A 72,089-nucleotide genomic window follows, 5' to 3' on the forward strand; every position below is an offset into this window, starting at 1 on the left:
ATGAAATTCTGGTCACACACACACACACACACACACACACACACACACACACACACACACACACACACACACACACACACATTTTCTAGGACTGCTGTAACAAATCATAAGTATGGTGGCTCAAAATAATAGAAATGCACTCTCTCACAGTTGTTGGCAGGTTCACCCCCCCCCCCCCCCCCAGTTCTAGGTGAGAATATCCTTTCTCTCTTTTAGTGCTTGGTCTATGACCGCTTTAACTTCTGCCTCTGTCTTCACATAGCTTTCTACCTGAATGTGCCTCTGCTAGTTGTTTTTTCCTGTCTCTTATTGGGTCCAGGGACACTGTCATTGAATTTAGGACTCATCTGAACCAAAAAAACAATGATGAGAGTCTTCATTGTCACCTTAAGTACATCTGTGAATATCTTATTTCCAAGCAAGGTAACACTTTGAGGTTCAGAAGTACTTTTTTTCTTTTTCTTTTTTTTTTTTTTTGAGGGGGGGCATGGGAAGGAAGGCACAAGTCATTTCAATACAGGTGGGAATAGTGGTTATTGGTATTGAGGCTTAGGGAATGCCTGCAAAGGAATATATTCTTTACCTATGCCTGTGGGATATGAGACTACAGATGTCTGTCCTAGAAAACTTGCACAAGGGTAGGTCTACCACCCTGCTTAGGCCTCCTTGTGATCATTGCTTGCAGTGCTAGTGTTCTTGGTGGGTAGCAGGCACTAAATAAATGGATAGTCTCCTCTCTTTTTCCAATATATTATAAGTGACATTCTTTTAACTAGAACAATTGTATACCTTGCATTGGTTAATGGCTTTCTGGGTATTATTTATTGTACGTGGCATGAGTGAAGATCTCATTTTTTTCCCATTAGTGTGACAGACATCTTGTCCCCTCCATTACTTCTAGGCAGTCCAACTCAGTTGGACTACAGATCCAGCTCCCTTCTGAGATCTGGTCCGTGCCTACAAGGGCATGCTGGCATTTCCACTTGGATACTCTGCCATCTCATCAAATTCATCATCTGCTTAATACCAAATTGAATTTAATACTATCTCCCCAGAGCAACTAATTTCCCTTTCTTTTTCTCTGTGTCAGTTTCCTCATTCTTCCATCCATTCTAAAGGAACTGTTAGGATTATCTTTGATGTCTCCTTCTCCATCAAACCTATTATATTAGACTCGAATGTCACTGATTTTTCTCTCCCAAATGCTTTTTTGTTCCAGTCATTTCCTTTCTCTCTCACTCATCATTTACTCATCATATGTATTGTAGGGCCCCTGATGTGTATACTGTTGCAAAAAATCTAACAAGTTCATCTCACTTCCTCTTATACTCTTGTTAACAATCTTTGATTTTATAGAAGAATTTGAACTCTGGCATCGGTTAGGTGAATTCAAATCCTGACTACAAATTTCTATCTGTAAAACTGAGAATTATTTAGCCTCTCTTAACCATAGATTTTTTATCTACAAGGGAGATATTCTGACAGTACTTACCCAGAAGGGATGTTAGGAGTAGTTAATGTGGATGAAATGCTTAGAGAAATGTCTGGCATGTGATACCTAGGACAGATGACAGATGTTAACTGGAGTCTCACCCTTTTGTAGTTCATTCAGTGCTTGATTTTTCAAATGTTTCTTTTTTTTTTTTCTTACAAACTTTTTATCAAAGCAGCTTCCAGTCTAGTGAGTGCTCATTTCTTACAGAGTAAGATCTTTTTCTTTGTCTGACTTCCAAGAGTCTATGTTTCCCTGGGCCCAGCCTTAGCTACTGCTATTTGGAAACTTGCTCTTCCCTTTATGAACTTGGGCTCACAGCAAGAGCATCACCTATGTTTTCAGGGTCCTTTCCAGTGTGAATGCATTCCTCACATATCAGGGTAGGGGGTAGCATTTTAAAATATTTATTCATTTATTTGTTTTGTTGCCTTTATTGTTGTTGTAGTTATTATTGTTATTAGTGATGATGCTCCAGGAGGTGGCACAATCGATAGAGCACTGAACTTTCAAGCATGAGGTCCTGAGTTCAACTCCTGGCAGCACATGTACCACTGTGATGTCTGGTTCTCTCTCTCCTATCATTCTCATTAATTAGTGATGTTGTCATTGTTGGATAGGACAGAGAGAAATGGAGAGAACAGGGGAAGAGAGAGAGAGAGAAAGATAGACACCTGCAGACCTTTTTCACCGCCTGTGAAGTGACTCCCTTGTAGGTGGGGAGCCGAGGGCTCGGAACTGGCATCCTCATGCCAGGTCCTTGCACTTTGAGCATGTATACTTAACCTGTAGCACTACCGCCCGACTCCCAGGGGATAGCATTTTTATCACTAACCTTATTCTAAATTCAGCTATACCAAAATTTCCTGTTTTTAGTTCCACATTTTCTAGATTCTTTTCAGACCACTCTGGCTCTCACTGCCATTTTACATTCTTTATTAATTTTTTAATTACTTTTATGTTAATGAGACAGAGACACAGAGAGAAACACCAGAGCACTGCTCAGCTCTGGTTTATGGTGGTGCTGGGGATTGAACCTGGGACCTCAGAACCTCAGGCATAAATGGCTTTTGCAGAAGCATGATGCTGTCTCCCAGCCCTCTCTATCCTTTAATTTTATTTTCTCTAGAACTTAATTAAAAAAAAAACATTATTGGGGGATTAGTTTATAGTTGACAGTAAAATACAATAGTTTTTATAAGCACAACATTTCCCAGTTTTCCACATAACAATTCAATCTCACTAGGTCCTCTCCTGCCATCATGATCCAGGACCTGAACTCTCCCTCCCACTCCAGAGTCTTTTACTTTGGTGCAATACACTAACTTTAGTCCACATTCTGCTTAATGTTTTCCCTTCTGATCTTGTTTTTCAACTTCTATCTATAAGTGAGATCACTCCATATTCATTCTGTTTCTAACTTATTTCACTTAACATGTTTTTTTCAAGCTCCATCCAAGATGACCTAAAAATGGTGATATCACCATTTTTAATAGCTGAGTAGTATTCCATTGTGTATATATAATCATGACTTTCTCAGCCGCTCATCTATTGTTAGACACCTGGGTTGCTTCTAGGTTTTGGCTGTTACAAATTGTGCTGCTATGAACCTAGCTATACACAGATCTTTTTGGATGGGTGTGTAGGGTTCCTTAGGATATATCCCCAGGAAAGGAATTGCAGGGTCATAGGGTAGGTCCATTTCTAGCCTTCTGAGAGTTCTCCAGACTGTTCTCCACAGGAACCCAGATTTTTTTTTTTTTTTTTTATAGGTAATACTGCTAGAAGAAGAACTACTAAGTGATCTCCTTGGTCCAATTTTTACTCTATTTTTTTAGAGTGAGAGAGGGAGAGAGAAGGGAATATGTGAGAAAGGAAAGAGAGAAAGAGAAAGAGGAGAGGTGAGACACCAAAACACCTCTCCATTGTCCATGATGCTATTCATAGTGGTCCTCTCTAGTGAAGGGGATCTAGCCATCACCTCACATACTGTAAAGTATGTGCTCTACCTACTGATCTAATCTTCTAAGCCCCTGCTTCATTTTATACCTATTTATTTTTTGGACAGAGACAGACAGAAATTGATAGGGAAGGGGGAAAGAGAGAGAAAGAGAGAGAGAGAGAAAGAAGAAAGACATCCACAACACTGCTACATAATTCATGAAGCTTCCCTCTGAAGGAATCAGGCACTTGAACCCAGACCCTTGCACATTATAAATTGTTTGGTGTACAAGGTGCTCCACTGCCCTGCTCCCAAGCTCCACGCTGAGATTCTTAGAAGCATTTATTTACTTCTGTTGACTACTCCATTCTGTCACTGCAATATAAACGTAGCTATAGAGAATATGGACACATATAAGGAAGAGTGGCTGTCTTCCTGTGATGTGAAGCAAGCTGGATTTGGCTTTGGGCTATTGCTGCCAGTCTCTGCCTTAGGGTCCTATCTGTTCTTGTGCTGAGGTATTAAACAAATGGCTATTGAAGGAGTGATTTCAATACTGAGATGATTTAAGTTGTATCTTAGTGGGTCTGTAACTATCTCCCACTACTATAGATATATACTAGTTCCTCTTGAAGCACCACAAAATGCATGCTACATAACCATCCTGATCTTTGCAAAAATCCTATCAAAGCTCCCTATATGGAGGAAAATGAGAGGTGGGGGAAGGGGTAGTTGCCAGGAAGAAAGTCTCATCACCATGGAAACAGTTTTCGCATTCCTGCATTGGTCTGTGAACACCAGGTGGTTCACACACAGCCAAGAAGCATCTGAACTTGCATTGTGGAGAGAACTGCTTTTGAAGATACTCAGATAAACGCATTTGCCTTGGTCACTGGCCCATAGGTACCTGAATGATTTTTCAAAGTACCTGAACAGCTTTATATATATATATATTTTTTTTTAAACATTAGGCACAGGAAACAAGAGTGATTGAAGTTTGGGATATCGTTTCTCTCCTTTCAGATTGTAGGTTAATGCCAGACAAGTGTGGCTAATCAGGATTTACCATTTTTCTTCAACAAAAGGGACAGGAAAACCTTCCTAATATTAACAACTCCCCAAGATTTCCATAAAACTATTTAAAAGATTTAGAAGTCCTTTTTCCCCCCGCATAATTTTAAAGAATAACCTTTTCAACCGTGATCTTCCAACAAAGGAAAATAAATGTTCTTAACATCCATCTCCTCACCTTTTGCTAATCACATGCAGATTTATGCTTTTGAGTTATGGTATGTAAAAATTGTTTTCCATAATTCATTTATGTCTTAAATCTTATGTACATTGTTTCTCTGTGAAGAGATAAAGATATCTGAGGCCTAGAGAAATTAGTGACTAATGCCAGGTACAGGGACACAATGCCCTGATTAACCATAGTCCAGTCAGAGTGCACAAAAGGTCAATTTTAGCTAGAGGTAATGAAATCAAATCCCAATTTATAACAGTGATGTTTATAAGGTTGTATATTCAGAAGGATGCTGCCAAATATGTGTAGCTGAGCTTTGGGTAATTTTTAATTTTTTTCCCCAAAACATCAATATTTTTCCTAGTTTCTTGATGAACTGACTACAACATGTTCAGCTGTGTGTTGCTATGTTTAGAGTCACAGAGGGATCTTATCCCATATTGGTACACCACTCATTTCCTGTTCTTATTAAGGAAAAGGGGACCCTCTCTGGGAGAGGCACATCTTGTGCAGCTTATTTTCTGTAGGTATAAATTCTCATTCATATGATAGTTTGGAGGAGTTGAACATCTTTGACAAATCACTGGTTTGCTAATTAGCTTCTGCTTTATTACCTGGATTAGAAATCCCAGTCAGAGATTTACTTAGATACCACCCACGTGTCCTGGATTTTCTGTCTGCTTGCTATCTGCCTTTCTACCCTCAGAATAAGACTCACTCCCTGTTTTTTTTTTTAATATTTATTTATTCCCTTTTTGTTGCCCCTGTTTTATTGTAGTTATTGTTGTCTGTCTTCGTTGTTGCATAGGACAGAGAGAAATGGAGAGAGGAGGAGAAGACAGAGGGAGGGGGGAGAGAAAGATAGACACCAGCAGACCTGCTTCACCGCTTGTGAAGCGACTCCCCTGCAGATGGGGAGCCAGGGGCTCAAACCGGAATCCTTACACCAGTTCTGCGCTTTGCGCCAAGTGCGCTTAACCTGCTGCGCTACCGCCCAACTCCTATTCTATTACCCCAAGATGCTTCTAGTCCAGTTGTGCCTTCCCACTGAGGGTATTAACTCTAAATCTAGAGATAAGGCTTAAAGGAGGTTCATAAAATAGCATCTAGGGGATCAGACCTATCTTTGGATCCATTTTTTTTTCTTTTTTCCTCCAGGCTTATTGCTGGGGCTTGGTGCCTACACTACGAATCCACTGCTAATGGAGGCTATTTTTTCCCTTTAGTTGCTCTTGTTGTTTATCCTTGTTGTTATTATTGTTGTTGTTATTGCTGTCTTTGTTGTTGGACAGGGCAGAGAGAAATCGAGAGAGCAGGGGAAGACAGAGAAGGGGAAGAAAGATAGACACTTGCAGACCTACTTCACCGCTTGTGAAGCGACCACCCTACAAGTGGGGAGCCTGGGGCTTGAACTGAGATCTTTTCGCCAGTCCTTGCGCTTTGGATCCATTTTTTCCCTCTTATCTAGCTAGGAAAATCCCTGTGACTCTTTCTCTGTTGGAAAACTCTGGATTGAAGTAAACAATTTTAATTTTAAAAACTTGCAAAGCTATCAATTATTAGGTTCTGTGTCATTTTATCTTGCAGGCCACAGGCAGAAAGAACTGTCAACAGTAAAATCACATTTCTGATTCTCCCTCTATAAACCTGTTTGCTGTTTTTGTTCTGAATTTACAAATTAAACTTTTTTATTTTTTATCCTTCCTCATTTGTTTCTTTTGTTTCACTGCTCTGGGTTGACTAATTCATATAGACAGAAACAGAGATAGATAGAAATAGAAATAGATACAGAGATATAGTTATAGATCTAGATATATAGTTATATAGATATATAGTTATAGATATAGTTATATAGATATAGAAATAGATAGAAAGATATAGATATAGTTCATATAGACAGAAACAGAGATAGAGAGATAGAAATAGAGAAGTAGAGAGCAAGATACCATAGCACTGAAGCTTCCTTCATTGCAGTTGTGTCAGGCTCAAACCTGGGTTGTGTACATGACAAAGCAGGCATGCTATCTAACTGACAACCTTGACAACATATTACAGCATATTTCAAAATCTTCGAGACATCTAAGCAGTGTCAGTGACCATTTACAAAATGTGAAAAAAAAATTCAAGTGTCATTTATGGATAATATAAATCCTCACAATTCTCAAATGAGGTATAATCTTAATATGAATGCACTGAAGATCACGATAAGGACAATATTTATTGTTACTAGGATTTCTAAGGGCAGGCCCATGCTATGTGCTTCTACACAATTTTATTCAATTTAATGTTTTGTTTTTCGTGTACCTATATTACAGATGAGGAGAGTGAAACCTAAAAGTTTGTAGGGCTTGCCTAAAATTAACCAGGTAGAATGAATAGGAGATAAAGAATGATTCCATTTCCCCTTCAAGATTACAAATTATAAGGGTTGCACCAAAGTTGAATTTTTGGCTTTACAATAGGCTCAGATTTGTAAATCAAGGTTGCTTTGTCCGTTACTTTTGCAAAGAAATTACTAGATGCTTCCTTTGGTGTCATTGTAAAATCTTTATAAACCCCAAATTTTGGTCACTGAACCAGCACTCCAGGTTCTGTAGTATCTTTTTAATATCTAGTAGTCTTATGTAGTCGTTATTACACAATTTCAAATAAAAATACTAGCAACAGTAGTGTGAATAGGTTTGTTACTTGAATTTATTATTCATGTATGATTATTAAGATTTAAAGACAGTAAGGGTTCTAGATGTAATTAAAAACAAGAATTTGAGCGTGTGCTCTGATCACATCTGGAAACGGTAGGATTTTCTGCCTTTAGCAGGCCAGTCAATAATTATAGTCACCAAAGAGGTGACTATAATTTAATTTGGGTTAAGAATTAGAGTAAAGGTGGCACGGACTAGCGGGCGGGCTGCTCCAGACTTCCCAGGCGGCGGCAGGCAAGGCGGGTGCGCCGGGCATTGTCCTCCGCCTGGGAAGGCGGCTCCTCCGCCGGTTGCAGAGCGCTGCTGGGCGGCTGGCAGAGGACCCGGAGGGAGCACTATATCTTGGGGGCTTCCTCTTGGGAGTCTCCAGGGACCACCACGACCCTGAGGGAGGATCCAAAGACTTCTTAAGTATAGCTCTCATTGGATCAAAGGACTTGGAGCTAGTTTCCATTTTCGAGAAATCCTTTAAAAAAGTCTGGAGGGGGGGGTTTCCCGGAAGATGGCGGACTGAGAAGCTGCTAGCCGCTGAGCTCCGAACACATCCCCTGGAAACAATAGGATTTTCTGCCTTTAGCAGGCCAGCCAATAAGGGGTCATAGCAGTAACAAGGAGATGACTATAACTTAATTTGGGTTAAGAATTAGAGTAGGGGAAAAAATTCTTTTTACTTCCTTTTAATTTTCAAGCATACCTCCTCCCCTCCCCCCCTGCCATAAGCAGTCCCTGGGGACCAGCTCATAGCAGGATACCCCACACCACCAAACAGGGTGCTTTTTTTGAATTCACTGATACACATTTGGGAAGTTCTTTGCACTGCTCTTTAATTACAGCTCTTTTTCTTATCTTCTCCCTTTTCTCTCTCTTGTCTCTCTCTCTCTCTCTCTTTTTTTTTTAATCTTGTCATACACTTCTTCCTTCTTCTCTGCCTTTCTGAATTTGTGAATTATTTTGGGGAAGAAATCTGACTCAGAGCGGACTCTCTATGTGTGTATCTCTGCTCTAGTTCCCTTTCCCCTCTTGTTGCCCCTAGAATATATAGTGGATAGTAGATTTGCATAACTGTCTATTCTTGCTATCCTCTCTTTCTTTTCTCTTTCTTCACTGGGATTTGGTTACTATTTTTTCACGGACTGGAGAAATTGTTTGGCTAACTGGTAACGATTAAACTACTTCAATACTTACTTCAGTTGCTACTGTAATTCCGGAGGTTGGTGAGTGCAACTGTATTTAGTACAGTGTTACTTGTACTCAAGACACAACAACTGAGGAACAACAGAGCATAAAAAAAAAGAAGAAAGAAACACATAAATAAAAAAATGGGTAGATCAAAAACAAATAAAACTGCTACTCCAATGAATGAAGACAAGAGCCCAGAAGAAACTACAAATCAGCCAGAAGTAACCATAGATAAGAAAAGTATGCAAGCAATAATAAACTTTTTAATCACAGAAATGAAAACAACATTGGAGGAAAGGAATGGCAGTATTAGGGAAACAACAGTTGAGACCCCCAAGGGAAATACTGATTATCTTGAGGCAATTAGAGAACTGAAAGCTGAAATAGCTGTAATGAAGAAAGAAGCTGAGGCAAGGGAAAGCAGACTAACAGAAGCAGAAAACAGAATTAGTCAGACAGAGGATGAGTTAGAGAAAACAAAGAAAGAGGTGAAAGAGCTTAAAAAGAGATTGAGAGACACTGAAAACAATGACAGAGACATATGGGATGGTCTCAAAAGAAGTAACATTCGTATAATTGGCCTGCCAGAGGAAGAAAGAGAGGAAGGGGAAGCAAACATTCTAGAGGAAATAATACAAGAAAACTTCCCAGACCTGAATAACAGAAAGGATATCAAGGTTCAAGAGGCCCAGAGAGTACCAAACAGAATCAACCCAGACCTGAAGACACCAAGACACATCATAGTCACAATGAGAAGAAGTAAGGATAAAGAAAGAATCCTAAAGGCTGCAAGAGAGAAACAAAAAGTCACATACAAGGGAAATCCCATAAGACTATCTGCAGACTTCTCCACTCAAACTCTAAAAGCCAGAAGGGAGTGGCAAGATATCTATCGAGCCCTGAATGAAAAGGGTTTCAACCAAGGATAATATATCCTGCTGGACTTTCATTCAAACTAGATGGAGGGATCAAAACCTTCTTAGATAAACAACAGTTAAAGGAGGCAACCATCAACAAGCCGTCCCTGAAAGAGGTACTAAAAGACCTCTTATAAACAAGAACATCACTATAATACTTGCAATATATCCGAGCAAAAAAATTTTTTTAGAACAATGGCACTACAATACATTAAATCCATAATATCAATAAATGTCAATGGCTTAAACTCACCCATGAAAAGGCACAGGGTTGGGGGATGGATCAGAAAACATAACCCAACCATATGCTGCTGGCAAGAATCCCATCTGTCACAACAAGATAAACACAGACTTAAAGTGAAAGGACGGAAAACTATCATACAGGCTAACGGACCACAAAAAAGGGCAGGAACAGCCATTCTCATCTCAGATACGATAGATTTTAAATTAAATAAAGTAATAAAAGATAGGCAAGGACATTGCATAATGGTTAGAGGATCAATCAGCCAAGAAGACTTAACAATTATTAACATCTATGCACCCAACGAGGGACCATCTAAATACATTAAGCACCTACTGAAAGAATTTCAAAAATACATCAATAGTTATACAATAATAGTGGGAGACTTCAATACCCCACTCTCACACTTAGACAGATCTACAAAGCAGAGAACCAATAAAGATACAAGAGAACTGAATGAAGAGATCGACAAACTAGACCTCTTGGACATTTTCAGACTCCTCCACCCCAAAAAACTGGAATACACCTTCTTTTCAAATCCACATAACATATACTCAAGGATAGACCACATGTTAGGCCACAAAGACAGCATCAATAAATTCAAGAGCATTGAAATCATCCCAAGTATCTTCTCAGACCACAGTGGAGAAAAACTAACATTTAACAACAAACGGAAAATTATTAAAAGACACAGAATTTGGAAACTAAACAACATGCTCCTTAAGAAACACTGGGTCAGACACTCACTCAAACAGGAAATTCAAATGTTCCTGGAAACTAATGAAAATGAAGACACAACCTATCAAAATATTTGGGACACAGCTAAAGCAGTACTGAGAGGGAAACTTATAGCCATACAATCACATATTAAACACCAAGAAGAAGCTCAAATGAACGACCTTACTGCACACCTCAAGGACTTAGAGGAAGAGGAACAAAGGAACCCTAAAGCAACCAGAAGGACAGAAATCACTAAAGTTAGAGCAGAAATAAACAACATCGAAAATAAAAGAACCATACAAAAGATCAATGAAGCCAAATGTTGGTTCTTTGAAAGATTAAACAAAATTGACAAACCCCTAGCCAGACTCACCAAACAAAAAAGAGAGAAGACTCAAATTAATAGAATTGTAAACGATGCAGGAGATATCACAACTGACACCACAGAAATCCAGAGAATCCTGCGAAACTTCTATAAAGAACTATATGCCACCAAGCTAGAGAATCTGGAAGAAATGGAACAATTCCTAGAAACCTATGTACTTCCAAAACTGAACCAAGAAGAACTACAAAATCTAAATGCACCAATCACAGACAAAGAAATTGAAACCGTTATTAAGAATCTCCCCAACAACAAAAGTCCTGGACCAGATGGCTTCACAAACGAATTCTACAAAACTTTCAGGAAACAGTTAATACCCACACTTCTTAAGCTATTCCATAAGATTGAAGAAACAGGAATACTCCCTTCCACCTTTTATGAAGCCAACATCACTCTGATACCAAAAGCTGATAGGGACAGAACAAAAAAGGAAAACTACAGACCAATATCTCTGATGAACATAGATGCCAAAATATTAAACAAAATCTTGGCCAACCGGATATAGCAACACATCAAAAAGATTGTTCATCATGACCAAGTGGGATTCTTCCCAGGAATGCAAGGCTGGTTCAACATCTGTAAGTCAATCAATGTCATTCATCACATCAATAAAAGCAAAGCCAAAAACCACATGATTATCTCAATTGATGCAGAGAAAGCCTTTGACAAAATCCAACACCCATTCATGCTCAAAACTCTACAAAAAATGGGAATAGATGGGAAATTCCTCAAGATAGTGGAGTCTATATATAGCAAACCTACAGCCAACATCATACTCAATGGACAGAAGCTGAAAGCATTCCCCCTCAGATCAGGGACTAAACAGGGCTGTCCACTGTCACCGTTACTCTTCAACATAGTATTGGAAGTTCTTGCCATAGCAATCAGGCAAGAGAAAGAAATCAAAGGGATACAGATTGGAAGGGAAGAAGTCAAGCTCTCACTATTTGCAGATGATATGATAGTATACATAGAAAGACCTAAAGAATCCAGTAGAAAATTACTGGAAGTTATTAGGCAATATAGTAAGGTATCAGGCTACAAAATCAATGTACAAAAATCAGTGGCATTTCTTTATGCAAACACTAAATCTGAAGAAGACATCCAGAAATCCCTCCCATTTACTGTTTCAGCAAAATCAATCAAATACCTAGGAATAAAGTTGACCAAAGAAGTGAAAGACTTGTATGCTGAAAACTATGAGTCGCTACTCAAGGAAATAGAAACTGATACCAAGAAATGGAAAGATATCCCATGCTCATGGATTGTAAGAATAAATATCATCAAAGTGAATATTCTCCCCAGCCCCAAATACAAATTTAATGCAATACCCATCAAAGTTCCACCAAGCTTCTTTAAGAGAATAGAACAAACACTACAATCATTTATCTGGAACCTGAAAACCATCTTAAGGAAAAGAAACAGAAATGGAGGAATCACACTCCCAGACCTTAAACTATATTATAAAGCCTTCATCATCAAAACAGCATGGTACTGGAACAAAAATAGGCACACAGACCAGTGGAACAGAATTGAAAGCCCAGAAGTAAATCCCAACACCTATGGACATCTAATCTTTGATAAGGGGGCCCAAAGGATTAAATGGAAAAAGGAGGCTCTCTTCAATAAATGGTGCTGGGAAAACTGGGTTGAAACGTGCAGAAGAATGAAACTGAACCACTTTATCTCACCAGAAACAAAAATCAACTCCAAATGGATCAAAGACCTAGATGTCAGACCAGAAACAATCAAATACTTAGAGGAAAACATTGGTAAAACACTTTCCCACCTACACCTCAAGGACATCTTTGATGAATCAAACCCAATTGCAAGGAAGACCAAAGCAGAAACAAACCAATGGGACTACATCAAATTGAAAAGCTTCTGCACATCCAAAGAAACTATTAAACAAACAGAGAGACCCCTCACAGAATGGGAGAAGATCTTCACATGCCAGACATCAGACAAGAAACTAATCACCAAAATATATAAAGAGTTCAGCAAACTTAGCACCAAAAAAGCAAATGACCCCATCCAAAAATGGGCAGAGGATATGAACAAAACATTCACCTCAGAGGAGATCCAAAAGGCTAACAAACATATGAAAAACTGCTCTAGGTTACTTATTGTCAGAGAAATGCAAATTAAGACAACTCTAAGATACCACCTCACTCCTGTAAGAATGGCATACATCAAAAAGGACAGCAGCAACAAATGCTGGAGAGGTTGTGGGGACAGAGGAACACTTTTACATTGCTGGTGGGAATGTAAATTGGTCCAGCCTCTGTGGAGAGCAGTCTGGAGAACTCTCAGAAGGCTAGACATGGACCTTCCATATGATCCAGTAATTCCTCTCCTGGGGTTATACCCCAAGGACTCCATAACACCCCACCAAAAAGAGGTGTGTACTCCTATGTTCATAGCAGTACAATTCATAATAGCTAAAACCCGGAAGCAACCCAGGTGCCCAACAACAGATGAGTGGCTGAGAAAGCTGTGGTATATATACACAATGGAATACTATGCAGCTATCAAGAACAATGAACCCACCTTCTCTGACCCATCTTGGACAGAGCTAGAAGGAATTATGTTAAGTGAGCTAAGTCATAAAGATAAAGATGAGTATGGGATGATCCCACTCATCAACAGAAGTTGACTAAGAAGATCTGAAAGGGAAACTAAAAGCAGGACCTGACCAAATTGTAAGTAGGGCACCAAAGTAAAAACCCTGTGGTGAGGTGTAGACATGCAGCTTCCTGGGCCAGTGGGGGGTGGGAGTGGGTGGGAGGGATGGGTCACAGTCTTTTGGTGGTGTGAATGGTGTTTATGTATACTCCTAGTAAAATGTAGACATATAAATCACTAGTTAATTAATATGAGAGGGGGAAAATCAATTGTATGTCTCAAAGTTTTTCAAAACACAAACTGAATCTTTTTAATATATAGGCTGCATATTTGATATGCGGACTCTCTCAAAAGCCTAGACCAAGTAGATCAGAAGCACCCAATAGCACATCTATATACAAGATACTGGGTACTGTACAGCAAACCCTAACAAAAGGACTTTTCAAAGTTAACCCAATTACCAAATAATGTGATGATAACATTAACTATCGATTGTCTTTTTGAACCCTAAGACAGCAGGAACCTCACATCTCCACTATAGATCCCCTACTTCCCCCAGTCCTGGAACTCTTGGATAGGGCCCACTTTCCTGTATGCCTCTCCCAATCCATATCAAATAATATTGCATCTGCCGATCACAACCTAACCAACGCAACGATTTCCACCTCAACATGCTTCAGCTCAGACTGTGTCCAGAGACTTCACGTGTGGAATGACAACCCTTCAACTTCATTACTCTCATGAGACCTTTCCTTTCATAGTATACTCTAATTTCATCTCAGGTGGTTCACTTTCTAACAAAGTCTCAAAACCTAGATATACACCAGTTTTTGTGTGAGAGAGAGAGCATATCTTCACACGTATCTATAAACTACTGCAAAATATATACCTGAAAGCAGAAGTACACTAGAGCTTGCAGTGAGTACCTCCCTAACATTTCCTCTCCATTCTTCCAAGCTTTGGGCCCATGATTGCTCAACAATTTGTTTGGCTTCATATGTTAACTCTCTTTTCAGTCACCAGTTTCCAGATGCCATCAGGATGCTGGCCAGGCTTCCCTGGATTGAAGACCCCACCAATGTGTCCTGGAGCTCAGCTTCCCCAGAGACACACCCTACTAGGGAAAGAGAGAGGCAGACTGGGAGTATGGACCGACCAGTCAACGCCCATGTTCAGCGGGGAAGCAATTACAGAAGCCAGACCTTCTACCTTCTGCAACCCACAATGATCCTGGGTCCATGCTCCCAGAGGGATGGAGAATGGGAAAGCTATGAGGGGAGGGGGTGGGAAATGGAGATTGGGTGGTGGGAATTGTGTGGAGTTGTACCCCTCCTACCCTATAGTTTTGTTAATTAATCCTTTCTTAAATTAAAAAAAATAAAAAAAGAAAAAAAGAAAAAAAAAGAAAAATAAATTAAACATCAACATTGTCATTAACATTTTCACATATAGAAACAAAAGTCCAAAATCATGTATCCAACACCTATGGTAAATCATTTAAGGTCTAGAATCAAGAGTCAAGTGCATGTGAAGAAAAGAAGAAACTAGTAGGGGAAGAATGAGGCATCTCAAACATAATATTCTCGTTAATCAAAACTTAAGCAATAGACTTTATTACAAAAAACACTCTTAGAAGATAGTTTTTACTCTAACAATAATTTTCATTCTGCAGGGGCTGGAAATTCCAAACAAAAGTTTGGTCAATTTATCTTTAGATTGTCAACCATGTTTAGCCTTGGAAGATTTATTCTATGAAGTCTCTCAAATTTATGAATCCAAAGGTTTACTCACAAAAACATGTTCTGAAATTAATTTTCCTGGCTTATATTCTGTTGTACATAAATGTTAAGAATACAATTAGGCCAGTTGAAAAGAACAATTTAAAACTGTGCTGCAATTGTGTCGCACAGATGGCTGAGAAATGGCAATATTGTGAAATGCCTTTCTCCCCTTTTAAATTAGACTACTGAAAAAAATTTATAACACTATTGAAAATCTGGGGCTAAAATTACATATTTACATTTACACTTCAGAAGTTCTTTCTTTGGGAACTATATTCAGCTTTGATCTTTACTTTCAGTTAAATACTATTGTTAGTATGTAATAATTAGCATTCATTCACAGTGTGTATTGTGAACTCTTCTAACATAAAACATTTCTTGTCTGCCCAGAAAAGTAGGCAAGCATTCCTTAAAACTTATCAATAAAGTGCTTCTCAGGCAACAAATGAATCTAGCCAACGCCAATAGGTATCTCTTCCCATTCCTCACCAACATTTATTTTTATTTTTAAGGGTCTATAGAGCCACTAGTAATTTGTGCATCTTCCCTAAATCCAGTATGTTCCCTATTAATTTGATGAGCACTGAGAATAATTGGCGGTTTTCTAAAACATACTAAATTCAAGTGCATTACAGGGGGAACAGGACCACAGGACCACACTACTGAATATGACCACTTGGTGGCACCAAAAAGTAAGAGCCAGCATTGCACAATTCAGGAGATAGCCAGTAAAGAGAAAAGCAAAAGATTGTCATCTCCGGAGAAAAATGACTTTCGAATCAATCTACTCTTTTTCTTTTCTTTTCTTTCTTTCTTTCTTTCTTTCTTTCTTTCTTTCTTTCTTTCTTTCTTTCTTTCTTTCTTTCTTTCTTTCTTTCTTTCTTTCCTTCCTTCCTCCTTCCTTCCTTCCTTCCTTCCTTCCTTCCTTCCTTCCTTCCTTCCTTCCTTCCTTCCTTCCTTTTTAGAACTAGGAAAACCAATGGTGGAGGAAGCAGTTATAGGACTGGAGACAAAAATCTCTTTAAATTTGACATTTTATGGTCTTCAGTACCTCAAGTTTTTAGTATGTCATTTGTAAATTAGACTGAAAATGATTCTTATGGCCAGCATTTATTGTGTGTTTGTTTATGTGCCAGGGCACACTGAACTGTATGCATTATATGTATCTATTAATGAGTTTACTTTATTCTTTATTTTACATGAGAATTTTTTACTAACTTTCTCTCTACTATAGATAAGATAGTTATAATTATTTTTTTGTCATTGTCAGAACCTCGGCACTGTAGTGCCCGATTTTTTCAGATAGAAAGAGAGAGAGAGAGAGAGGGAGAGAGGATAAGACAACACAGCACTGAGACTTCCCCCAGTCTGGGTTAGGGGAGAGAGTTGGCTTGAACCTCAATGGTCCTCATGGCAAAGAAGGCATCCATTCAAGTAAATTGTTTTGCATCCTTTTCTCTCATTTTTGTAAACTTTGATTTCTTTGTTTTACTAGATGAATGTTCTCCCACTCCTTCCCTGTGTTTCTGGTTAAATCATCCCTATGGCTTGTCTAAAGGCTTGTTAGCTTGACTCTTGTGAGTGGCTGAAGCCTCTGATATTTTGTAATAACATAGGACCAAGTGGGGAGAGCTAACAGAGGCCTCAAGTGGTTAGAGATGCTCAGATGTTTGTTTGTTTGGCCCACTCCATTTTAGTAATCATGCTCACATTGTGTGGTCTAGGGGTGGTATTGTCTTCATGTTTCCAGTATAAGCTTGAAGTGGGTGTTTTGGAGTCATGTGTGTGTCTCTGTTAATTCATTAGCATTTCAATATTGAATTACAAAATATGAGATAACAGGGTATAATTCCACACCATTTTTACCACCAGAGTTCAGTATCCTCATTTCCCCCACTGGAAACTGCAGTAGTTCTAAAGTCACAGATATGGGTTGACTATTTATTCTATGACTATAACTATAAATCCATTTAGTCTATGGTCCTGCCTTCTCTTCCTTTCTAAGTAACACCTCCAGCTTTTTCTACTTCTGAATGTTCTTTCTATTTTTCTCTTCTCTCTCTGGGTCTTGAAGGAACTGTTGTTTAGAGCCCTCTGATAATATTTCCCTAACATTTCTCCCCCTTTGGGAGTATGGACCAAAATTATTTTTGGGGTGCAGAAGGTGGGAATTCTGGCTTCTGTAACTGTTTCTTTGCTGGACATGGGCATGGGCAGGTCTATATCCCTGCCCCCTATCCTGTTTCTACCTTTCCCTAGTAGGGTATGGCTCTGGAGATGTGAGGTTCTATAACAATTGGTGAAGTCATCTGTCCAGGGAGTTGAGGATGGAATCATAGTAGCATCTGCAACTTGGTGGCTAAAAGGTGATCAGATATAAAGCAGACCAAAATAAGAAATCAAAATGCAGCAATAGAACAGATGAGATTAGGGAATTTAAGGTGGAAAGAAGTTAAGAAGTCTATTTTAGGGCCCATGACTTCAGTAAATTTTGCTTGAAAAAATTGCTTGAGTTATAGCTAGAATGCAGGTGGGCTAAAAATATAGTCTAGGAAGATGGTGTCAGAGTTGAGAATAGAAACATAAAGCTGAATTAGGGAAGATAGTAGCTCCCAAACTTGAAGTATATAAATACAACTAATCATTTACTACATCAATCTGACCCAGGGCCCATATATATTTGCATTTAGTACAAGAGCCTGTGTAACCTCCAAGTCCCTGTCAGTCTGAGCTCACAGCTAGGAACATTCTTAGGCTGCACTCATCTGAAGACCAGTCTTACTTGAGTGGCAGAGTAGGACAACCCAGCCCCCCTTTGGAGAGTGAGGCAGTCTCTACCATTGCTGCTTTATAGTGAGGGCAAGGTCTTGGAGAGGCCCACAAGAGGGCTTATGATTATGTTCCTGATGAAGTGACCAGTGATGGTGGATAGAGCGATTTATCAGAGGTCTAGAATCATCATATCTATGTAGGAATTTAAGGATTACCTGACTAAGGCATGATAGGGTGGCCTGGTATTGAAAAAAAAAACACAACATTATTAAGTAAGTCAGTCTTTTGCCTTTATCCAGCTTTTGTAGTCCTCTATTTATCTGACAAGCTCAGACTTTCTCCCAGTTTTTAAATCATTGAGTCACTTATTTGTTGTATCCAAATAAGTATTTGTTTTATAAGGTCTGGCTTCAAGTTAGGGAGGAAATATACATAGGATTTTAGTGGGGGCTAAGTTATCCTTAAATATTACTGCATTTACTTGTTTAATGATTCTAATAAAGGTTGTTATAGGGATAATAATAGTCTTTTAGTTGATATATATATAAATAAACTTTTACCAATTTATCGCTTGGCCAATTGTATATAGTATTTCTTCCAATAACAACAATGCCGATGCTGCCTTAAGAGATTAGGAGATGTATCTTACTTATTGGTAGTTAGTTGAGTAGATGGAGTGACTGAGGGAAGTGAAGTAGGGGGTATCTAAGCCTAAATACTAAATATTTGATTAGACAATTTGTGGTGCTTTCATTAAGCCTTTCTACTTGCTTGCTGAGCTGATTAGGTCTAATCACAGAAGACTATCGATCACTTTTACTTTGAGATATATAGTTGCCCTAACTTATGGATACATGTGTATATATATCCAGTCCCTTAGGCCATAGCACATATCTAGGGTCTGTAACTTTGTTGGAAAGTGTGTCATTTGAAATGGAACTAATTGGTCCTGTGTGTTAGGAAAGGTCTCAACAGATTATTGGGGTTGAAAGGTTGACACCTCCACCTTGGTGTCAATCAAAAATGAAATTCAAATCCAAAGTAGATACAATCCAAAGTGAAAAGGCAGTGGTAGCATAAGGTGGCATAAGGTAGCATGGTAGAACTGGTTACTCTGGTTTAATTGAGATCATGAGAGGCACTATAATGGATCAAGAGAAGAGATATCAAGAAATACAAGCAAAGTCCCAGAGGCTCCAAGACTGGGGGAAATATGGATTTCAAAGAGAGTGGGAAAGGTTCATTACTGTTTTAGAGTTTAAGAAGTCAATAGATAGTTATTATTATAACCAAGTTACTTGGGAGCTTGATTTACTTTCAAAATCCCATGGTTAAAGATCTACTGTGCCTACAGATGGCTGATCTGGTATAGTGGCTCTGCCCAGAAGCCCTGGTGCCTGAGACAGCGCAGCTTCAAGTTCAAACCCCACACTCATTTGCTGTCTCTCACCCACCAGAAAAAAAAGGGTTTATTGTACCATACAAGCCCTCACTATGATTTATGTCATTTAATGTTATATACTAATAACTATATCTTAGATACTGACATGACCAGATGATTCTGATCTGTCTGGTCTAAGGTTTAGGTAGCTTAGTATTTTTTTTTAAAGTTAGTTTTAGAAATGCTTCAACAATTTAAGAATGGTCAGAATTCAATCAGTTTACAAATTTGAAACATTAAATGCTTAAACTAAAGGAATATATACTCAGAACTGAAATTGAACTCTAGATATTAATCTACTCTTCCCCTGAATTATTGAATAAATATTGATAAAAATTATGTTAATATAAGTATAGTTTAACATCTTTCCTACCACCTAAGTTCTGTGTCAAATTCTGTGTCAGTCCAAATTCTGCTTTGTCTGTCATCCCATATTCATCCTTCTCTTTCTGGCTTATCTCACTTAACATGATTCCTTTAAGATCCATCTAAGATGAAATGAAGAAGGTGAATTCATTATTCTTAATAGTTGAGTAGTATACCATTGTGTATATAGACCACAGCTTGCTCAGCCACTCATCTGTTGTTGGACACCTTTGCTGCTTCTAGGTTTTGACTATTACAAATCGTGCTGCTATGAACATAAACATAGGTATACACAGGTTTTTTTTTTTGGATGGGTGTATTTGACTCCTTAGGATATATCCCCAGGAGAGGAATTATTGGATCATAGGGTAGGTCTATTTTTAGCCTTCTGAGAATTCTCTAGACTGCTCTCCATAGAGGTTGGACCAATTTACATTCATTCCCACCAGAAGTGCAAGAGGGTTCCTTGGCCCCCACAATCTTTCCAGTATTTGTTGTTGCTATCCTTTCTGATGTATGACATTTTCACAGGGGTTGAATCGTATTTCATTGTTGTCTTTATTTTCCAGACACCTACACTAGTGTCAACTGATGGGGCTCTTCATAAAGTTGCAGTTCAGCCATGTGTGCTCACTCCACTGCAATCTCCTGTAAAGTCCAACCTGTGGTCTGGTTTTGAAAATTGTCATTGTCTGGTCTTTTAGATTTTCTGTATCTTATAGCATGGCCTAAGAACATTTAGTCTTGGAGTTGTCAGGCAGGTTTCCTTGGGATATTTTCTTCAGTACAGAGAGTTTCTGTGATGAGGGCACTTTGCTTCCAAAGACCATTGTTGTGACCCTACCAGGAGTTTGTGACTCACAACGACTGCCACCTCTCCAGATTCAAAGGAGGTCTCGAAACTTTACATCAGGCTCAACCTGACGCTGCTGACTGGCTACGGAAGACGGGCAAATGCTAGAAGAAGAAGAAGCATATGAATGACATCAGCCTGAGGCAGGGTCACAGAAGGGAATATATATATAAGCAGGGACTTGGGGCAGCCCAGCTCTCTTTGGCTGCTGCTTCTTCTCAGCGGAGGTGCTCCAGGTATCTGCCATGGCTACTTCTCCTGGGAACTGAACAAGTGTGACTCAGCTAGCTGGTAAACTTTCAAGACCCCCCTTACACCCATTAGTAACATATACCTCAGCTTGTAATTGTTTACCTTATGGGAATAAACTTTTGATAACTATACTCAAACTTTATGGACCTAGCATACTCTTAACCCCTGATGATAATTGCTTATTTTGCCTTTTATCCATTTCACCCTAATAAAACCTCTATTGTTTAAACCTGTTCTCAGCTCCCCCCTATGAATCCTTTCACACGCTGAAGCCCTAAAGCTAAGTCCCTTTCTAGTTAAAGTTACAAAAGACCACCAATGCCGAAGTGATTCAAAAGGAGCATAAAATGTAAGCACCAATGCCGAAGTGATTCAAAAGGAGCATAAAATGTAAGCAAGGAAACAAAAGAGACTTAAGCCTAGGTTTCAGGGAAATTTAAACACCAGACTAATCTTATTTTTGCTCATTCAACTCATAGTTATTGAAAAATAATGTCTATTATTTATTGAGATTAAACATTGATATATGCAATCTATAGACTGTATGGACCAGCAAAGATAGTTTAAATATTGTCATGTCAAAAAGGAAGATGAAATTAGAAGTGCAGGTTTAAGATGAAATTTGAAGGTAAAGGCTCTGGCACTTAACTGGGCCTTTTTTCATTAGTGTTATGCCAAAGCATTTTGTTACAAAATTTATAATACTATTTCCATAATTTTAGCATCACAGTTTTTTTAAAATCATTTATTTATTATTGGATAGAGACAGAAAATTGAGAAGGGGAGGTAGGGAGAGAGACAAAGAGACACCTGTAGCTCTACTTCACCACTTGTGAAACTTTCCCCCTTAACATGGGAACTAGGGGCTTGAACCCAGATCCTTGCATACTGTAATGTGTGCACTTAACCAACTGCCTGGCCCCTAGTATTGCAATTTTCAAGCAATGATATGATGTGATTTTCCTTTTTTAAATATATTGGATAGAACAGAGTGAAATTGAGGGGGACCAAATGGTGGCGCACCTGGTATAGCATACATGTTACAGTGCGCCAGGACCTGGGTTTGAGCCCCTGGTCCCCACCTGCTGGGGGAAATATTTGTGAATGGTGAAGCAGGGCTATAGATATCTCTGTCTCTCTCCCTATCACCCCCTTCCTTCTTGACTTCTGGCTGTCTCTATCCAGTAAATAAAGATAAAATTATTAAGAAAAAGGAGAGAAATTGAGAGGGGAAGGGAAGATAGACATAGACACCTGCAGACCTGCTTCACTGCTTGCTAGGCAAACCCCCAGGTGAACCCCCCCTCCCCACCTCCTGTCCTCTCCTCCCCTCCCTGTGGGTAGAGAGCCCGGGGCTCTAACAGGGAGCTTTTTTTTTTTAATTTATTTTTTATTTAAGAAAGGATAAATTAACAAAACCATAGGGTAGGAAGGGTACAACTCCACACAATTCCCACCACCCAATCTCCATATCTCATCCCCTCCCCTGATAGCTTTCCCATTCTCTATCCCTCTGGGAGCATGGACCCAGGATCATTGTGGGTTGCAGAGGGTGGAAGGTCTGGCTTCTGTAATTGCTTCCCCCCTGAACATGGGCATTGACAGGTTGATCCATACTCCCAGTCTGCCTCTCTCTTTCCCTAGTAGGGTGGGTCTCTGGGGAAGCTGAGCTCCAGGACACATTGGTGGGGTCTTCAGTCCAGGGAAGCCTGGCCGGCATCCTGATGACATCTGGAAGCTGATGACTGAAAAGAGAGTTAACATACAAAGCCAAACAAATTGTTGAGCAATCATAGACCCAAAGCTTGGAAGAGTGGAGAGGAAGTGTTAGGGGGGTACTCACTGCAAACTCTAGTGTACTTTTGCTTTCAGGTATATATTTTCCACTAGTTTATGGATATGTGTGAACATATGCTCTCTCTCACAGAACCTGGTCTATATCTATGTTTTGGGACTTTGTTAGAAAGTGAACCACCTGAGATGGAATTAGAGAATACTATGAAAGGAAAGGTCTCACCCGAGTAATGAAGCTGAAAGGTTGTCATTCCACACGTGAAGTCTCTGGACACAGTCTGAGCTGAAGCATGTTGAGGTGGCAATCGTTGCATTGATTAGGTTGCGATACAGGGATCTTTGTTGGAGTCCTTGTGCTTCTGGAGACTAGTACTGTGGGAGGATTGTACAAGCTCCATGTTAGAGATGACTGGTGACACTATTTTGAATAATTCTCTGGGTGGCCAAGCCAAACATTTGGAACAATAACTTTAGGGAGAATAAAGCAGAACACATTGTCAGTGGTAATTGTCCACCAGAGACAACAACAAAAGAAAATAGAAACTAGCCACAGCATACATTCTTAAAGAAATGGCCTGTTCCAGCTGTTCAAAGTACAGATGGCTCATTTATTTCTTTAAAATGTTGTTTGCTGGCTAGATTAGGCCTATTTGGGTGAATCATTAGAGGTCATCTTGGAGGTTATCAAGCTCAAGTGGGTTCTTACCTTCATAGGTCAATTTAATAAGTCTGCAGTGGTTAACCAATTTATGCTATTACCAATGAAGCACACCAGGGAAAAATCTGTGAAAGGACTTCAGTCAGCTCATGATGAGGATCCTACAGTTGTTGCCTAAGGGCCAAAGACAATGTTCCATTTTTTAGAGAACATTTTTTTTCTTCCAGACACAAAAATTAAAGCATTCACCTAATAAGTGTTGCTAATTTAGAAATAAAGAGCTGAAATGGAAGGCAATCAAGTGTTTAATTGGGATTAAATAATTGCAATTTGGGATGCAACATTTTCAGTAGAAACTTAAAATGTACCTTGAGAAAGGGGTAAAAGTAGCTTTATTTTATGGGAAGATGTGGAAAGTAATTAGGAAAGAGTTAACTAGTGTTAATAATCTTAAACTACTCCTCACTATATGTAATTGCTTATAGATTGTATCCTTTGGCAAAATATCCACAGTCATCAGTCTTTATGGTCATGATGTCTGCTCTTCTCTCCTGCTGGGTTCTTAAACAACATTTTGTGAAACAGTTATGATTCTGACCCTAATCCAAAGGTCTCTGACCCAGTACAGACAAAGAATACCTTTTCTGCTATGTCATCTCATAGCCTAATTTCAAATGGCTCCACTTCTATCATTGTTTTCCAGTGCTTCTGCTGCAGAATTGGTGTGGCTGTGGGATGACTGACAGGAGAAAATAGGAGGGTAGTAGGCTCTTTGGAAGAGTAAAAAATAAGGACATTGAAATGATGCAGTTCTACAAGTTGGCTTTTACTAGGCTGCTCTGTTTCTCTGTTTAAAGGATTCAAGGTAATGAGATAATAACTACTGATTAAAATTGGGTTTGCCTTTGCTTGTGGATTTTTTTTTTAATCTGCTTAACTCCTTATCCTCCATTAGCAATTTGGCTACAGAATCAGAAGATGTAGATATCACAATACTTAATTGTAATCAGTGCCTAGGCTTATAGAGTAGGGCCTTTAGATAGAAAGAAATACATTCTTCTGGGTCTTCTCCATTAACTGCAGTGTCTTCCTTGTTAGAATAGATCAATGATCAGGAAGAGAGAGAGAGAGAACAGGTCAACATGAGGAATCCTTAATTCTGAGAAAGGACTTTTGGTCTGGATCTAGTTGTGGAATGAATTGTAAAAAGGGTGGGGGTGAGAGTCAGGGTGTGGCTACAATTCTGGCTTCAGATTAACTCTATTATGAAAGATAGATTGGTAGTCACAAATGCTTCCTCCAGTAGTCCTGTATGGAGGGAAAATATTTTTTCTTTTATCCTTCTAATGATTCCTGTTAAAAAGACAGACTAAGAAACAGGAGAAAAGCTGAGTTTCATTTAATTTTATATGTACAGGAGTCTTAAGATATGAGAATCTTACATTGTGATCACAGCAGGGAGTTTAAAGTTATTTTGATAAGGAAACGATAAATTTGTGAAGAATTGACAAGTCTAAGAAATTTGGACTTAAAGGTATTAAATTCATGGGGAAGTACAAATCTTGTGTAGAGGTGCTTCTTGCTTTAAGATTCCCTGTCTTTGGTGATAATGATGTCTCTACCAGTACAAGGAGGGCTCCTTACACATGGAAGAATTAGTTTCTGCTTTCAATGGGATGATATATTGTCAGGTTGTATACCAGCTGCTGTTTGATAAATACTTTTAATTAGAAATAACCGATATGTCAATTAGGCATATTTTGGAATGAAAAATTCTGCTTTCCTTTAGTCCAAACAACTATTGAACACAGGTAATTGTTCCATTGAATTAGCAAGAAAATAATTAATCGTCACTCGCTAATGCTTATGATTTGCTCCTTGTTTTGTTTGCATAAGAAGTGGAGCAAAGGATCTTAATTCTCATGGCATCTCTTTCAGATAACCATTACCCCAGGAGTACCAAAATGAAGGTTCAATTCAGTGGAAATTAATCAAATACTCTAGTTAGTGTCATTAATTATATAATTCAACAAATATCTATATATCTATGTAGTCCTACTATGTTTGGGGCTTGCTGTTAAGAAGGGCCTGGCAAATAAACAAAACTTCACTTCAAAAATCTTTCTGAGGAGATTACTTATATATGGGTATATAGAACATAACAAGTCATAGAATTGTTCTATTGTTTCACTATTTCACTAGATTTTTTTATTTTTTAAACTTATCTTTTTAATTTTTTAAAATATATTTATTTATTGGCTAAAAACAGCCAGAAATAGAGAAGGAAGGGAAATGTAGAGAGGGAGAGAGAGACACCTTCCTCATTGCTTCACCACTCATAAAGCTTTTCCTCTGCAGGTGGGAGCTGAGTGCCTGAACTTGGATCCTTGCACAATATAGTATGTGCACCCAACCAGGTGCACCACCAATTAGCATTTTTAAAGGGCCTTCATCTTTATGCTTCTTATTCTGCCACTCCTGCTCATTTTCTTCATCCTTCTCCTTGGATGAATTTACTTTCTTTTTTCATGACTTGAGTTGTAATTGAGTGATTTTTTTTTTTTTTTTTTTACTCTGGAGCATTCCGTCATAGTAATGGGACATACACTGTGTAGTGATTCTCAGCTTCTAGTACTGAAATGCTATAGGTTAAATTGTTCTAAATTGAAATACTTTAAATTTAATAGAGGAGCTCTCTTACTAAAGCACTCTTCTTACTCTGATAATGAGAAGGACCCTTTTGTAATGTAAATAGCAAATCTTTATTTTTGCCTTCTGATAAGACCAAAATTTAAAGCGGAATGAATCTGCGTTATAACATCAGAATGAGATTGAAAAAAAAAAAACCTTTGAAAATGACTTGGCTGTAATAAAACCATGTGTATAAGACAATTGCTATTTGATTTTAAGGTAAATGCTATGTGTGGAAAATAGGTGTTAAATATAGGAGTTATGTGCTACTTTAGAGGACTTAAAAGAGTAATTGCTTCTGTGTTTTTTTTTTTCTTTTTTGTTTGTTTTGTTTTTGACAAATGGTTCCACAGGAACAGTGCTGAATATAAATGTTACACTTGAAAGTGAAAATGAACCATGATTTCGCTTCTTATTTCTAGGGGATCAATACCTGTCTTTCTAACACGGCTGTTACAGTCTTTAGTTTTGCTAGTTGTGAACGTAATTATTGACACTCAGTAATGAACTGCTAAATCAGAATATGGGGAAGTGTTAGTGAGATAGCCTGTATAGGGACTTTAAGCAGTTTTGAAGCTGACAACTATAGCTACATATGACACTTGTGAAATATTTATTTAATTATACCAATATCTTGGGTGAAAGAAATCACAGCACTGCTCTGTTCCAGTGATGTGTGGCTCCAGAGATTAAATCTGGGCTCTCATGCATGTGAATCCTGAATTTTATATGCCTACTGCTACATATCCAATTTTAATGTGTAGCAGTCTTAATTTTTATGTAGTTAAAGCTAAACACAAATGGTGTTTTTATTCCATCAGAGATACTACATAGAAGTATCTAATAATGTTTTTCCTGTATTTTTCTAGTTCTAACTTTTTTTTTTTGTCCTTTAACACTTTGATTTATCTTTTCCTCAATGTATCTTCAATAACACTGGCTCAGCAGACTAATAGTAGGTGAGAGATAAGACCAGTTTTCTATAGGTTAATAGTTTGGAAACACAAGGTTACATCTTAAACTGATAGAAATTCTCAGAGAATTTAACACTTTCCAGTGTGCATTACCAGAGAAAGGCTATAACTAGACTTTTTTTTTTGCCTCCAGGGTTATTGCTGGGGCTACAAATCCACTGCTCCTGGAGGCTGTTCCCCCCCCACCTTTTGTTACCCTTGTTGTTTTATCATTGTTGTGGTTATTATTGTTTTTGTTGTTATTGATGATGTCATTGCTGTTGCATAGGACAGAGAGAAATGGAGAGAGGACCTGCTTCACCTTTTGTGAAGTGATCCCCCTGTAGTTGGGGAGCCAGGGGCTTGAACCGAGATCCTTACTCAGGTCTTTGCGCTTCATGCCATGTGCGCTTTACCCACTGCGCTACCACCCAACGCACTCCCCCCACCCCAGATTTGTTTAATCAACAGTTAGTATTTTTGAGCATTTTATTAAGAAAGTGTTCCTCAGAACATGGTTCTGATCTATTTGAATGTCATTAACCTTGTAGGACCAGATGAGTTTTGTACAAACTCAATCAGTTATTTGAGTATCTCATCATTTACTCAGTAATCCTTGGCTTTCTTATCAGTTTGTGTATTTGAACTTCCCCTTTTAATTTAAATTGAGACTGATTGGAAAAGGCTACAAAGAAGACAATGTAGAGAAGCAGCAGACATGCAGCCCAGCAAACAAAACCTGAAAGCAATACGATTTCTAAGTATTATGTTAATAACACAAACTGTGTTTAATAGTCAGAAACAGTAAAACAGCAGATGGGCTTTAATTAAAGCTTCACATCACTCTTCTAAATAGCCTTCTTGTCACATGAACAGCTGTTTCATGGCACCCTTAGAAGAAAAATGTTTCCATTTGAAAACTTTTTTGCATAAAATGTAGAATTTCATCCAATAACATTTCTAAAATTTGAGCATTCCTGAATGATTTATAACTCCTGAGTAGTTTATTACATTTCATTTATTTTGGAAGTTCTTGAGTATTTATTTCATTGGTGTCTGTTTCTGATTGAGTGCCTCATATCTCTCCAATGAAAAATCACTGCTCCCTGAAAAATGCCTAGATCAGGAGAAAATTTTGATTATTTGTTTAAATAAAAAGATGATCAGTTTAGAGTGAATGACCCTTAAAAAAAAAGAAGTAATTAAATGACAAAGACAAAGACTGGGGTTATGATAACTTACTATCCATAGTTCACATCTGTCTAAAGAAGTAAACTGCCTAAGCAGCCTGGTATAAAGTATATTTAGTTGAAGCTGTCAAACATTTAAGGAGACATGTCATTGAGTAAGGAATGCTTTCACAGCAATTATTTATATATATTTTGAATATAAATTTTTAGAAGTATTTTTTTACTTTTTCATTATATTTTATTTATTGGATAGAGACGACCAGAAATTGAGAGAGGAGGGCTAGAGAGAGAGGGAGAGAGAAAGAGAGATACTTGTAGCCCTGCTTCACCACCTGTGAAGCTTTTCCTCTGCTGGTGGGGACCAGGGGCTTGAACCTAGGTCCTTGAATACTGTAATGTATGCACTTAACCAGGTGTGCCACCACCCACCCCTAAATATCAATTAAAAAAAAATAATAATTGAAGTATTAGTCTGGGAGGTGGCACAGTGGAAGAATACAGAACTTGAAAGTAAGAAATCAACAGCTCCTGACATTGTATATGCTAATATACAATACGGCTTTTCTCTCTCTTCCTCCCACTAATGAATAAATTAATCTTTAAATATAATTTAAGAGCCATTGCACAGTATATGATATAGGAGTCAGGTGTACATCATTGAAAATCACCCTATGAGCATCCTTTGTCATGTAGGAAGAATTTAAGGCATTTTAATTGACGAATATAGAAATTCAGAGGTAATGGATTCAGTGACTCACTGTTGTTCCCTAGGAAATAAAATCGTTCTTTAGCCACCAGGCAATACTCTGTTGGCTGCAGAACCTGCTTTGTTAGATGTGTTACAGCAATTCACAAATATTGTTTTTCCTCTGCAGTTATATTTGAAGATTAAAAATAAAAAACACCATACAGTTATTTAAGCGCAAGAGCCTTTTAAAAAAAATTCAATTAGAATTTTAGAAATGGTTTATCCACATGAGATTGCTTCATTCTGCTACTGTGGTGATGACTTATTTCACTTGGCTATGATAATATATTCCAGAATTTCTTTGTCTTCAAGAATTTCTTTGTTCTTTCATAGAAGAACTTGAAAGGATTAGATAAAAGGTCATCTTTGGATGCTTGGTAGAAACTACTAGTTAAAAGCTTTCTGATCCTGGGAGATTTTTGATTACTATTTTGATTTCCTAGTTTGTAATATGTTCAGATTTTCTATTTTAGACCAGAGTTAACTTACTGCAGGTAAAAAATTTTTTTTAATTTGGACTTTTAATCCTTAGGAGAGTGTTTATTTTTCATTGCTGGTCAGGAGTAGCACAATGTTAGCCACTAAACCAATTGAAGTATAGATCCTTCTTTATTGCTATTCCAGTGAGCAGAGCCTTGAGATTTTCTCGGCTCTGAGAGAGTCTGGATGCTTATGAGCAGGTGCACTGCTCATAGTATGGCTCTTAAAAAAGGAACTGGAGGTAGGAGAGTCTGAATTTGCTCCAGGCCTAAAATATGAACACAGATGTGGAAGAGAATTTTGAGGCTTTACTTGTACCCCTTCCATGCCATTCAATATGTTTAGATTCTAGGCTCTGTCCATGAATAGAATGGAGTCATCATTCTTACTGACTTCAGTCAATATTACAGGGCTAAAATAGTATGGTCTGAGGGGGGAAAAAAAAAAGCAAGCTAATAAGTCAATAGAATAGAATTGAGGATCCAGGAAGAAATGCTTACACATATAGATAGATAGTTCATAATAATGGAACCAAAACCATAACACAGTGGGTTTTTTTAGTAAATGCACTTTCCCCAGCACCATTTATTGAAAATACACAGGAAAAAACATATGTAGAAAATATATGTATGATATCAGTTTTAGTGACATCTTTTGGGGACGCAAGTTGAATAGCAAAGAGAATGAAATCAATGAATGCAGCTACATGAAATGGAATAGTTTCTGCCTTTGGAAAAAAAAATCATTAAAATAAAAAGATAGCAGGCCAGGCTAGCAAGGCAACTCGCTTAAGAGTATGTCTTCTTATCTCTGTCTATTTCTAGCTGAAAAAGCCATCCCAGAATGGTGAAGCTTTGTCAATGACAACAACAAATATATATATTCTACTGCACAGGAAAAATATTTGTACATCATACACCAGAAAAGTGAGCTAGGGCCTGAGGGCAGGTAGTTGCACACCTGGTTGAATATACATATTACCATGAGCAAGAACCTAGGTCGAAATCCTTACTTGCAGAGGGGAAACTTCACAAGCAGGCAAGTGGTGCTGCAAGTACCTATCTCTCTCTATATCTCCTCTCCTCTCAATTTCTCTCTGTCTCTTCCCAAAATATGTAGATAAATAAAAAATTTAATTGGTGTATTGCACCAAAGTGAAAGACTCTGGGGTGGTGGCGAGGAAGGGTTCAGGTCCTGGAACACGGTGGCAGAGGAGGACCTAGTGGGGGTTGTATTGTTATATGGAAATGTTATGCATGTACCAACGATTGCATTTTCTGTCAACTATAAACCATAAATCCCCCAATAAAGAAACTGAAAATAAATTAGAAAGGGCTGACTCATGAATAGATTACTATTTAGTGTGTGTGTGTTTTAATATATAGTCTTTCCAATATACTCATGTGTAGATGTAGTATTTTAGGGGCTATAATTAGAATCTTTTCTACTTCTAAAATACATTTAAAATTGTCCCAATACAGAATAGAACACAGTATATAGTGGTCTGATCATTCTATACTACATATATATATATATATATATATATATATATATATATATATGTATTTGGAATTTGGTAATTCAAGTATCAAACACTTATTCAACATCTACAGTATTTGGGGTCCTTTGTTATATGTTAGGAATGTGGCTATGTGTTGGGTAATATTTTTTCATTAAAAGAGAACCAAATGAATGTCAGTATCAAATGGGAAGGATGATCTTATCATAAGAGAAGTCAGTGGCACAAGATAAAGACTGTCCCATAGGAAGGGCTGGGTTGTAGGGGCTAATGTTGGTGCTCAGATGCCCATGTGTCTGGCAAATTTGTGAGATATTTCTCAGAGAAGGGAACTTTTGAAATAGTTTCTGAAAGATGAGTAGGAATGGACTAGGGTGAATTGGGGAATATATTTATCCTAGAGGAGCAGTAAATATGAACATGAATAGACAGTGTAGGAAAATTTAACTTGGCAAGGCCAGATATAATCAGTGAAGATTAAGAGGGCTTCTGATTTTACCTGGTTTTAGCCCCTGGATCCCCACCTGCAGGGAGTCACTTCACAAGCAGTGAAGCAGGTCTGCAGGTGTTTATCTTTCTCTCCCCCTCTCTGTCTTCCCCTCTTCTCTACATTTCTCTCTGTCCTATCCACCAACAATGACATCAATAACCACAACAATAATTAGTAAGGATTAAGAGGTCCAGGTAAAATCATGAGGATTAAGAGGGCCTCTAAATCAGTGTAAGGTCTTTTCTTGTGCATCAAGAGGTGGAATATTGGAGGCTTATACATAAATGAACAAGATCATGGGCTAAAAATCAATTCTGCAGCTCACCAACTGTGTGTACTTGGACAGAGTTACCTCTCTGTGTCTCTTTAAAGTTCAGATAACAATAGAGTTTAGAATACATCATGTATATTGAGGCATATGTTTGTGTGCCCACACATATGCTGTGAGTAAAATAGATAAAATGGGGAGTCGGGTGGTAGTGCAGTGGGTTAAACGCAAGGACAGGCTTAAGGATCCTGGTTCGAGCACCCAGCTCCCCACCTGCAGGGGGACCACTTCACAGGAAGTGAAGCAGGTCTGCAAGTGTCTATCTTTCTCTCACTGTCTCTGTCTTCTCCTCCTCTCTCCATTTCTCTCTGTCCTATCCAACAACAACGACATCAATAACAACAACTAAAACAACAGTAAAAAGACAACAAGGGCAACAAAAGGGAAAATAAATAAATAAAATTTAAAAATAGATAAAATGATCTGAATAGAGCAAATTATTATAACGTCCTGTCTCTGGCACATTAGGAAGCACTCTGTAAGTGTTCATTACTCTTATTATGGGAGATAAAAGCCTTCCATATGGTACTCAGGTGCTTACTTCTTATTCATCACATTTGCATACAATTAACAAAAGTATACCATCTAATGTAGTCAGCTTCCACCAATGCTTTTTTAAATTAATTTTTAAAAAATATTTATTTTTCCCCTTTTGTTGCCCTTTTGTTTTACTGTTATAGTTATTATTATTGTGGTTATTGATGTCATTGTTGGTGTATAGGACAGAGAGAAATGGAGAGAAGAGGGGAAGACAGAGGGGGAGAGAAAGATAGACACCTGCAGACCTGCTTCACCACTTGTGAAGCAACTCCCCTGCAGGTGGGGAGCCTGGGGCTCCAATCAGGTTCCTTGCTCCCACCCTAGCGCTTCCCGCCATGTGCGCTTAACCCTCTGCTAACGAAGGACTCCCCCACCAATGCTTCTTCATCTCCTTCACTCCAAGAAAAATTCCCAGTATATCCAAATATAATAGGGCATATATATATCCCCTCCAGGGTTATCATTGGGACTCAGTGCATGCACCATGAATTCACTGCTCCTATGGCTATTTTTCCACATTGTTGCTATTGTTATTGTTGCTGTTATTGGTCCTGCTGGAAAAGACAGAAATTGAATGGGGTGGGAGACAGAGAGAGGGAGAGAAAGATATACACCTGCAGATCTGCTTCACAACTTGTGAAGCGACCCCCCTTCAGGTGGTGAGTTAGGGGCTCGAACCTAGATCCTTGCTCTAGTCCCTGTGCTTCGCACACATAGTTTCTCACTATGTGTGCCTAACCCAGTGTGTTACCACCTGGCCCTCATAATAGGGCATTTTTTATGCTTCTCCTCACCTCTATGTTTCCCACTTCATTTTTCAAAGTAGCATTGAAATTCTTGATTAGTTTGTGTAAACAATTTCTGGTTCTATAAACAAAAATAACATGCACAGATTGAGGGCACAATCTAGTGCTTAATTTCCTTGAAAATTCACAGTGTTTAAATTCTTCACAAGACATTTAAGTGTCTTTTATGATGGATGCAGATAGAATACAAACCATTTGTATTCTATCTTTATCCACCAGTCTTTGATCTTGTCTGCTAATAAAATAAGATTAACATTTCCTCAAGGGCTGTTTGTTGAAAGCCATTTTTCATAGCAGATGACGAAACTACTATTAGAAGTTCTTGGGAAAGCAGTAGACCTGACCAATAGGTCTGTAGAGTAAGTGTTGGAAAAAGGCCTATTCTGGAAGTCCAGGGGTGCAGAGAATTAACTTAGTGGGCTAGGAGAAGAGGTTCCAGTTCTTGATTTTAACTTGATGCTCACTCTGAAAATATTTTCTAGTTTGTAAACTCCATAGTTCTGTATTGATTTTTCAAGTTGGCATCTTATAAGGATAACTATTACTTTTCTCACTTTTAAAATTTTTTTATTAGCAGTATGTTACAGGATTATAGGCTTACAGTATATACTTCTACACCACACCTATCACCAATGTTCTGTATCCCCACCCTCCTATCTCCCCCAGACAACCACCATTGTTCTCACAGTCTTAGAAACAGATTGCTTGCTTGTGTTTTTTTTTCTTTTTGAACAAGTTCATGTGTATCTGGTCTCTAGATTGCACCATTGAGTGAATCCCATCCAATAGTTCTTTTTCATTTCTTTACTTATTTTGCTAAGCTTAGTCACCTTCAGTTCCATTCCTTTTATCCTAAAAGACACACCTTTTTTTTTTAATTACAGATTAGTATTCCATAGAATGTATCTCCCATAATTTTTTTTCATCTGTTGATGGGCATTTAGGCTTTTTCTTTGTCTATTGTGAATAATACCTCTATGAACATAAGAGTGTATAGGTTCCTTCGAATTAGTACTTGAGTGTCCACTGGATAAATGCTTATGAGTGATATTGCTGGATCATGAGGTAATTCCATTTTTAATTATTTTAGAACTCTCCATACAGTCTTCCAAAGAGCCGTCACCATTTTGCATTCCCACCAGCAGTGTTGCAGAGTTCCTTTTCCACAACCTATCCAACACCTGTCATTTCCTGATTTGTTTTGGAAACCATTCTCTCAGGTATGAGATGGTATCTCAGTGTAGTTTTAATTTGCATTTCTGTAATGATGAGTGAAGAGGATCATTTCTTTATGTCTGTGGGTTATGTATATTTCTTCTTTAGAACATTGTTTTAGTTCTTTGGTCCACTATATTAGATTTTTTTTTTGTTTCTTTTGTATATCTAACAGATTCTGTATAGATGTTTAATATCAGTTGCTAATTGGATGTGTGATGTGCAAATATCTTCTTTCGTCTACTGGGTTGCCTAGTTATCCTTGTGTAGTTTGGTTTTGATGTGTAGAACCTTTTTAGTTAAATGTAATCCTAATTTTTACTCTTTAAAAAAAAAAAATTTCCCATGCCCAGGGAGATGAGGCTCCAAATATTTCTTTGATGTGAAGGTCCCGCAAAATTTCACTGATATTTTCTTCTATAAAATTTAGAGTACCTGGTCTAATATCCAGATCTTTCACCCATTCTGATTTGATTTTGGTGTATGATGTTGGGTGGTGGTCTAGTTTTACTTTTTTTTTTTTTTATCCCATTGAGTGGTTTTGACCCCTTTGTCATATATTAGGTGGTTGTATATGTGTGGCTTTATTTCTGGGCTTTAGAATTAGTTTCATTGATTCAAGTGTCTGTTTTGATTTTAACACCACACTTTTTTTTTTATTTTTGCTTTGTAATATAAAGTGAAGTTTGGAGTATGGTACCTCCATATTTTTCCTCCCCCCACAGAATTGTTTTGGTATTTGTGGCTTTTTATGGTTCCACATAAATTTTATCACCACCTTCCCTTGATTTCTGGCTGTGCCTATCCAAATAAACAAAGAGAATAAAAATTAAAAATAATTTCATCATGATTTTATGCTATTATAAAAACATGACGACATGACAGATATCTAGGAAAAGTGGTTTCACTATTAAAATATTTTGGTGTAGTGTTTAAAAAATATCCAGACTATAACCATCTTCCACCACTTCAAAACTACCATCGGATCCTAGACCTCTAGTGGATTCTTCTTTTTACCATTGCTGATTACCTCATCAAGAATGTCCTCATTAGACATTTTGTGGGCATCTTCAGGACCCTGCCCTCATAACAAAGTAGCAATGTAAGGATTTTCCTGCTCTCTGAAGGGAAGCTGCGTCATCCTAGTCTATCACTCAAGGAGGTCTGCTATTGCAATGTATGTAGCCTGGAATATTTGCAGCTGTGACCATGGACTGTGACATTAGACTTACAAGGACTGGGAGGTAATACAGGCTCCTATATTAAACAGGAACATACATGAGCCCCAGGACAGATCAATCTGTTCAGCAGTTCATTGTATTTGTATATCTTTTCAAGCCACTCTCTGCCCTAATCTGGTTTTCAAGTCCTATTCTGCACTCTGACACCATTCTTCCAGCACTATTTCTACTCCACCTTCATGTTAGCTATCAAGCTCAAGCCAAGATTACTAAAGTTCTGGGCCCCCAGGAACATACCTAAAATAGACATTCTAGCCTCTTTCCACCCTTGTGTTTCTACTCTCATTGCCTTTATTCCTATTTTGTTCTCTGCTTATTAAATATTTTGTCCTGTTTCATACCTTACTATCTTCAAGCCACCAAGTTCAAATACAGTTATCACATCTACCTATAATACTCTTCCCCTCAGGTTTTTACTTGGTTCACTCCTTCTTCTTTTTAATTTATTTTTCCTTTACTGGGGGACTAATGTTTTACATTCAATAGTAAATGCAATAGTTTGTACATGCATAACATTTCTCAGTTTTCCACATAACAGTACAACCCCCACTAGGTTGTCTGTCAAATTTTATCTTCCCAGCTACCTTTCTTAGCATGTATTCCTAAAGTGTTGTATCCCTTTTATTTTGTATCTTCCCAATGTGATATAAATCACGCAAAGATCAAGACTACTGCTCTGTTTAACTCACTGATTTATGCTAGCATCTTTGATTAACAATATATTCTTAAATATTATCTTTTGAAGAAATGTTAAGTAAATAAACTTATCATATTGAGGAAATATAAATGCCTTGGCTGTAAGCAGATGGATTGAATCAGGATACTTGGGGGATAGAGAATGAGTCTCTATAGTACTATACTCCAAGTGACATACTGTGAGGCAAGTTAGGACCCACTGATCTAAGGTAGGCTCTGACCTACATCTATTTAGTTTCTCCCTGTATTTGGTGCATCTGTTTCACATAGCTCATGAGTATAGGTATGGCATAGGCTGTTTGACTTCCTTATTATTTTAAATCTCATGGGGAAAAAGTTGGTTATTTGACAATAGAAGGAAGAATTCTGACCAGAGTAAATTCAAGATAGCAGAACCTTGCTTTTGTTTTCACTGATATCAGTTCTTGCCATGGCAAACGCTAGAAGAAGAAGAAGTTCTTGCCATGTCAATAGGTTACCAAGCTGAAGGTATTTTCAATAATACAATAGAATTAGTTCTGTAGTTACTTTTATCAATACAACCTGCAGATTCTTGGGGCTATAAGTTTTAATATTTTCAGTACACATTTACTCATGTGGTTGCTGGAGGAGGTAAAAATATTGATTTATTTCAGCAGATTTGAGCAGTTTCATCTGGTCATGGCTCTCTCTCTCTAACTCTCTCTCTCTCACAAACACACACACAGTTTTTACATACAGCTTTGTCAACCCTAGAGAAATATGGAATTAGAACTTCACATTAGGTTAAAAAAAAAGATAAGAATATAAAATATGTCCCCTTCTTGTCCTGTGATTCTGATTAGTTATGAATTTATTTGTGTTCTTTCCCCCTTTTCAACCTTTAAAATATTTTATAACTGAAATAATTTGTAATTAAAAATTGTTACATACATACATGTTGTGCTACACAAATATCTGGCTAATTAATTAATTAATTAATTAATTAATGAGAAAGAACCAGGACACTAATGGACCTAATGTCTTCAAGTTCAATGCTTTATCCACTGTACTATCTCTTAGGCCACTAAATAAGTTCTTAATAAAAATCTCTTGAATGAATGTTAAATCAGTGAAGCTATCAGTCTGAACAAATGTGAATGCTTTGATCATAAGCAGATGAACTGAATCAGGATATCTGAGGGTCTCCTCTTTCTGGGCATACATTCCACACCTATGCTCTAAAGTTGTGCTGAGCATTGCTAGTGAAAGGCATCTATATGAGCATCCTTAGGTACTGAAACTATCCCTTCTTTTCCTTTCCCATGATTTTATGACACTGTCAAGACCGTGGCAAGAAAAACGGGATCATGAATTTTTGTTGATTTCTTCCTAGGAAGACCCTGCATGGATACTGGTTCTGAGAGTAGCTTGCTGTCATCGCAGATTTCTTCATCAGCCATACAGAAAGGAAAGAAAAGCAAAAGATCTCTTTTTCGGACATAAAACGCACCCATAGGAACTACTCCCTTCCAACTTCCTCTTTTGATAGTTGTTGGGTCAACTCTTCACCCACACCTGGAAAACATAACAAGGACTCTGTTGTTGTTCTGCTTAGCGTAGGCCTTCTTAGATTTTGTTTGGTAAAGACTGAAGTCTCCAGAACATTAAATGGGGAATGCTGTGGCATAAAATTATCAACAAGGTTTTTGCCAAGCCGACAGAACAGCAACAGTTCAGAGCTAGGGCAGTGGAAACCCCCAAGCTAAAGACATTTAGAAGTACAAAATCTAGCAGTCAGCTTCTAGTCATTCTCAATATCAAAAGAAGAGGCTTCCACACCTGGCAAATGAATAGGACAGAAATCTGCCACTGACTCCAGGATGGCTAACAATATACTCCTTTCTCAGTTTCTCACAATATCCAATTCCAATCACAAGTACATTTATCCAGTATACTTCTGCCTAACAGGGAGGTAGTTGGCTCTCTTGCTGACATGACTCCTTTTCTCTCATCTGTGAAGCAGATGGGTCTCTTTTCCTCTCTGGACTTCTCTTGGTGACTATTTCTTAAGTATTTTATTTACTTTGGACTGAGACAGAGAAATTGAGAGGGAAGGGGGGGGAGACATTATATATATGGGCCTGCAGCACTATTTCACCACTTGTGAAGCTTCCCTGCCCTCCCCCCCCAGGTGAGGACTGGATGTTTGAACCTGGAACCTTCTGTACTGTAATGTGTGCACTCAAATAGATGTTCCACTACGCAGCCCTTTTGGTGACTATTTTTTTTAACATGTTTACTCCAATAATTTTTCTTTAACCTTTGTTTGTGTCCTGTCTTATTTTCCCTAGGATCCCCTCTGCAGGAGTTGGCCTAAAGACGTACAAATATACCTTCATGGAAGGAACTGGATCTCAAATTGTGGTGTTTCTTTTCTCTTCTCTCTCAGCTCTACTTACACCCTTCTCACAGGATACAGGTTTCTCCCTCCAGGCAAGTGTTGGTACTCAGCTAATTTAGTCTATTGATGGGCAGCCAGTTGGAAATTTTAGCCACCATAATTTACCGCTGGAGTGAAAAAGATGGGCCAATAAAATGGCATTGTGCTAGGGTAGTGGCTTTCATACTGGTATCAGATTTGTTCTTCACATCATAACCATTATTGTGTGTGTGTGTGTGTGTGTGTGTGTGTGTGTGTAAGAGGACATGACATAAGCAATCTCATCCTCCATGCCTTAACCTCTCCACACTCAGATCTTGATGATTAAGCACTCTCTTACCCTATCCTCTATTTTTTTTTCGCTCTAGGGAATTATATATCTGAGTATCTGAGGTCTCTTTTTGTCATCTGCTGAAGTTCAAAACTTTCTCAGTGGGGCCGGGTGGTGGCACACCAGGTTGAGCACACATGTTACAGTGCTCAAGGACTCAGGTTCAAGCTCCTGGTCCCCACCTGCAGGGGGAAAGATTCACAAGCAGTGAAGAAGTGCTGCAGGTGTCTCTCTGTCTCTCTCCCTCTCTATCTCCCCCTCTGCACTCAATTTCTCTCTGTCTCTACCAAATAGTAAATAAATAAAAATAATTTAAAAAGAAAATGTCTCAGAGTTTTTGTTTAGTCTAGCTTTGAGGAGATAAAGAGGGTTGGATTTTTGCCCTTCTTCACTTTCTTGATTGTGTGGTTTACTTAGTTGGCTCATATTCTTCCTTTGACTAACATGACTACTCCTCTAGCCCTTTTACAAGGGAAAAGAATGAACGGATAGGAACTGGAATGGAATCTCTTGGGTCTTTGAGCTTTGCTAAAGGCATGAACATTTTCTCACTACTGCTTTGTGCACAATGTAGAAAAGTTAACCTGCATGTGGAAGTTTCACTTTTTAACAAGATAGTGGTGATGAAGAATTGATTAGTTAACATGAGACTTTGAAATTAGAGTGCTTTTTATATACTTTTTATATGTATTTTGACTTCCTAAGGGCAAAGAACCTGAAAGTTGACTATATCTATTCAAATACTGTGATTATATTTCCATTGCAGACGTGTACTTGTAGTGTGTTATTTGACAAATGACTTTGTGTAAAAACACTGTCCAATGAGGAAAGGATGGAGGGAGACAATCTGGCAACATGGTAAGTGATCTGTTATGTTACTGAATTCCATTCAACTATGATTCGTATTTTAAATAATATCACTTGGGCTGGCTTATTAGTCATGATGAAAAGGAGCAATTGCTAAACTTTTGCATTGGCAGTCTTCGTTCTATATACAACTTTATGATTTTGAAAAGGCTGGTGATTCAAAAATGGCTTTATTTCTATTTTCAGTGGTGCAACCTGTTCTGTTATCCTGTCAAACATGTTGAATATGATTGATGGAATATGTGTTGAATTTGATGTCCAATGACTATCACCTTGGGGCTGGGTGGTGGCACACCTGGTTGAGTGCACATGTTATAATGTACAAGAATCTGGGTTCAAGTCCCTGGTCCCCACATATGGGAGGAAAGCTTTACAAGTGGTGAAGCAGAACTGTAGGTGTTTCTTTTTCACACACACACACACACACACACACACACACACACACACACACACTGTCTCTCTCATGATTTCTCTCTCTATGCAATGAATAACTAAATACAATTATTAAAAAACTATCAAATTTAACATGCTATTGGTATAGAACTAGTATTTTTTGCCATAATTATCAGTTATTAATTAATTGGGTGAGTATGAAATAAAGCTTAAGTATGACTGACCATTCTAAGTACTCATTTAGCTTAGATGTTCATAAGAAGTTGACCTAATTTTGCATAAACATTTGTCAGCTAAAAGTCATGTCAAAAATATATTATTGGTATTTTTTTCTTGTTTGATATTGCTTTTTCTTGGAATAAGTTTATTAATGCACAAAGGTTTTTCATGTCATATTCAAAATTTTCTCTTTCTTGGGTGAAAATTCAGTGGTAGAAATGAAAGTGAGCCATTAAAATTTATAAAGCAATAATCATAGTAACACTACAATGATGATTTTTATCTTTGAAATAACTTTAAAGCTTTATTTCAACAATATGATATAAATAGAAGAGGTGTTATTACCTTTATTTGCAAGAAAAGTGGCAGCTTATATGAGATGAAGTGAGTATCAAAGCATTTTTTCAATCTTCTATAAAGAAAATAGAGGTCCAGGAAATAGTGTGATGAGTAAGACACTACTCTTGGAAGCACGAGTTCCCAAGTTCAGTCCTTAGCATCCCATGTGCCAGAGTGATGCTCTGTTTTTCTCTCTCTCTCCCTCCCTCTCTCTCTCCCTTCATATCTATCTTCTGTTATTAAATAAAGTCTTGAGAGAGAGAGAAGAGGAGAGGTGAATTTCAGCATATTTGACTTCATGTTTGTATGCTTGTATATATTATTGTTGTTGTTGCTATTGTTTTGTGGTAGGACTGCTTATAGATGGTATGAGAATGCCTGGGAATTATTTTCCCAAGGTTTTTGACATGTAAAATGATATCAAGATGCTAGATGAAGTTTCACTGGCAGAGTTTCCTAAACTGTCATGAAATTCGTCAGAGATTTTTCTAACCAGAATGGGAAAATGACTAGTGCTATCTATATATCAACATACCTTCAGTTTCGGCTTGATGAGTTCTAAAAATTATTGAAGAGACATACATGAAAATCTGCCACATGTGTTCATTCAGTGTTAGGGATTTTAGAAAAAAAAATCTGTGATAGCAAATGTCAGAATGTATTAATCATTTGAAGTGTTATGACTATTTGTCCTGTGATAACCAAAGACTCAGTATAAATATAAATTTTGGGGGGCACACCAGAAATTACTAATATTAATTTCAACTTTTATGAACATAGGAAGAAGATAATTTTGTTATTTTCTGTACTATTTTAAAAATGCACATGCATTACTTTAAAAAATAAGTCAAATAGAGGTCCAGTATGCATGTAAAGTAGGGAAACATAAATACTGTAAACTTAGCTTCAGGAAATGGGAGAACACAATATTATAAGGAATTTCTGAAGGTGGTCCAGGAGGTGGTATCGTGGATAAAGCATTGGACTCTCAAGCGTGTGGTCCTGGGTTCAGTCTCCAGCAGCACATGTGCCAGAGTGATGTCTGGTTCTATCTTTCTCTCTGCCTATCTTTCTCATTAATAAACAAATTAAAAATGGTATTTCTGAGGTGGTGTCTAGCTAATCCAGACTATCTGAGAATTACAATAGCACTGAAGCTAGAAACTATTACCAGGAAACCCATTTTCAGAATAAATGAACTTGATGATAAAATAAACATGCAGAGGAATTACATGTTGCAGATGATGAGAGAAATGAGCCTTTCATTATCAAAATAATGCATGTAAAGTATTTTCTGAAAGTTAAAATTACAGCTCACAGAAATATTTTGATACAATGTTCTTCTGCTTACTTTCACTGCCTTAGTGTTCAAAGTTTATTTTTGAATCACTGGTTTAATGAACAGTACATATGCATTTTTTATTGCAGTTGGGTGCAAGGGTCTCCCTCCATCTTAGATGCATAAATTATTTCCAGATAAATGTAGAGATCTTTATGTGTGGGGAGAATGCAGGGATAAGGACCTAGAGCTGGTTTTGAAACTACTGTGTTAAGAGACACAAACATTTGGTTCGTGAATGCCCCTCCTCATTATTTCATGTATGCAGATCTCTCAGTAATGTCAAAAATAAATTTCCTGAAATTCCATACTTGCAGTACTATTTGTGCTGCAGAGGTTAGACTAAGCATCATAACTCCTAGGAACTAGAATTGACCTTGAATCCTCAAATTTAGGAGGAGAGTCAGTCATGAACTTAATGTGAGAAAATGCCAAGATATAAGGCAGAAACAATCTCTGGAGCTTAATGAAGGCTCTACCAAATGTATGATGTGCAAAAAAACTACATAAAAGTGCATATTGTAAGGGGGGAGTGTAGATAGCACAGTGGTTATGCCTGAGGCTCTCATGCCTGAGGCTCTGAAGTTCCAGGTTCAATCCGCCACACCACAATAAACCAGAGCTGAGCAGTGCTCTGGTTAAAAAATAATAATAATACAGGAGTCGGGCGGTGGCGCAGTGGGTTAAGCACACATGGCAAAAAGTACAAGGACGGGCTTAAGAATCCGGTTCATCCCAGTTCGAATACCTGGCTCTCCACCTGCAGGGGGGTTGTTTCACAGGCAGTGAAGCAGGCCTGCAGGTGTCTACGTCTACCTTTCTCTTCCCCTCTTTGTCTTCCCCTCCTCTCTCCATTTCTCTCTGTCCTATCTAACAACGATGACATCAATAACAACAATTCCCCTGTAGGTGGGGGGTGGTTATGTTTTTCTTTTTTTTTTAGAGTGGTATTTTTTAAATTTTTATTATTAATTTTTATAAAAAGGAAACACTGACAAAAAACATAGGATAAGAGGGCTACAACTCCACACAATTCCCACAACCGGAACTCCATATCTCATCCCATCCCCTGATGGCTTTCCTATTCTTTAATCTTCTAGGAGTATGAACCCAAGGTCATCGTGGGAGGCAGAAGGTGGAAGGTCTGGCTTCTGTAATTGCTTCCTCGCTGAACATGAACGTTGACAGGTTGATCCATACTCCCAGCCTGCCTCTCTCTTTCCCTAGTGGGGTGAGGCTCTGGGGACGGAGCTCTAGGACACATTGGTGGGGTTGTCTGTCCAGGGAAGTCTGGTCGGAATCATGCTAGCATCTGGAATCTGGTGGTTAAAGAATCTGGTGGAAAGAAGAGTTAACATACAAAGCCAAACAAATTGTTAAACAATCATGAACCTAAAGGCTGGAATAAAGTGCAGATGAACGGTTGGGGTTCCTCCATTTTGTAGATAGCCAGTAGGCATATTTCAGTTATATTGCAAAGGGCCTGTGGCTATACTATTTTTTTTTTCTCTTCCCACTGAATGTGGACTGGATCTGCGATGTACTTCTAAACATTAATAGAAAGTCACTTCTGCTTACATTGCGTTGCAAAACATTCCATCTTGCTGTTGGGTAACTCTATAAAATCTTCCTAGGTTGACAAAGTAAGCTGTCCGTTGGAGAAATCTTCTGGAAGAAAACAGCAAGCACTCTCACAATGGTGAGCAGCCTTTAGTTGTAGAGGGTGACCCTAGCTGACAGCAAAAGGTAAGGTTCTCAGTGCTACAATAAAAGGAAATGAATTTTGCTACAAACTGAGTGTGCTAAGAAATTCTTGGTCCATTTAGTCTCCAGGTGAGTACATAGCTCAACCAACACCTGAGTGCTTTATTTTGAAGTCTTTAACCATAATCCCAGCTGAGTCATTGGCTAGATTCTTAATCCATAGAAACTGGTAGATAATAAGTGGGATTTTTTTTTCATCTCTGGGATTTCACTGCTCCAGGATGATGCTTTCAAAGACAGACAGAGGAGGAGAGATAGAATAGGAAAGCTATCAGGGGAGGGGGTGGGCTACGGACTTCTGTTGGTGGGAATTGTGTGGAGTTGTACCCCTCTTATACTATGGTTTAGTCATTTCCTTTTTATAAATAAAAAATTAAACAAAACAACAACAACAACAAAGACAGAGGAGGAGAGATAGATGATAGAAGAGAGGGAGAAGGGAGGATGCTGTTTTAAGCTTCAAAATTTGTGGTAATTTATCATTCAACTATAGATAATCAGATGGCTTTGCTATTCTTTCATAATATATTAGTCTTATCATTGTTCATTGATTTGAGTTCTTTAAAGTTTTCTTCTTTCCTAAATTTTATCTCTTTTCTTTTCTTTTTTTATTGTTGTAGTTATTATAGTTGTCGTCGTTGTTGGATAGGATAGAGAGAAATGGAGAGAGGAGGGGAAGACAGAGGGGGGAGAAAAAGATAGACACCAGCAGACCTACTTCACTGCTTGTGAAGTGACTCCCCTGCAGGTGGGGAGCAGAGGGCTCGAACTCAGATCCTTATGCTGGTCCTTGCATTCCATTCCATGTGTGCTTAACTCACTGTGCTACTGCCTGACTCCCTCTATTTTCTTTAGTGTTCTTTTTTGGGGGAGGAGGGGGGGTTAGTAAATAGCAGGTTTATTACAATATAGGTTTATTTAGCTACATAAAAGCCATGGAAGCAAAATAATTAAAGACGAAAAGGTTGGCTGGCCATCTGGCATGGGCCACAATTCTTAAGCATGCAGGTTCTGGGGGAAATGGTGGGATCAGGTCTGGGGAGCTAAGATGACCAGGTAAGAGACAAGCAGGAAAAGGAGGTTTTTTTAATTTAATTTCTTTATTGGGGAATTAATACTTTATTTTCAACAGTAAATACAACAGTTTGTACATGCATAACATTTCTCAGTTTTCCATATATTGTTTTTTTTTTAATATTCCTTTTTTTTTCCAGGATGTTATTTGAGTGCCTAATGACATATGGTGATTTACTTTTGTAAGTTAGAAGGCTTGAATATATTCCTTAAGATGGTGTTTTAATTTCAAATTTCCTTTTCTGAGTATAAATTCTGTCTATAAGTTCTCTTGAGTGGGACTGAAACTGATGACTAAAGTATTTGTATTTGATTATATGTGGAAGAAGCCACTTAGACTACTATGTAAGAATGAGACATTTTTAGTATTGGTCACTAATATTTTCTTTTCCTTATTTCTTTTCTTTTTCTTCCTCTCCTCTCCTCTCCTCTCCTCTCCTCTCCTCTCCTCTCCTCTCCTCTCCTCTCCTCTCCTCTCCTCTCCCCTCCCCTCCCCTCCCCTCCCCTCCCCTCCCCTCCCCTCCCCTCTTCTCTCTCTCTTTCTTTTATTCCTTCTTTTTTTTTTTTTTTCTGCTTCCAGTGTTATCGCTGGAACTCAGTACTGGCACTATGAATCTACCATTTCTGGTGGCCATTTTTTCCTTTTTATTTATTTTTCTTTTCTATTTTCTTTGTTAGGTAAAAGAGAAATTGAGATGGGGGCATAGATAGAAAGGGAGAGAAAAGGAGACATCTTCACCACTTGTGAGGGTTCCCTGCTGGAGGTGGTGAGTGATGGCTCTAACCCAGGTTCTTGCCAGTAGGTCACTAATATTTTCTAAGCTAGCAAGCTTTGTCTCCCAGTGTCTTACATAGTCTTTCTGAATAACTGATGACTGATTTTACTTTGGCTGTGGGATGATGGAAGGTGATAACAATGTCACTTTTTCTTTCTCACCCTCCAAAGTCATACTAGCAGACCCTTTTCTAATCTATCTCCTACTCATAATCTATCATCTTCAGGCTATCATCTTCAGGCTATCATCCTCATTGGAAGTTTAATTGATCAGTAAATCTTATCCCCCTGCAGTTTTCCAGAAATGTTCTAAGTTCTGTTTTCCAGTGTAACTTTCTTTCATGTTTGCTTTGTTTTCAATTTTGTACATTTCATTTGTTTATCTTTTTGTTAATTAATTAATTAATTAATTGTTCAGCAAGTGTATTAGTTTCCAAGAGCCATTCTTACGAATTATCACAGACTGGGTGGTTTAATCTACAGACATCTATTTATTTATTTATTTTATAGTTCTGGAGTTCAACAATTGAAGATAACATTGTTTAGTAGGATTGATTTCTCTAAGTATTTCTCTACAAGATGCTGGTCTGCTTGCTGGTCTGCTTGCCTCACCTAGCTTTCTTCTGTGTATATTCATTCTTGGTGTCACATCTTTTTCTTCTTAAATCTTAATTAATTTAATTTCTTTCTTTTCTTTTTTTTCTGTTGTCATTTCATGAGGGGTAATGATGTAATTTCCTTTTATAAGGCCACCAGTCCTATTAGATTAGTACTCTAGTCTAGAACTCAGTTAATATTAATTACTACCTCAAAGACCCTAAACTCAGATACAATTTATAATGGTGATTAAGATTTCAACAAGTGGGTTAGGGGTGGGTCATAGTTCAGTGGGGAATCTAAAGATTCCATTAACTTAAAATAAGAATCAAATATATATAAGAGCACTGTACTGTGTTGTTGGATCATTTGGACAAGGGGCAGCATCCTTTGGAGATTGAACCACTTTAAAAAAATAGAACATGACAAAGTAAAAAACACATGAGAGGCAAGAAGAAGGAGAAGAAGAAGAAAGAGAAGATGAAGAAGAAGGAGGAGGAGGAAGAGGAGGAGGAGAAATAATGTTCAGAATTTTTTCACTGATAATGTTATTACCAGAGAGTTTCTTTCTTTTATTCTTTTTTTAAAAAATTATTTTATTTTATTTTATTTATTCCTTTTGTTGTCCTTGTTGTTTTATTGTTGTAGTTATTATTGATGTCATTGTTGTTGGATAGGACAGAGAGAAATGGAGAGGGGAAGGGAAGACAGAGAGGGGGAGAGAAAGACAGACACCTGCAGACCTGCTTCACCGCCTGTGAAGGGACTCCTCTGCAGGTGGAGAGCCGGGGGCTCGAACCGGGATCCTTCCGCTGGTCCTTGTGCTTAGCGCCACCTGCGCTTAACCCGTTGCGCTACTGCCCGACTCCCCAGAGAGACTCCTTTTCCTTAACCTTGGAATAATGAAAATTCAACTGAGCAGGTCATATAGTATAAAATATATATATATAATATAAATAATATTTGTTTCATTTTAGTGAGAGAGAGAGAGAGAGAGAATACAGAGTACTGATAAGCTCTGATTTAAGGTAGTACAGGTTGTTGAATCCGGAACTTTGGAGCCTCAGGCATGAAACTCTTTTTTCAAGGAGAAAAGCATTAAATGGTACCAAATACCCTCCCTGGGGGACAATGAGGGCAACATGGCAGGCACTAACTAGCAGCTCCAGTATTCTTTGGTATTTGTTGGGAACTAAGAATTACGAGCCAGCAGCTGGGAAAGGCAGTGGGTGTAGGACAAGGTAGGAATTTCCTCTGAAGGAGGAAAGGATTTGGAGGTGTTGCATTCCAGAGTCAGCTGGTGGGGCCAGGCCATGAATTGCAATTCTCTCGTTTCTGAGTATGATCACCCCTACCCTCCACACCTGTGTCTCTTGGCTGGTGGCCTGGGAAGCACCTGCTACAGTTATTGGGACCATTAGTTGGTTTGGGCTGCTGCAAGCTTATTTGACCAAATATTTATCATTGATTAAAAAGAAAACATTGCAGTCTGGGAAGTAGTGAGGTGGATAGAGTGTTGTACTCTCAAACATGAGGTCTTGAGTTAAATCCCTGGCATGATGTATGTCAGAGTTAAACTCTGCTTCTTGCTCTCTCTTCCCTTCTTTCTCATCAATATATAAATACATTTTAAATATAATGTATCTTAGTAAATGAAAGGCTTCTTTAGCTGGCATCTTTCAACAAGAACAATCCATTCTATAAAAGTTTCTTCTTTTTAGGTACAGATTCCAAATCATGCTTGTAATATAAAATGATGTGCTTTAAAGCAATCACAGAAATGAAAAATAACACAGAAAGGGAATAAAATGTTTTCAATGGTAAACACAGTTGATTGTTTTCACTTATCTCCCTAACGACACTCCTGCTATTCCATTTCAAGCTTAGTATTTATAGTCAACTTACAATTATGATCTGTTTTCTCTCTTACATTGATGCATTTATTCATAACACAATTTTCTCTTTAATTTTCTCATGACTGTATTTCTAGTATCTCAAGATATTTTTTCTCAAGGATAGAATTTTCAGTTCTTACAGTTTAAACTCATATGTAGTTTTATATTTATGAGCACAGAAAAACAATGAAGACTATCTAAAAATTTTTAGCAAGATGAATCTTTATTGTAAACATTTCTTGAAACATTTCTATAGCTTCCTGGCCTTTTCAAATATCTTATTTTGGGGAGATTGTTACATTTAAAAGCATTTACAAATTCCTCAAGGTTCTTATTCTGTCTTAATAGCATTTGGCTCCTAAAAATTAGACTATTTCCTAGTTCTCCAATGATATTCTTAGTTCGTTGAGGAAAAGAATCACACAAAATGACTTTGAAGCTCCATAGCAAGTATTGAACAACTGTTACATATTATATTTTATTCTTGGTACCTGGGATATATTATGACCCATCAGTTGCCCCACTATTCATCAGATAGTCATATTCCAAATAGAAATATAAGTGCACAGAAAGGTAAGTGCAATATAATGCAGATCTTAAGGTGGCTATATAAGACAGTCGTTTTCAGTATCTGTTGATTATCTCTCAGTTCTCTAGGTCAGAAGTCTACGCATGGCATGGTGAAGTTCTTCATTTACAGTCTCACCAGGCTGAAATCCAAGTGTCAGGTGTAATCTCAATTGTGTTCTTTTCTGAAGTCTGAGATTCTTTACCAAGTAGTGGTTGTTGCTTATAATAAAATATATCTGTGGTTGTCTATTTTGATGTAAACTGCTAGAGATATATGTATTTTCCCAGTATGTGTCCCTATCCAGAGGATGAAATTGTATTTCTTCAGACCAGAAGTCATTTATTTCCCTTCTATTTTCCCCTTCCCCCACATCTCTGGAAGGTCCCATTCCTTTTGAGGGCTCATGGTTAGGTCAGGCCCACTCAGGATAACACACCTTTGTATAACCTCAATGTAAGGGGTTAGGAGATGGATCTTTATGTTTTTCACTGAATGAAAAAATAATCACGGAGTTAAATTCATTATATTCCCAATCCTGTCCACACTTGAAGGACTTATGCAGGGCATGTATACCCAGGAAGAGGAATAGGGAGTGAGTGATGGTGGGACTGGAAGATCTTGCAAAGCCTCTGAGAATTCTGTTTATCATTGAAAGACACAGGAGAATTCTTCCAGGTAGAGAGATGAAAACAAAAGGAAATCAAAGCCATGTTATGGGTATATTTTTAGTTGAAACCAAAGGTGGGGTAGAAAGAAAATGAATTTCAGGGGAGAACAGAGCTCCACCCCAATAGGGATAGAAATGGGCTGGTAGTATGCATCAACCTGTCAACACCCATGTATAGCAAAGAAGCAACTGGAGAAGGCCAGAACCCCCATCTTCTGTACCCCATAAAGATCTGTGGTCCATACTCCCAGAGGGATAAAGAATATGGAAGTCCAGTGGAATGTATGAGATATGGGACTCTGGTGGTGGGGATTGTGTGAAATTGTACCCCTTTTAAAAAAAATTTTCATTATCTTTATTTGTTTATTGGATAGAGACTGCCAGAAATTGAGAGGGAAAGGGGAGATAGAGAGGGAGAGAGACAGGGAGACACCTGCAGCCCTGCTTTACCACCTGTGAAGCTTTCCCCCTACAGGTAGGGACCAGGGGCTGGAACCCCGGCCCTTGAGCATTGTAACAAATGCACTCAACCAGGTGCACCACCACCCGGCCCCAATTGTACCTGTCTTATCCAATTATCTTGTCAGTATTTATTAAATCACTAAGATAAAAATAAAAAATTAAAAAAACAACAAAGAAAGGGAGAAGAAAATTACTCCAGGCTTGCTCAGCTGGCTGTTCCTTGGTGTTGTCACAACAGAAATCCTGCCCAGTTCCTCTCCCTCCCCCATTAGTGCTGCTTCATGTCCTGATAAGGATGTCACTAGGAGATGAGCAATCTTTTAAGTTTCATGGAGAAACTTTCTGAAACTGTTTCAAAAGAGTCTCAGCGGTCACAGTTTTACCTAATTTGGAAAAGAGGAAGGTCTTCTTGACCTCAGGCAACAAACTGAGATGCAACACAAAATCAATCTGTTGAAGGGATTCTTCCAGACTGAATGCAGAGGTTAGGTCTGTGCCTGGAGTACTGTCATTATCTGTGTCTGCCTACACTCCAGCCTCCCCAGCTTCACTTGATCTTCCCACACAGTCACCAAAGGCATTCTCAATCAAAACTGCTTTTAATTAAGTTGCTCATTTCTCAAAATCTGGGAAGGCTCTGGTAAGTCCCTCAGGTAAAACAAAACATTCTAATTATGGATTTGGAGGCCCGCAAGAGGAGCCTTCATTGCCAGCCTGTCCCAGTCTTCAGGCATTGCTTTTGTTAATTGCAAAGTACTACCAGGACCACCAAGCTACTGTATTTGGCAGAACAGGTGAAATGAGGAATGTGTCATACCCAGCTGTCCCCAGAAGGATCTCACCAGCTGGGACCTTTTAAGCCAGGCAGAAACAAGAGAAAAACTTATCACAACTTTTCTGTGAAATCATAACACTCTTCTCCTTTCACATCTTTCCTGTATCATGATGTAAATGGGTTTTCCACAATGGTTCAATTTCACGCTTGTTATTTGTAGACATTCAGAAAGAAAGTTGAGAGCACACAAGAAACAACTGCATGGCTGATTGGAGAAAAACAAAAAGCAGGGCACTGATAATTTTTTTTTCTTTGCCTTTCCTCTGACCTTTGGTCATCAATACAAGCTGTGTCACATCCAAATATCTCTCCCATTTGAACTGAATTATTTTTTCTCTCCAGTTGTTTAGTCTTTTGCTTCTGTCCCTCCTTCCTTACAATACGCATTATTAGTGTTGGCACTGGGATTGTAGAGATGCATATAGTAGTCTTTCCTGTCAAGTGGGATCATCCAGAAATGACAATGTAACCAAGTGCCATGGTTCATCGTGATGCAGAGAAGCAAGTGGTCACTTCATCCTCAAGGGTGTGGTGGTCAGCAGTTTCCATAAAGGATTCAGCTTTTCAGCTGGGCCTGAGAGATTATTTTCCAGGATGACTGATGAAAGGGTTTTCTAGGAAAAGAAACAGTATGTTCAAAGCACGTAACTTGGAAACAGCAACAGGTAATTAACTATTCAACTTTAATTGGGTACATCCGGTAATTTACATAGTCAATTATACATCGCAACAATAAAAAAAATTAAGTACTTTATCAGATATATGTGCAATAAAGCTATACCAAAGTGGAAAAATAAGCAATAAAGAAGACTAAGGCAGAAAAATTAAGAGTAAGGGGAAAAAAAAAGATGAACTCATTATACAGAATATGTGGCACTCTATTTGCCAGAGAAAGGCCATTAATTTGGATCTAGAGCTTTTGTTGCTAACTCGGTTAAAGAGAGGCAATCAGTTATAATATTTGGCATTCATGACATCAGAGGGGCTAGTTGTTCCAGAGCAGCACACAAATTCCTGGTGTGCAGAGCAAAGAATTTCTTCTATGGGTCTGTACAAAAAGGGCATTCTCAGGTGGAGGATAGAGTATGTTGTCCAGCCTCCCCTTCGGAAGATGGAACATTTATTACTGTTGTGGATCCATACTGAGGGAAAGGTCCTATGGGGGCCCACAATGGGGTCTATTGTATTGTTCCTGATAGAGATGACCAGTAATAATGGAGAGAGAGATTTATTCAAGGTCTAGGCCCATCCTGTCTGTTTGGGAATCTCAGGACTCCTCGACTAGGGCCCCAGCTGATGGGGTGGCCTTCTTCTTCTTGTTCTTCTTGTTCTTGTTCTTCTTGTTCTTGTTCTTCTTGTTCTTGTTCTTCTTGTTCTTGTTCTTGTTCTTCTTCTTCTTCTTCTTGTTCTTGTTCTTCTTCTTCGTCTTGTTGTTGTTGTTGTTCTTCTTCTTCTTCTTCTTCTTTTCTTCTTCTTCTTCTTCTTCTTCTTCTTCTTCTTCTTCTTCTTCTTCTTCTTCTTCTTCTTCTTCTTCTTCTTCTTCTTCTTCTTCTTCTTCTTCTTCTTCTTCTTCTTCTTCTTCTTCTTCTTCTTCTTCTTCTTCTTCTAGCGTTTGCCCTTCTTCCGTAGCCAGTCAACAGCATCAGGTTGAGCCTGATGTAAAGTTTCGAGACCTCCTTTGAATCTGGAGAGGTGGCAGTCGTTGACTATGTGGGTCATAGTCTGTCTGGAGCCGCAGGGGCAGTTCGGGTCGTCTCTGGCTCCCCAGCGATGGAACATAGCAGCGCACCGGCCATGGCCTGTTCGATAGCGATTGAGGAGGACCCAATCATAACGTGGCCTGATAGTGACTAAAGAATCTTCCTTAAAGTATGCCAGTCTCTTGCCCTTATTCAGCTTTTGCAGTCCTTACTTTTATAATGTTAGCTTTGGAGTGAGTGAGGGAAGTGTAATAAGAAGTACGTGAGGAGGGTATCTAAGTCTAAGTAGACACTATTTCATTAGGAACTTTACGGTGTCTTTTTAGGTCTTTCTACTTGCTTGCTGCATATACTAACTCACTGCAGACTATTGTGCACTTTTGCTTTCAGGTATATATTTTGCCCTAATTTATGGATACATGTGAACATATGGTCTATCTCATGGGACCTAGTCTCTAACCCTCCACCTGAGGAAGATAGGTCCTGATATTGGGGCAGCTTGGAATGTTCCTACTTATGACCACAGAATGTGAGCTCAGATCTACAGGCATGCAGAGGTCACATAGGCTCTTAATATGAATATAGCTCCCAGATCAGATCAAATCAATGGGGTTTACAGTCAACAACACTTATACACCTTTCCCATATTTGGGAGTTACTCTTTTCCCTCATCCAAATTTCCAACCCTTTTTTCAGCCATGAGATCATCTCCCCAGATAATAACTTGGTTCCAAACAAACAAAAAACACACTAGTATAGTCATGGGCCATTTGGTATATAACTAAAATAGACCTACTAACTATCTACAAAATGGAGACCCCCAAATCTTCATCTGCACTATTCCAGCCTTTAGGTTCATGATTAGTCGACAATTTGTTTGGCTTTATATCTTAACTCTCTTTTCAGCCACCAGGTTCCATATACTACCGTGATGCCAAATGGACTTCCCTGGGCAGACAACCCAGCCAATGTGTCCTGAAGCCCCACTTCCCCAGAGCCCCGCCCCACCAGGGAAAGAGAGAGGCAGTCTGGGAATATGGATCAACCTGTCAATGCCCATGTTCAGTGGGGAAGCAACTACAGAAGCCAGACCTTCCACCTTCTGCACCCCATAATGTCACTTGGTCCATGCTTCCAGAATAGAATATTTCTATTAAAGAATATAAAATCTGTCAGGGGAGGGGATGGGATATAGAGTTCTGGTGGTGGGAATTGTGTGGAGATGTACCCCTCTTATCCTATGGTTTTTGTCAGTGTTTCCTTTTTATAAATAAAAACTATATTTAAAAAAGCACATTCTCTGGGAATGATGACCTAAAAAGAAAGTTTATAGAAAAGCAGCAGTGAGGCTCATAAAATTATTTCTAATCATGCTTTCAATGTAGAATGATGAGCTATTTCCAAGGTACCAATAATGAAAAGTGTTTCTGTATATCTCAAGTTCAACACTCTGTCATATTTGTGTTATTGTTACTGTCCTCTCTCTCTCTCTCTCTCTCTCTCTCTCCCTTTTAAGGTAAGGTAGGAGTTGAGTTACATGCAATTTAATTCTTTATTACTAGGCTAAAAGTCTTGTAGTGATGTTATTTGATAAATGTTTGCCTGCCCATTGATCTGTTTGCTAGTTTTACAATCCTTTAATCAATTATTTAATTATGCCTAAACGATTTCATCAACTTAGTTGTTTTATACTTATGTGCTGCCCTAAGTTCTTCCACTAGATCCTTGTATTTAAGGCAAGGAATTTATTGACATTGCATTGTTCTGGGGCTCTGTCTGCAATGGATCTCCAATTAGTGTAGCTTATTGTTTTCTGAGATATTACATGACATTTAATTGTATCACTTTTTGTTTTAGGAAAACCAAGTAATGGTTAATTCCTTTAATCTTTCCTGCTCTTCTTGTTCTTTGCAAACATTGCCTAGGATATTGATTCTATGATTCAGATGCTCTTTGCAACTTTCATTTTATTCTCAAATTGAACACATATGAGAAGTATCTAAGAGCTGACAAGATATATTGCTTACCTGGATAGAGCACCTATCTTAACATGCAGATGATTCAGGTTCAAGACTAGTCTGAACTAACCTTGGAGGAAGTTTTGGGGCTGTGTTGCCTTTTTCTCTTTATCTTTGTTTCTCTTTCTAGCTGAACAAGTTGGCTTGGTGCATTGAAGCCCCAGCAATGACAAAACAAAAAAAATAAATAAATAAATAAAAGATACAAGTTTCTAAAAATAGAGATAACAAATAATCTAGTTTCCTAATTAGAGAAATAATAATCTTGTTCTTACTCATACATGACAAATTTAAGTTAAATCATAATGGCTGTAACTGTAAGATAAATGACCTATTGATTGCAGTAGTTAAAATCCACAATATTTATAGCCTGAATTATATTTATATTGTAATTTACTTCTTGAGGTATAAGTTTATTATTTTATAAGTCTAAAATAAAAAATTATATATATACTGAACTAAATAATGCTTATATAGAGATAGCTCAACTACAAATTAATTTATATGCAAAAGTATTCATGAGAAAGATGTGACTATTTTATGAGTACTTTAGAATTACAGTGTATCAAAAAATAAAGCAACAGGAATCTTTGTCATAAAGTCATTGGATAACAGCTCTCAGCTATAATTCTAGGCAGTGTGAAAGGCTGAAAGGTAGGTTGTTTATAAAATGATACATACCAAACCTATTTCTCTATGTGAACTCGACTGCTTCTCCTCTGTGATGGCTTCAGCACTGCTAGAGAAACAGATTGTTTCTTAAGACCTATTCTAACCTACTTGATGAACTAGTATAAAATTCAAATATCAAACCAAATACCTTTCCATAAGTTAGCAATTTAAAGACAAAAACAAAGTTATTTATAGTGGAACGGAATAATAATCGTGGAGATTGTGAATTGTATCTAAATAAAAATCAAAGGGAAAATGAAAGGCTTTCTATTTAGAGTTGGTAATAGAATGGGAGTCAACCACTATAACGTGCAATTTTGGTGGACACTCCAACACAAACTGCGGAATGAGAAGCTTTATATTGGAAAGAATGGAAAGTTTCTGGTTGGCCTGGGGAAACTTTAGGTGGGCTAATAAGAAGCAGGAAATCCTATGCTTAGGAATGAATATTTTACTTTCTCTGGTTGATTGCACGTTGGAAACAGGGAAGAAATCAGAAAGTTGTCTGTTATTAGTCATGTCCTAACTAGACTGATATTATTCTAGAAGTTATTACTTAGTCTTCTGAATTATTACTAGGAAAAAAAAACAATATAAGAGAGTAGGTGAGAATGCACCTTGTTAAGTGCATGTATTATCATACACAAGGACTTGGGTTCAAGCCCCTGCTCCCCACCTGCAGAAGAAAAACTTTATGAGTGATGAAGAAGTATTGCAGGTGTCTCTCTCCCTCTGAATTTCTTTGCTATGTCAAATAAAATAAATAAAGTTTAAAAAAAAAACAGTATGACTTCCTATAAGCTTGACTCATAATGGACTGACTCTTCAGAGAATTTTGTTGTAGATAGGAAATTACTTTCCTGGTTAGGTTTCTTTGGGATGTGGGTCAGAAATCTGTTTTCAAATATAGTTTATCCATGGCCTATTTCTTAATGTAGTCTCTCAAATCAGAAAAGTCCTCGTATTTAGTGTTTCCTCTATGAACATTGTGATATGCTTTCTAGTCCTCCAGAGTTGATTTGATTCTAGAAAAACTGACTTAACTATAAAATTAAATTGATTTTACTTATTAATTTACTGTGAATTTATTTGTTTTGACTATAGAAGACAGTTGAGGGAACTAAAAATCTAGAGATGATTTTGCTCTCAAATGGTAATGTCGGTTGAGGGAAAAGTGTGGGTGTCGATGACTTCAGTATCTTATGCATGCAGACTATAACTCTACAGGTTTTCAAAGTTTTCTCATATGGCTCCTGAATGTTCTACTGGTCTACTAATCATCTCCACCATTACATTTGTGCACATCTGACCCAAAGCAGGGCAAGAGCTCTCTCTTGTCTGATAATAGGTACATCACTCATCAAATTCTTCCAGAGAAATATTGCTTCTTTTATTTTCCTAAATATTGGCAGGATAATATTTAGAAAAATGCTAAGGTGATTCTATGCTCTTCTTCCTAGGATAGAAGAAGAAGACCAGGTAAGGAGACATTTTTTACAGTATGAACAACAAGAAAAAATTGGGTAAGATTTAATTTTTGAGAAATTTAAAACAAAACAATATGCTTGAGAGTCAGGTTTTATTGAGAGAGAAGGAATAATTCAAACATCTTTGGATTCCTATTGAGTACATCCGTAATGAAGCTTGATGATACAACTTCACTCTAATTCCTCTATAACTTATATCCCAGCTACCATAGGGAGAAGAGTAAGGAGTAGGTGGACAAAAATAAGATGATGTAATCTATGAGACACTAAAGACAACCAAATGAACTATATAAATAACCATCTTTTCAATTCTACTCATGATTCCATAGTAGAAAGTAGAAGTAGATTTTGCCTTAAGGACCAATAAACTTGAACAGCTCAAATACATTTCAAAAAGAATGTATATCATTCTATAATAGTATATTCTGATATTTTATATTTAATACCAATTATTTAAAAAATGATGTTGATAATCCATAAAACTAAGAATCAAGACCAACTAGCGGGTCATGACCATTAGTTTGAAAAGAGATATTTAAATTTAAATATTGACTTACTTTAGGGGCTCGACTGTGGCATACTTCATAGAGTACACACATTATTGTGCACAAGGACTGCAGCTCAAGCCTCTGGTTCCCACGTGTAGGGGAAGCTTTACAACCAGTGAAACAGTGCTTCAGGTATTTCTCTTTCTGTCTCCCTAGATATCTCACCATTCCCTCACAATTTCTCTGTCTCTATCCAAAATAAATAGACTATTTTAAAAGATTTAAATATTAACTTACTCAACTATAATTTACGCTTGATATTTAGTAGTGTGTGTGTATATGTATGTGTGTATTATCAAGTTGAGATTAAGAGAGCATATACAAGTATGTAAAGAAAAACTAAAGGACAAGAAAAGGAAACCAATATAACACATTCACTTTGTAGTGTAAATGAAGTTTTATGGCCTCAGCTCACAGACATTTAGTTACCAGTAACTCAGTGCTCCTCTTTGTTCCCTTGGATTGGTCCCTTTCACCCTTTCTCCTTACTTCTCTTTATTCATTTACCGCAGAGCACAATGACTACTTAAAAAACAAAATATTTACTATTTATTTTATATGAAAAAGATAAAGTTAAGAGAGATATAGATAGAAATAGAAGTAGAGATAAAGACTCAGTTCTGGTTTATGGTGGTATAAGGGATTGAACCAGGGACTTGGGAGTCCCAGGCATAAAAGTCTTTTTGCATAACAATTATGTTGTCTTTCTACCCACCTCCACCCTCACTACACCTCTTCCCTACAAGGACTACTTTTATGTAGGAAGGATTGTTCTGGATCTTGAGCATCAGAAATTTACAGCCTAATAAAGCTAGATTTTGCATGAACTATTATAGATTTAGGTAAAACAAAGTTTCTAGTAGGTGTTATTCACTTTACAAACTCACAGATGGAAAAACATAATTTTTAACCATTCTGTCAAAATGTTAAAGAACATGATATGAGAAAACACTGTTATGGAGTTAGAAGCCGGTATTAGCCAGACCAGTGACTTTCTTGAGAATAGGAGGGGCACCATGTGTATTTATTGAGCATAATGTATGTCTACTCTTTCATGAAATCTTACAATGACTCTCTGAAATATGTATTATCTTTCATATTCCCTAAACTCAGGAAATCAATTTAGGGGAGTTAATTAACTTACTAAGGTAACATAAGTGGCAAATTGCAGAGATAGGATTAAACTCAGGTCCACTTTAGTCACATGGTTGAGTGGACATGTTACAATATACAAGGACTTCTATCCCTGTCTTCAGGGGCGAGCTTTGTGAACGGTTCTTCTTCTAGCGTTTGCCCTTCTTCCGTAACCAGTCAACAGCGTCAGGTTGAGCCTGATGTAAAGTTTCGAGACCTCCTTTGAATCTGGAGAGGTGGCAGTCGTTGACTATGTGGGTCATAGTCTGTCTGTAGCCGCAGGAGCAGTTCGGGTCGTCTCTGGCTCCCCAGCGATGGAATATAGCGGCGCAGCGGCCATGGCCTGTTCGATAGCGATTGAGGAGGGCCCAGTCATAACGTGCTAGGTCAAAGCCGGGTTGACGCTTGCAGGGGTCTGTGATGAGGTGTTTGTTCTTTACCTCAGCTGACTACCAACTCTGTTTCCAAGAGTCTGGAACAGAGAAGTTCAGTGTAGGCATAGGGGACCAGATTGGGTGACGAGACTTCAAGCGTTGGACAGGGTGGGCGAAGATATCCGCGTATATTGGCAGGTCCGGTCGAGCGTAGACGTGGGAAATGAACTTAGATGATGCCGCATCCCGACGAATATCTGGCGGGACGATGTTGCTAAGAACTGGCAGCCATGGAACCAGGGTGGAACGGATGGTTCCAGAAATTATCCTCATGGAGGAATATAATAGACGTGGGAAATGAGCTTAGATGATGCCGCATCCCGACGAATATCTGGCGGGGCGATGTTGCTAAGAACTGGCAGCCATGGAACCAGGGTGAAACGGATGGTTCCAGAAATTATCCTCATGGAGGAATATAATTTGGAATCAACCAAGTGGACATGGGGGCTACGGAACCATACTGGGGCACAGTATTCTGCAGTGGAATAGCATAATGCCAGAGATGATGATCGAAGTGTGGAAGCGCTCGCGCCCCGTGAGGAGCTGGCCAGTCTTGCAATGATGTTATTCCTCGCGCCCACCTTTGCTGCAGTTTTTATGAGATGTTTGTGAACGATGAAGCAGTGCTACAGATGTTTTCCTGTCTTTCTCCCTCTATCTTCCCCTTCCCTCTCTGTCTCTATCCAATAAATAAATGAGTAAATAAATAAATACACAAAATATTTTAAAAACAAAACAGACAAGAAAACAGTTTACATACTTCCATAAACTTTCTATTGTTACTCTTCATAGAGCGTAGGGTGAGGCTGATAACATGTAAAACCCAGCTTTAATAGAGCTCTATCACATATGTATATAGACATCTATCTCACTGTTATTCATGTGTCTTTCTATTTATTTGACCACAATAACAATCTTTAGTGGGGATTTTTAATCAATAGTCTAATTACCAAATAGTTTTTTGTTTGTTTGTTTGTTTTTACAAATTATGGGTATATTTTGACATCGTGATGATGTCTTTATGTGAAGTTTGGTATAACATCAATTCTTTTAAAAACGTCCTCATAAAAAGACTTGTGGTCCAGTGAGTAGAACATTTATTCATTAATAAATAGATACTGTTTACAGAACTGCATCTTCTCTCAGCTTCTGCTAAACCATTATCAATCACCATAAAAAAGTGTAGTATTTGAAATAGTGTCTGAGACATTTACATATTCCACATTTCTTTTGTTAACCATGTAAAAATTCTTTAAAGAAATGACATATTCATAATTAGTAATTCAAAGTAATTTAAAGTTTCTTCATTTTTCATACTTTTATTACAAAAAAATTAAATATTTTTGTGGCCCATGAGGTGGCACAACAATGAAGTGTTAGATTTGAAAATATGGGATTCTGAGTTCCATCTCCAGCATCACTATTCTTGAGTGATGTCATGTTTCTCTGTCTCATAAGTGAATAAATACATCTTTAAAAATTAGTAAAATGTTTCTTGTAATTACTATCACCTAATGGTTTTACTTTTGAAATTGGTATTTTAAGTGATTTTTTTGCATTTAATTTTGAAAGAATCTATAAATTTTCTTTATAGATTTTTCTGTATTTAGTTTTGTATATGGTCAATCTATTTTTTTAATGATTGTTGTATTGACATATCCTTTAATAATTAAATTTTTTATATTAAACATTCTTAAAAACACTCACCTCTCTAACAGAAAGTCATTTATTAAAGTCATATTTCTAAGCATAATTTTCTCAAATGTCTGTTGAATATTCCACTTCTTTACTTCTTTTTTTAGTCACACTGGAGTTTCATTACATTTTTTTCAAGATAGAAGAGAGAGTCAGAGTCAAAGAGATAGATAGATAGATAGATAGATAGACAGACAGACAGACAGACAGACAGACAAATAGACAGAATGATATAACAACACTGAAGTTCCCTCAGTGCAGTGCAGTGGGGATGGGTTGGAACTTGAATTGTGGACACCTTCCCATGTGAGACATCTTTTGGCCCTCCAGTTCTTCCTTAAGACTCATTCATTCATTAATATATTCACTCATTCCTTTATCTTAGAAAGTATTGAATTACTAGATACTACTCCAAGTCTTGAAGATAAGTGATAAATAATACAGATTAGAAGAAATTTTTGGGAGTCGGGCTGTAGCACAGCGGGTTAAGCGCAGGTGGCGCAAAGCACAAGGACCGGCATAAGGATCCCGGTTCGAACCCCGGCTCCCCACCTGCAGGGGAGTCACTTCACAGGCGGTGAAGCAGGTCTGCAGGTGTCTATCTTTCTCTCCTCCTCTCTGTCTTCCCCTCCTCTCTTCATTTCTCTCTGTCCTATCCAACAACGACAACAACAATAATAACTACAACAATAAAACAACAAGGGCAACAAAAGGGAATAAATAAATAAAATAAATATTAAAAAAAGAAGAAATTTTCACAGAGCTTATGTTCAATTAAATCAATATTTGTATTATTTATGATGGTTTTAGGATAAATAAACCTTTTCATAAATCTATTAAAATTTTGCTCAGGACAATTTCCAGATTGCTTTTGCAGTTCTAATATAAATGTCTGTTACTAGAATCAAATAATGACAATGTTTCTTATTTGCAATTTCAAACTGCAGCTTTCATTTTATTTATTTCTCTAATGTTTAGTCAATCTTCTAAGACAAGTTTCTTTTTTTAAAAATATTGAATAATTTATTTATTCATCTACTGGAAAGACAGAGAGAAATTGAGAGGGGAGTAAGAGAGAGAGAGACACCTGCAGCACTGCTTCACCACTTGTGAAACTCCCCCCCCCCCGCAAGTGGGAACCAGGAGCTTGAACCTGGGTACTTGAGCACTTTAACATGTGTGTTGAACTAAATGCACCACTACCCAGCCCCTCTAAGTCAAGGTTGTTAAACAGATTTATTTGAAATACATCTATTGCACCATCTAGTGAATGAAGTACCAAGTTAGAACATGTAAGGATTTCTCTAAAACTTGAGATAAAATTCAGAACTTTCTACAGAATTTTATAATTTTTTCCACTCAAGCATGTACTTCATTTTTTATTATATATAAATAAATATATTTGGATATAGATAGCCAGAAATATATTGGATATAGATATTATAATTATATATTGGATATAGACAGCCAGAAATCAAGAGGGAAGCGGCTGATAGAGAGGGTGAGAGACAGAGAGATTTCTGCAGCACTGTTTTATCACTTGTGAAGCTTTTCCCCTGTGGGGATCAGGGGACTCGAACCTGGGGTCCTTGTGCATTATGTAACATGTGCAGTCAACCAGATGCACTGCCATCTGGCCGCTCTACTGAAGCTTTTTATGAGCTCTGGCCATAAAATTTGATTAATCATTTTACATGTATTATCCCACCTTAATAAGGATCATAAATCTATTCCAAAATAAGAATTTATTTTATTTTAATTAAAATATATGGTCTGTCAAAATGGCTCATGTGGATAGAACATTTATTTTGTTATGTGCCTGACTCAGGTTTGAAACCACCCTCACTTCACTGAAATGTTTTCATGTTGTAGTGTCTTTCTCTTTTTTAATTTGTCTTTCTTTTCCTATGTAAAAGTTGCCCCAAAGTGTTGAAGATTTACTGATAACAAAGGTAAACAAATAAATTACCATAAATATTGGGACATAGTTAATGATAGCTTAATAAGTTTTCATGAGTATTTTTTCCTCATTTCATTGTGAGTACATATGCATGTGTATGTTTGTTTGTCCTAAATCAAGTTTGTGATGGTATGTTCACAGTATCTTTTAAAATTCTTTTATTTTATCTGTTCATTTATTTATTTATTTATTTGTCATCAGGCTGGGGGCTCAGTGCCAAGATTACAAATCCACTCCTCCTTGAGGCCACTTCCCACCTTTTTTTTTTCTTTCTATTTGTAGTTGGATAGGTTAGAGAGAAATTGAGATGCAGACAATGCAGAGGGAAAGAGAAAGAGACACCTACAGGCCTGCTTCACTGCTCAGGAAGCATCCCGCTTGCAGGTTAGCGGGAGAGTAAACTCAGGTCATTGTACATGATAACTGGTGTGCTTGAGTAGGTATGCCACTGTCCAGCCTCCACAGTATCATTTTTTAAAAAAATGAAGTAAATTTCAAAGTAGCAGTTATGTTAGTGATATAGTTCATAACATTATAATTGCTCAGTGTGACCCATGATATAGCAGAACATAACTGCCACATTGGTATAATATATAAATGTGCATCAAGTTGAATTTTGAGTGATTATAGTTAAGGTGTCTTGTATACTAAATGTTTGTCAATAATAATCTAGTCACATTTCTGTTGAAATGATCATTTTTCTTACTCTAGAGATATATGTTATTTGTGTGATCTGCATATCTGCATCTATTTAAGAAAAGCAAGCACTGGGGAGTCGGGCAGTAATGCAGTGGGTTAACTGCACTTGGCGCAAAGCGCAAGGACTGGGGACCCCGGTTCAAGCCCCTGGCTCCCCAGCTGCAGGGGCGTTGCTTCACAGGCGGTGAAGCAGGTCTGCAGGTGTCTATCTTTCTCTCCCCCTCTTTGTCTTCCCCTCCTCTCTCTATTTCTCTCTTATTCAACAACGACATCAATAAAAAATAACAACTATAACAATAAAACAAGGGCAACAAAAGGGAATAAATAAATATAAAGCATTTTTAAAAAGAAAGAAAAAGCAAGCACATGATTATATACTTTATAAATATATGTATAGTAAATATGCTCAGACATAAAAAGGACATAGAATTGAAAATAACTTTACAAGACAGTGAAAGACTGGCCAGAGGAATGATCTGTTCTCTAGAACAAATGTCACCTTGAGTCACTTGTCTGTTAGGATGTGTGTGTATAAGGTCAGCTCAAATCTTCCTCCATCTGTTCCCTATGTTAGTCAGATTCCATCCTGAGCTCAGCTTCTGCCGGAAAAGTCCAGTTAATTTGTTGCTCTGTAGCACATCTTAGGTGAAGTGATCAGACTTCTCGATTTCTATGATAAACAGACAAAATAAATCCTTGCTTCCATAAGACTTTTAGTAGCTCATGGATTTTGCTGACGATTTCAAGAGCCTAGAGTGTTACAACATAGCAGTATCAACAACTTCAGTCTGAACTTGAGATAGTTTTCTTTTCTTACTTTATTTTATTCTTATTAGTGATTTACAAATTTACAAAATAACAGGGATGCAATTCCAAATCATTCCCATCACCAGAGTTCTGTGTTTCCATTCCCTCCATTGAAACTGCATTGATTCTTCCAAGGTCACAAATATGGGTTGACTATTATTTCTGTAACTACCTGTCTGTCTACCTATCTCTATATATTTGCCCCTTTTACCCCCCTATGATCCTGCTTTCTCTTCCATTTTAAGTCACAGCTATCTCTATTATTACTTCTTAATGTCTTTCATTTTTTCTACTTATAAAAAGCAAACACTGACAAAACCGTAGGATAAGAGGGGTACAACTCCACACAGTTCCCACCATCAGATCTCCTTATCCCATCCCCTCCCCTGATAGCTTTCCTATTCTTTAATCCTTGGGAGTGTGGACCCAAGGTCATTGTGGGATGCAGAAAGTGGAAGGACTGGCTTCTGTAATTGCTTCCCCTCTGAACATGGGCATTAACAGGTCGATCCATACTCCCAGCCTGCCTTTCTCTTTCTCTAGTGGGGTGGGGCTCTGGGGAAGCAGAGCTCCAGAACATATTGGTGGGGTTGTCTGTCCAGGGAAGTCTGGTTGGCATCATGCTAGCATCTGGAACCTGGTGGCTGAAAAGAGAGTTAACATACAAAGCCAAACAAATTGTTGATTAATCATGAACCTAAGGGCTGGAATAGTTCAGATGAAGAGTTGTGTGTGTGTGTGTGTGGGGGGGGGGTTCTCCATTTTGTAGACAGCTAGTAGGCATATTTTAGCTATATTCCAAAGGATCTGTGCCTATACTAGTTTTGTGTTTGTGTTTGTTTTTGGTTTTTTTTTTTTTCCCCTGAGCCTGAAATCTGATATGCAGGTGGATCCAAGTTATTGTCTGGGGAGATGATGTCATGGCTTTCCTTTTCTCTCTTTGGGTCCTGATGGAATTGGGTTTCAGAGTCCTCTATTTATCTCCTAACTTTTCTCCCCCTGTGGGAACATGTACCAAAATTCTTCTAGGGGTGCAGAAGTGAAGTAAGGAGTAGGGCAGGAGGGTATATAGGTCTAAGCAGTACATATTTGATTAAGTACTTTATGGTGTCTTTTTTAGGTCTTTCTACTTGCTTGCTGCACTTCTTGTGTCTAAGTCTATTCACTACAAACTATTAATTACTTTTACTTCAAGATATACATTTTCCTCTGACTTATGGATACATGTACCTTTTAGGCTCTGGCCTATTTCTAGGTTCTTTAACTTTGTTAGGAAGTGTGCCATTTGAAATATGTTAGGAAAAGTCTCACCAGAGTATTGGAGCTGAAGGGTTGACATCCCAGGCCTGGCATCTCTGTCCGAAGTGAAATATAGCAAGGTAGCACTGGTTGCAATGGTTTAGTTGAGGTCAGCAGAGGCAGGAGTCACATGGTATGAGATCAAAAGAAACATGAAGAAATACAAGCAAAGCACTAGATGTTCCACAACTGAAAGAAATGTAGATTTTAAAGAGAATGAGGAAGGTCCCTTGCTGTCTTAAAGTTTAAGAGGAAACAGATTAGTATTATAACCAAATTATTTGGGAACTTGGTTTACTTTAAAAGTCCCATGATTTAAGGTTTACTGTACCATACGAAGCTACATCATGATTTATGCCATTTAATGGTATCTATTAATAACTATATCTTAGATACTGACAGGGCTATTTGCTTCTGGTCTACCTGGTCTAAGATTATAGGACATTTAATATTTCAAAGAAGATATTAGAAATGCTTTAACAATTTAAGCCCAGTGTTAGAATTTAATCAGTTTACAAATTAGAAATATTAAGTGCTTTTGACCAAAGGAATATATATGCAGAACTAAAATATATGTATTTAAAGAACTCAAGACATTCAGTTTATTTACTCCTGTAATATTGATTAAATAGTGATTTATAAGACTATAAGTTAATAGGAGTATGTATTAGCACCATTTCTTCCACCAAAGGACTGTATTCCTACCCCTTCTCCCCTACAGTGTAGGGTTTATTGTATTATACTTAACCTAACCATGCTTTATGTCATTTACTGTTGCCAGCTTATAACATTATCTTAGATATTGACAGAAGCAAATGATGCTGGTCTATCTGGTCTAACATTGTAGGCAACTTTGTACTTAAAAAAAATATTTTTAGAAATGCTTTAACTATTTAAGCCTAGTGTCAGAGTTCAATCAGTTTCCAAATTAAAAACATTAAATGCTTAGACTGAAGGAATCTAAAATCTAGGCAGTTAATAAACTTGGAACACTCAATCTATTTTCCCCTGACATACTGAATTAATAGAGAATTATAAGTTTATGAGATAATAGAAGTATAGTTTCACACTGCTCCCATCACCAAAGGTCTTTGTCCCTACCCCAACCCCCAACAGTGGGCCTGAAAATCTCCCTTCCCTCAGAGTTTTATATGTTCATGCAGTACACCAAGCCCAGTCCATGGTTCTGCTTTATGGTTCCCTTTCTATTCTTGTTTTTCAACCTCTATCTATGAGTGGGATAATCCCATATTCATCCTGCTCATCATGACAGCTCACTTAACATGATTCCTTCAAGTGCTGTCCGAGTTGAAGAACACTTTTTTTTTAATAGCCTCATTTCCATCATCTTTTGAATGTTTATCCAACTTTCTAAAGTAGTTACTGAAAACAAAGAAAAGGTATATACTAAGTCCATGGTAGATGCTGAAAACTATTCCTTCATGTGCTCTATGAGCAATCTTATTGTGAGTTAAATGAAGATGATTAGTTTCAATATAACATGTTTCCAGAAATTGCATTTTTAGGCATTTAGCAGAAGTCTGTACATTATGAATGGCAATTGCATTATCAGTTTTATTTACAACTTAAAAAGTAGTATATGTAGTCAAATCATAAATTTAAATAAATCTAAATAGAATTCCATGCCATTTTATAAGTTTATAGGGGCAGACTGCAGTGCAACCAACTGATTGCATACATGGCCATGAGCAAGGAACTGGTTCGAGCCCCTGCTTCCCAATTGTGGGGGGAAGCGAGGGGGAGAGGCTTCACCACAGGTGAAGCAAGTCTGCAGGTGACTTTCTTTCAATTTCTCTCTGTCTAATCAAGCAAACTAGAAAGAAAAAATAAATAAAATAAAATAAAATGGCTGCTGGGAACAGTGGATCTATAGTGCTGGCATGAAACCACAAGAACCCTGGTAGCAATAAAAATAAATAAATAAATAAATAAATAAATAAATAAATAAATACTGAGGGGTGTTTGGCTGATAAGGATATTTGTTTGCAAACACCATTTTGAGATTTTTGATTGAGTCAGAGGACTGATTTATAATTAAGAAAATTCTCAAGAACCTCAAAATATAGACTAAAATAAACAAAATAAAAATGCATTAGGACTTTTAAAGAAGAAGGAAAAGAAGAAACCATTTTCTTTACAAAAGATTTCTTATCAACTATAGTATGTACCTCTAAATGGGCTGTTTTCCACATCTTAGACATCTGAAAAAGTTAGCCGAACTTATTGTGGTAAACATTTTGTAATATGAGTAAGTCAGATTGTTATGTGTATATCCTAAATTTATACAGTGCTGTTTATCAGCTCTCTCAGTAAACCTAAAAGAAATAAATCCAGTTAAGCAAATTAGAGCATATTTAAGAGGTCCTTGGCTCTCCTAAAAGTATATAAGCATAAGCACTTTCTATTATCTTAGGAAAAACCTAATTTCTGTCCACCCTGTGATATATCACTGATGGCAAAGCTGATGACAGCACATGGGTTGATATAAGCTCATGTCTGCACTTCTTACTGATTTTTTTTTCTTAAGTTCTTCCTTTATACTACTGCATAGTTCTGTCTTATTAACCTCACAATTAATGCATGACTATGGCCAATTGCTGACCATTAATTAATATATACCTGTTTGGTAGAGAAAACAATGATCCCTCAAAAAATTCCTACATCCTAATCCTTTGAATCTTTGGATTTGTTATGTTACTCAACTGGTAAGAATGTGCATATGTCATTTATATAAGGACCTTAAACTGAGATTATTCTGGTGTACATAATATAATCCTATAGGTTCTTCAAAATAGAAAATCTTTAACAGCTGTGGTCAGAGTGAGCCTTACTAGGGAAGATTTAATGGCAATGGATAACGAGGTCCATGTGGAAAAACAGGAAATAGATTATTTTGTGTAGACTCTAGAAGGAAAAACAGTTCTGTCAGCACGTAGATTTTAGATCTGGAAGACCTATGTCAGATTTCTGACCTACAGAACTATGAGTTATACAATTGTGTTGATTTAAGCCATCGAGTTTGTGACTATCTGCTGCACCAGTAATAAAAAGCCAATATATCCCCTTCTAAGATGACCCAAATGTCCTTGCAAAAAATATGAGTAGAGAGAAGTTGAACCTGTGTTTCTTTCCCTTTGCATAATGACATATAGTGGAACTGGTTTAGGAGGGAATTAATCTGACTGCTCTGTGCAGCAAAGTGATGTATTCTTTTACTTATAATTTGTATACTACGTTTTTTTCAAAACATTTATCTACCTAGTTAAATAGGCTTAAGATAGAGATTTCATATACTCCCAGTCCCTCATACACAGTCTCTCCCATTATGAGAGAGACAGAGACAGAAAGAGAGAGAGAAACCTCTTACTTTCTCTTTGAGGTGGGCCAAAGAGGAGACAGTGTTCAAGTCAGAACACTAAGAGTCTTCAAATTCATAATATAGACTTTGGACCATTAGTAGGCATACCCTATTAAAAACACTATATATTTGCTAATTAAATTATGATCATTAGAACTTTTTTTTTCTAAATATTTGTTTTATTTATTTATTCCCTTTTGTTGCCCTTGTTGTTTTATTGTTGTAGTTATTATTGTTGTTGGATAGGACAGAGAGAAATAGAGAGAGGAGGGGAAGACAGAGAGGAGGAGAGAAAGATAGACACCTGCAGACCTGCTTCACCACCTGTGAAGCGACTCCCCTGCAGGTGGGGAGCCGGGGTTCGAACCAGGATCCATATGCCAGTCCTTGTGCTTTGCGCCACCTGCGCTTAACCCGCTGCACTACAGCCCGACTCCCCGATCATTAGAACTTTTTTAATTACTGTTCTTTAACTTCTTTTGGCATGTGGGATCCTGATGATTTTTATTTAAGAATTTATTTGTAAAGTTGACAGGTCACCAAATATATATTTATAGAATATGATCCTTTCTTGCCGTCCCTCAGCTCATCATTAAAGGGCCAAATTGGTTGGGTGTAAGTAGCATAATGATTATACAAAGAGACTCTCATGTCTGAAGATCTGAAGTCCTGGGTTCAATTCCCCGCACCAACCACCATAAGCCAGAGCTGATAAGTGCTCTGCTTAAATTCATATATATATATATAATAAAAAAATAAAATAAGGCCAGAGTTACTGAATGAAAGGTAAATTGGTGCATAGAAAGATGTTTATGGATATGCCTTCTTAAATCATTTACCTAGTACTTCGTGTTAAAGTTAGCAAGATTTCTTTGTATCTCAATAAGGAAAATATCACAATTTGTTTGTAGAAAACAACTAAACAAGTTAAAAAGTAGTATCAAAACAAATTAATTATGAGGCAAGGGAGCAGAGGTACACAAGAGAACATGATAAATCTATCTACACTCCACACTTTAAAATTGGGGTCAAAAGAAACCTTAGTGATTCAGTCTTATTTGTTCATTGTTATGGATGTTTAAAAAAGGCTGAGACACTTATTCAAGTTTTATGAGCTATTGACTGGTAATGAATTCACTCCTGGTTTTATGTATATTTTTCTTCAACTCATAACACCTCCAGCCTATGTCTTGTTTACACCTGCATTAAATCTTCCATGGGGACCTGTTGAACTGTAGATTTATTCTTTCTTCATTCTCTGCTACATCTTTCTTATTTTATGCCTTAATTGCCACATCTACCCTCTATACTAGTAGGTTGATCTACTTAACACAGCATGTTCTTTATTCCATACCAAGACTTAACAGGAGTTTTCTCAGATGGCATTCAAACACTTCCCACTGGCACTCAAATACTATACCACTGTTCTTTATTATTAATATTTATTTATTCCCTTTTGTTGCCCTTTTGTTTTATTGTTATAGTTATCATTGTTGTTATTGATGTCGTTGTTGGATAAGACCAAGAGAAATGGAGAGAGGAGGGGAAGACAGAGAGGGTGAGAGAAAGATAGACACCTGCAGACCTGTTTCACCGGCTGTGAAGTGACACCCCCCCCCCCCTCAGGTGGGGAGCCTGGGGCTGGAACCGGGATCTTCACACCATTCCTTGTGCTTTGTGCCACCTGCACTTCACCCGCTGCACTACTGCTCAGCTCCCTATACCACTGTTCTTTATCTCACTTGTTTTCTGTGCCAACAAAAAGGATTGCCTCCTATTAAGTTTGCCATGTTCTCTTTCCTTTCTTCTTGTTTACATTGCTCGTGCTATTTGTATGACCTGAATAGCCCTTTCTTTCCTTTATTTCACCTGAAAAACTCACATCATTTCATTATGTCTTTAACTCTTTCCTATTTCTGACTCTTTCTTATTACCTCAACACAAAAAATTATAGTAGGTTTTTAGCATTGCTGATAGGTTCTTGAAACTGACTTTAGGTAACATATAATGAAAGCAATATTAGCCATAAGTTTCTTGATAAAACAAAGAGTTGAATTCTTACTATAATAAGACATAAAATCATCACCAAACATAAGAATAAAGACTTTAATTGCTACAGATTATAAATAAGACTTTGAATTCATTTTCTAACTTTCTTATTTCAGTTTTGGGTCAGGATTGGCCAAAAACTTGCTCAGCAACCCAAGGTTCAAAGTAGAAACAACTTTGAACAGGGTATCTTTTCATCCAGGGTGCATGTTTGTTGTTAAAATTCGGAGGCTCCAGCTGGCCGGGCTAGCTTCACGGGCGGGTAACAGAGACGACCAGAGACATACGGCTGTGCAGGGAAGCTATATTTCTTTATTCAGGAACAACGATTCATAAACTAAACCAAACTAATCACCAAATAGAACTCTGCTGCCTCTTTCCCCCGCGGCAGTGCCAAGCACTCTCGAACTCTTGGCGCCGCCGCAGGGGAAAGAGGCAGCAGAGTTCTATTTGGTGATTAGTTTGGTTTAGTTTATGAATCGTTGTTCCTGAATAAAGAAATATAGCTTCCCTGCACAGCCGTATGTCTCTGGTCGTCTCTGTTACCCGCCCGTGAAGCTAGCCCGGCCAGCTGGAGCCTCCGAATTTTAACAACACATGTTCTCTCTCTCTCTCTCTCTCTCCTTCCTCACTCCTATTGGATATTTAGACACTTGAATCAATACTATATATATATATATATATATATATATATGTAGGATGTGGGAGGAAACTGGAGCATTCAGAGAAAGCTTATACAGATATATGCAAACTATCATAGGCAGTTGAGTTACAGTTGATATGTTACTTGTATTGCCCTCATGTAAATTATTTAAAAAATGATGTTATGAGGACCTACTATATTCTTTCTCCTGAGGACTTTCAGCAAATGTTTTTTTATGAATTTTGTATTAGCACTTGACTATATCCTGTTTAGCTACACAGTCTTTCTCATGCTAGTTCTTATAAATAATGGGAAGATGGATTCATTTCACAGGAGGGGTGCTGTGGTTTAGAGTTGACTTGTGAATTGTCAGTGGTTGGTGTCCTGGAACTGAATGATGATTGTCAGGGAAAGCATGCAAAGAGAGACTAAGAGAAGACTAAGAATGGAATCCGATAAGAGGAAAAATACTAGGAGCAGGACAGTGATTATTAAAGAGAAGTTAGATGATGACCAGTAGAAGGAGAATGGAGAGGATGCTATGGAAAGAGAGAAATAAGTTGCCAAGGAAGGTTTTGTTGCATTAAAAGTGTTAAATGTCATTGCCTTCATAAAAGTTAAAATGTTGGGGAGTCGGGCTGTAGCGCAGCAGGTTAAGTGCAGGTGGCGCAAAGCACAAGGACTGGCATAAGGATCCTGGTTCGAACCCCGGCTCCCCACCTGCAGGGGAGTCGCTTCACAGGCGGTGAAGCAGGTCTGTAGGTGTCTAGCTTTCTCTC

The sequence above is a fragment of the Erinaceus europaeus genome, chromosome 4 (assembly GCF_950295315.1).
Source record: "Erinaceus europaeus chromosome 4, mEriEur2.1, whole genome shotgun sequence".
Lineage (NCBI taxonomy): Eukaryota > Metazoa > Chordata > Mammalia > Eulipotyphla > Erinaceidae > Erinaceus > Erinaceus europaeus.